The 72,089-nt window shown below is 40.8% G+C and overlaps 1 protein-coding gene across 1 annotated transcript; it reads right to left on the reverse strand.

Moving 5' to 3' along the window:
* Positions 1–29,735: 29,735 nt before the first annotated feature.
* Positions 29,736–44,462, reverse strand: zdhhc15b (zinc finger DHHC-type palmitoyltransferase 15b). The gene is made up of 12 exons (XM_057349137.1): positions 44,276–44,462; positions 43,933–43,959; positions 43,606–43,700; positions 40,308–40,428; positions 39,672–39,741; positions 39,532–39,564; positions 39,328–39,448; positions 38,604–38,736; positions 34,588–34,714; positions 34,165–34,277; positions 31,376–31,466; positions 29,736–31,152 (listed from the first exon to the last, which is right to left on the reverse strand). The coding sequence occupies exons 1-11, from the start codon at positions 44,391–44,393 to the stop codon at positions 31,399–31,401; spliced, it is 1,026 nt and encodes a 341-aa protein (XP_057205120.1). The 5' UTR covers positions 44,394–44,462; the 3' UTR covers positions 29,736–31,152; positions 31,376–31,398.
* Positions 44,463–72,089: the final 27,627 nt, after the last annotated feature.

Raw genomic sequence — 72,089 nt, forward strand, 5'->3', positions numbered from 1 at the left:
CGGATGTGTTTTGTAGGCTATGGTCGGATCAAAGTTTACCATCTGTGATCGTAAAACACAGCAACCTCTCAGCAGGACTTCAAGCAGGCACCAACGAGTCTGGGCAAATGGGCCTGTCTAAACACCCCCCAAAGAAATAAAAAGAAGATAAGGGGGGAGGACAGGGCTGGTCACCAAAGTGACAAAAACCATGTCGCCCACAAGCTGAGAGCCTCGGTTTATTCCAAAAGAATCTCTCTTTCTCTCTATTTAGCAACAAAAGACTGGTTTAAAGTGCATATCCGTATACCCCCACGTTGTATGTTTGTCAGCCCCGTTATTCACCTTCAATATATAACCTCCAATGCATGTGTGCTTAGTGGTATTCTGTGTATATTTACATTCTTGTCCAAACTACAGGTCAATGTAATTGTAACCCCTTCATGTTTCATATCTACGTGTTTCCCTTTTCATGTCTGAGAATATGGTGTATAGCACAGTAATGTATTTTATACCATACTCATTTTATTCTATTCTGAGTCTATTCCTGCTCCAAACTCACAGGCGACCATAAATGCAAATGAGTTAGTGTGCCGGACAAAGAAACATGTTTTCGCGCCCAAAACTATCTCATCACATTGGATCACCCACCTTGGAGGGGCGTGACGCCCTCTGTGTTAAAACATCTGAACACGCAGGAAAGCTCGCTCTTTTCTCAACTCAACTCAACTTTATTTATATAGCGCTTTTACAATTTTCATTGTTACAAAGCAGCTGTACATGAGACACATTGACTACAAGCAAAACAATCAAAGTTGTACCTGCAAAAACAAGAAAAGGTTGAAAACACAGAAGACAGACACACCCACACACAAAACACTCCACACACACAACACGCACACGCACCAACACACACAGACACAGAGACACACACACACACACACACACACACACACACACACACACACACGTACGTACACAGACAAGTACGCACACACACACACGCTCAGTGAGAGCACACATTTAGGATAAAGGAGAGAGAAGCACAGGTCAAATATAACAGATAATAAATTCCTATATGCAATATTAATTAAGTAAAACTTTAAGATTCTAAAGCAGCCCCCCCGGTCAGGCAGATAGTGCAAAAACAGTATGCAAACGGTGGCGAGGAACCCAAAACTCTAATCGAGAAAAAAAACCTCAGGAGAACCCAGGCCCAACCAGGGGATTCCAGTTCCCCTCTGGCAAAAGCTGCTGCCTCTGCACAAGCTCCAGAGAACTTGCACAACAAGGCTAAATAAAATAAATAAACTTAATAATAAAATAAATTATAGTTTAAGATTATCATTAATAATCTAATAGCATTTGAAATTTTGTGGTGAAGACATGTCAAGAGACCGCGTCCTTCTTTATCCAGCTCTATCATCTCAGCTCTTGTCAGGTCCCCACTTCCCATTCTCCGCTCTACCATCAGGTCAGGCCATGAACTGCATCCTGCTCGCTGTGGTAACCTTGGAACAATGAGACAAGACTGGCTGAGAGTAGAGTACTGTTCTGTACTCTTTGATGCAACAAGTACATCAGTTGTGTTTTTGGTTCCGGTTGATCTAACTAATGCAGCCTAAACCCTCTGAAGATTTATATTATGGAAGAGTAGTGTATGCAAGATTAAAAAGATGCGTCTTTAGTCTAGATTTAAACTGACAGAGTGTGTCTGCCTCCCGGACAGTGCAGGGAAGACTATTCCAAAGTTTAGGCGCTAGATAGGAAAAGGATCTACCACCTGCACTTGATTTTGAAATTCTAGGTATTACCAACTGACAGGACGCCTGAGAGCGTAATGCACGTGAAGGACTGTAATACAAAAGGAGTTCATTCAAGTACTGAGGAGCTAAACCATGTAAGGCTTTATAGGTAATAAGCAAGATTTTAAAGTTAACGCGATGCTTTATAGGTAACCAGTGCAAGGTTGACAGAACCGGGCTAATATGTTCATACTTTTTTGTACGTGTAAGAACTCGAGCTGCCGTGTTTTGGACCAATTGGAGTTTTTGTAATAAGCCTGCAGGGCAACCACCTAACAGTGCATTACAGTAATCTAGTCTTGATGTCATGAATGCATGAATTAACTTCTCTGCATCTGAGATTGACAGCATATGACGTAGTTTAGATATATTCTTAAAATGGAAAAACGCAATTTTACAGGTGTTGGCGACGTGGCTCTCAAATGACAGATTACTATCGAATAGAACGCCAAGATTCTTTGCTGACGACGAGGGTTTTATGGAACATCCGTCAATAGTTAAACAGTATTCTTGGTTGTTACTTATAGCAGTTTTCGGTCCAATAAGTAACACTTCCGTTTTGTCCGAGTTCAGTAATAAAAAGTTGTTACTCATCCAGTTTTTTATATCGACTATGCATTCCATTATTCGATGGAACTGCTGTGTTTCATGAGGCTTCGAGGAAATATAAAGTTGAGTATCATCAGCATAACAGTGAAAGCTAACTCCGTGTCGCTTTATTATATCTCCTAGAGGTAGCATGTATAATGCGAAGAGCAGAGGCCCTAAGACTGAGCCCTGTGGTACACCGTACTGGACTTGCGATTTGCGTGACACCTCATTGTTTATTGCTACAAATTGAAAACGGTCGGATAAATAAGATTTAAACCATTTCAAAGCTATTCCCTTAATGCCGACATAATTTTCGAGTCTATGTAGGAGTGTGCTGTGGTCAATGGTATCGAATGCAGCACTAAGGTCTAGCAGCACCAATAACGAGATACAACCTCGGTCAGACGCCAATAGCAGATCATTTGTAACTCTGATCAAAGCAGTCTCTGTACTGTGACATGCTCTAAATCCAGACTGGAATTCTTCATTGATGTCATTCCTTTGGAGGAAGGAGCATAATTGAGTTGAAACTACTTTTTCCAGAACTTTAGATATGAAAGGTAGATTCGATATAGGCCTGTAGTTCCTTAGTTCTCTAGGGTCGAGTTGGGGTTTTTTGACAAGGGGCCTTATAACAGCCACCTTATATGCTTTAGGCACATGTCCTAATGTCAGAGATGAGTTAATAATACCAAGAAGAGGATCTATAATTTCTGGGAGCATCTCTTTCAGTAGATTTGTAGGTATAGGGTCTAGTATGCATGTTGTTGATTTAGATGATCTAATAATTTTAGACAGCTCATCTTGATCTACGGTATAAAATAATTGCATTTTCTCCTTAAGGGCGCTGTAGTTAGTTTGTTCAGCGGGTTTCACTTCTGATTGCATTGTTATAATTTTTTCTCTAATATCTTGGATTTTATATGTGAAGTAGTTCATAAATTCATCACTGCTATGCTGATATACAGGATCAGAAGTCACTGACGATTTATTTTTTGTTAATTTAGCCACCGTGTTAAATAAAAACCTAGGGTTGTGCTGGTTTTCTTCTATTAGTGATGAAAAGTAGGCGGATCTAGAAGTTATTAGGGCTTTCCTGTATTTTCGAATACTATCCTTCCATGCTGTACGAAATACCTCTAATTTAGTTTTCTTAAAGTTGCGCTCCATTTTTCGGGCCGCTTTCTTTAGAGCCTGAGTGTGTTCATTATACCACGGTGTGGGGCTGCCATTTTTAATCTTCTTTAAACGTAGTGGAGCAACTTTGTCTAGCGTTACCGAGAAGGTGGAATTAAAATTTTCAGTGGTAATGTCAAGATCTTCAACGTTATTTCTCATGATTTGAGACAATTCGGGCAGATTATCGAGAAACGCATCTTTGGTAGTTGAAGTTATTGTTCTACCATATTTGTAACAATGAGTTTTATTTGCAGCCGTAGGCCAGTGAAGCAAACATAATACCAGATAATGATCCGAAATGTCTTCACTCTGCTGAAGGATTTTAACGTCGTCCACATTTATACCGTAAGACAGTATTAAATCTAAAGTATGATTACGAAGGTGAGTGGGTCCTGACACATGTTGACTAATGCCCATGGAGTTAAGAGTGTCTTTGAAAGCCATTCCTAAGGCATCTGTAACGTTATCTACGTGGATGTTAAAGTCACCAACGACAAGGAGTCTATCTGCGGCCAGTACTAGTTCTGATAAGAACCCACCAAATTCTTTAATAAAATCTGTGTGGTGCCCTGGAGGCCTATATACAATAGCTAGAATCAATTTAAAAAGTGTTTTATCTTTAGTATTAGGTGTTGAAACATGAAGAACCATGACTTCAAAAGAATTATATTTAGAGTTCGACTTCTGGGAAATGCTAAGAGAGTTATTGTAAAGTGCTGCGACACCTCCCCCTCTGCCTTTTAGACGAGGCTCGTGTTTATAATAATAATCTTGGGGGACAGATTCATTTAAAGCAATATAATCATCTGGTTTTAGCCATGTTTCTGTCAAACAGAGCATGTCTATTTTATGATCTGTTATCATATCGTTAACAAAAAGTGCTTTATTAGAGAGAGATCTAATATTTAGCAATCCGAGTCGTAACAGTTGATTATCTGTATTTTGTTCATGTTTAGTTTGTTTAACGTTTATTAAATTACTTTCAAGAGGTTTACGCATTATTTTATGTTTGCTAATCCGGGGGACAGACACAGTCTCTATTTTGTGATGTTTGGGAGAACGGATTACTACATGTTGTACATTTTGTGTATTCTGCGACGTGAGACGGCAAGCAGACAGTTGGTTAAGCCATACTGTCTGCTCCCTGACCTGGGCCCCAGCGAGTCAAGTTTTAGCATTAGCATTAAGACTTTTTGCCATATTTCTAGACAGGATGGAAGTCCCAGCCCAGGAGGGATGGAGACCATCTCGTTTCAACAGGTCAGGTCTGCCCTCAAAACTCTTCCAGTTATTTATAAAAACTATATCATTCTGCAGGCACCACTCAGACAACCAGCCATTTAGTGATGATAATCTGCTATAAATCTCATCACCACGATAAGCATTGAGGGGGCCAGAGAATATTACAGTGTCTGACATCATGCTTGCGAGCTCACACACCTCTTTAATGTTATCTTTTGTGATCTCCGATTGACGGAGTCGAACATCATTTGTGCCGACGTGAATGACAATCTTACTGAATTTACGATTAGCCTTAGCCAGCACATTTAAATTTGACTTGATGTCAGGCGCTCTGGCTCCCGGTAAACATTTGACTATGGTGGCTGGTGCCTCTATGTTAACGTTCCGAACAATAGAATCACCGATAACTAGGGCACTTTCAGCAGGTTTCTCAGTCGGTGCGTCACTGAGCGGGGCAAACCTGTTCGAGACTGTAATCGGAACGGTCGAGTGATGTTTTGTCCTGCGACTACGCCGTCTCACAGTCACGAAGTTTCCCAGCTGCGGAGGATTTTCAACCGGAACCGAGCTGTGTGCGCTAATGTTGCTCGCATCCAAAGTGTTTTCTATCGTCGTTAAACTCTTACTATCCTCAGATAAAGATTGGATGCGAGACTCTAATTCTAAGATCTTCTCTGTCAGCCTAACTATTTCCCTGCATTTATCGCATATAAAGCCCTCGCAGCTGACAGAGAAGGCTAAGCTAAACATATGACATGAGGTGCAAGTAACAATAATAGGAATAGAAGCCATAACTCACCGGATTTGAAGTGCAATTCCAACTTACCAAGGTTGCTCGATGGATCGTAGTATACTCGCTTAAAAAGAGAAACAGTTAGCACACAAGACAAACCAGAGGCAAGATGATATTCCACAGTGTGAACAGAAAGCAAGCTAACACGCTATTGCTATGCTAACGGCGTTAAGTTAACTATCACTTTTGGTTTAGACTCTTCCAAGTAAATAACAGGAACAGGGTTATTGAGATATCAGGATAAGTTAGCAACGACAATAATAATTAACGATAATAAAATACACTAATATTAGAGCGAAGTGGTAAGCGCACTGATACAAACAAGCTGCCGGCAGCGATGCAGGAAACAGGAAGCAGGAACAAACACCAAATACTTGTAAATTAAGAAATTGATCAGGGGTGATTGAAGCCACCATTCACCAGTCTGGCTTTTGTGTATGTTCGTTCGCTTGGGTGCGTTCGCGCTCCTGCGCGTTCGCTCGCTCGTGTTCTGTCAACCTCTCGAGACCTGCCTCTCCTCAGAGACAGCTTTCTTCAGGCAGTTTTGCTTCAAACTAAATCAACGGACTCACGGCCCGCTCTGAACGCATCAGGACCTTTGATACGCCGCCAGCAGTGTCCCGAGAAACAAAGAAGCCAATGCAAGTATCTGAACTATTGCTAACCAGTTGCGAATAAGCTTTGCCCCTTTTAAATAAGGAGATTTGTCCTTGATGGTTCGTGCAGATGTGAATAGCTGATTTAATACTGCCTTTTTCTTTGCTTTATCTATTTCTTTCATTCTCTACTGTTTTACGTTTTTATGTTTGTTTGTTAATGTTGGTCTTTGTTAGTAGTTGGTTTTAGTTCCCCCGTAGTGTAGATAAATAAACCGCATGTGTATCCACGCTCGAATTGTTTCTGTCTTTATTTATCACATATCAAGGTCACTTAAACTGCTTGATTTCGTTAAGATTTCTGAAGTGGTGCTGTACTACAGTAAGAATATTGTTTTTCCAGGCCAGGGGAGTAATATTTCTTAGAGTTGATATACGACCTGCTGATCACTCGCTGGACGAGTACATTTTAGTTTGTCGCTGTTATTGGCTCTGCTGCATCAGGTAAAGTGTATAAAATAGTTAATGGTTAATCACAATTAATTATACGTATGTTACTGTGGTTAAACTCATAGTTTCTCCGAAATACACTACAGTTTTATGACCGTGTAAACAGGAAAAAAACGCATGCATTCAGATATTTCGAGATCGGTTTCAGGCCTCATTCATATGTGGAAATAAATCAGATTTACTGCTGTATCCTGTGCATTTTATGTTGTAAATGCAAAAATACAGACTCATTTTAACTTTGTTAGAACTCCGCTGTGTTCCGTTTTAATTTGCACTACAGGCGCATAAACAATTTGCTTTTATTTATTTTCATATTTATATTTATCTTATATGTAGCAAAAGCTGGCTGAACGTAGGCTAATCATTCTCTCATTAAAGGAGAAAAGAAGCCTACCTTTTGTGTTGGTCGTTGTTCTGCATTTACCAATAAATCAATAAAAAGTATTTAATTAAACATTTAATAAACAACAAATGCTAGATAATAATAGCCCATCAATAGAGCTTATTTAGATGTATTTGGCACTATTAATAGAAGAAAAGTTGTAATAAAACCAAACCGCACTGCCGAGCCATAAAAAGATCGCAAGGGAAATTCCTTTACAGTGGCAGCTTTGTTCATGATTAAAAAATATAACATTCCATTACAGTAGCCTAACGTCACGTGTCTTTGTGTATATGCACACAGAGGAACAAATTCCGATACACATTACGCCTGCATTTTCCAAAATCTCTGTAAAAAAAGATTCCGGTACTCTCTTGTGCACGTTGACATATGCAAACTATGACCACATTATAGTAGTAGTGTATATATAGGGGACCTTCTGTCAAAATGATTGACAGGTATGACTGATGGTGACCTTGACCTTTGAGGGGAGGGTGAATTACTTCCGGGCCACCCAGGTTGCGAGGGACCGCCCACATCGCGTTGACCTTTTGACCGTATCCGCCCACATAGTGAGGGACCGCCCACGTTGCGTTGACCTTTTGACCGTATCCTCCCATATCGTCGGGCCAGCCCATTTGGCTCCATTTTTCCAGGGATCATGTTTGGGCATGTTTTTATGAGGTTTTGACACGTATCTTATGCGTGAATAAATAAATACGGGTTTTAAAGGAAATGATGAATAAATAAAGCAATGATTAAATAAATAAAGCAGTGAATAAATAAGTGCTTAAATAAATAAAGAATTGGTTATATAAATGATTAAAGCAACGAATGAATAAGTAAGTAAATAAATGATTGAATGAACAAGTAATTAAATAAAGCATTCTATGTATGTATATATAGGCTGTGATAAAACTTACGTTGGAGGAAAGACAGCATTCCTGACATTATACTGAGAAACCTCTTTTTCAGACATTCCTGAGCTACAAACACGCCGACTCGTAAATTGTTGTGACACCGTTGGACGTTTTGATCTGCTATGATTTGTTTCACATTGCGGACTTCCTATTGGACCTATTGGTTAACATTGATAAATTACTAATTGTCGGAGACTTTAATATCCACGTAGATAGTGCTAACGATGCATTAGCACTTAGCAGTGGCGTTTACAGAGCTATTACACTCTTTTGGAGTAACACAACACATCAATGGACCCACTCATCGATTTAATCATACACTAGACTTGATTATAGGGATGTAACGATTCACTCAGCTCACGATGCGATGCGAGTCACGATTCTGATCTCACGATGCGATTTAGTCACGATTTACTCACGATTTATTTTGAAAAAATGAGTTGAAACAAATTAGAAATGAACAACTTCCCTTGCATTATTTCTTAAATGCTTCACGTTTCTTTGTATGATAAAATAATGTTTTATTTCAAATAACAAAACTAAACTGCAATTTTATAACAAATTAATAATAGAAAAAGTCTCTTTANCCACCAAGCTACTGTTATATGCATGAGCCACGTCCGGTTGGTCGAGGTGGCGGTGTCGCAACAATCTTTAGAGACTTTCTTACTGTAACTCAGAGAACGGAGCATAAATTTAAATCATTTGAAGTGCTTGCGTTGAACATAATTGTTCCAATTGACAGTAAAAAACCATTGCTTTCTTGTACGTTGGCTACAGTGTATAGACCCCCTGGTCCCTACACTGATTTTCTGAAAGAGTTTGCGGACTTCCTATCGGACCTATTGGTTAACGTTGATAAAGTACTAATTGTCGGAGACTTTAATATCCACGTAGATAGTGCTAACGATGCATTAGCAGTGGCGTTTACAGAGCTATTACACTCTTTTGGAGTAACACAACACATCAATGGACCCACTCATCGATTTAATCATACACTAGACTTGATTATATCTCACGGAGCCGATCTAACCAATATAGATATTATACCTCAAAGCGACGATGTCACTGATCACTATCTTATAACATGTACACTGCGCACTGCAGAAATCAGCCGTTTAACTCGTTATCGACAGGGTAGAACAATTACCTCGACTACTAAAGATAGTTTCACAAAGAGCTTGCCAGATCTGACTCCTTTAATAACCATACCAATAAATATAGAATCGCTCGATGACATGACCAGCAAATTGGGCACTATTTTCTCTAATACATTAGAAGCTGTCGCACCTATGAAGTCAAAAAAGATTAATGAGAAAAACGCAGCACCATGGTACAATAGCACCACTCGCGCCCTTAAAAGAGAAACACGTAAACTGGAGCGCAAATGGAAACAAACCCAATTAGAGGTCTTTAAAATTGCGTGGAAAGAGAGTGCAAACTGTTATAAAAAGGCACTAAAAGCAGCAAAGGCTGAGCACCTCCGTAACCTCATAGAAACTAACAAAAACAATCCAAGGTTTTTATTTAGTACAGTTGCTAAACTAACAAATAAACAGACTTCACCTGACCTGGGTATTCCGCCGCACCTTGGTAGCAATGATTTCATGAATTTTTTTACAGAGAAAATCGAAAACATACGAGACAAAATAGTAAAAACTCAACCTCCAAGTCTGTCCTATGAATTAGTACCAACCATCGCTCCAAAAGAAAGGCTACAGTATTTTTCACCTATAAAACAGGAAGATTTAATTATGCTTATTGCAACATCTAAACCTACAACTTGCTTATTAGACCCCATACCAACTAAATTATTAAAAGAGTTATTACCCGTTGCAATTGAGCCCATTTATAACATTATCAACTCGTCAATTAATCTAGGCCATGTCCCAGGACCCTTTAAACTGGCCGTCATTAAGCCTCTTGTCAAGAAACCAAACTTAGACCCCAATGAACTGGGAAACTATAGACCGATTTCAAATCTCCCTTACCTGTCTAAAATACTAGAAAAAGTAGTGTCCACTCAGTTGTGCTCGAAAAATTTCAGTCAGGCTTTAGACCGCATCATAGTACTGAAACTGCGCTCGTTAAAATTACAAACGACCTGCTGATAGCATCAGATAAAGGTAACATCTCACTCCTAGTCCTGCTTGACCTTAGTGCTGCGTTCGATACTGTAGACCATAAAATACTTCTAGATCGCTTACACAATTATACCGGTATTCAGGGACAGGCACTACAATGGTTCAGATTAGGGCTGAAACGATTCCTCGAGTAACTCGAGTTATTCGAATACAAAAAATCATCGAGGCAATTTTTGTTGCCTCGAAGCCTCGTTTAATCCATTTAACTACAGTACACACGGAGCACTGCGTTTCCCCACGGACCGTTATTACTGACGCACAGCCCGCTAAACTATTCACGTTACAGGGCTCTGAAGTCTCATGCAAATGCACTCACCGTGAGACACACGCGTTTTAGTATGTTCACACGCTCACACGTATTTCTCATGCTGATAAATAACTGATAGCTTATAGGGCTGTGACGGTTGCCGTAACAACCGCACCACCGCGATGGTAAAGTGCTATTTGCCACCGGCGGTAGTGCACGTCACTCTGACAAATATAGGTGTAATAAATATGAGAGTTGCGATACGATTGCTAGTTGTAGCCTTTCAGTTGTGGATGGTTTTATTTAAAATATTTTAAATTAACAGAAATTATTGGCATACGTTTCCGTTGGTGCGTTCGAGCGCAGGCCTGCACGGCAAAACCCAGGTTATTCTGCTGGTTTTGCAATGGATCTTATTGTGAAATGAACAGATACGTAAAATCAAAACTGGCTATGACCCGCTTGCTTTTTTAGTCGGAGCGCGCGCAGGTTTCGCCGCGGTTGCGGAGAGACATCTCTTCATTTGCGCTCCTGTGCACATCTTCTGAACACGCATTTAGTGCAGCTGTAGGCCTACACATTTTAATCTGGACAATGTCTACAAGTAAGTTTCACATCAACGAGTCGGAAAAAGTAAAGTTTTTATGGCAATCTGAATAGGAAAGCCAATGTAGGTTTAAACAGTTTGTTTCAAATGGAATTGTTAAGGACTGTAAGGGTTAATACGCCAATGACTGAAGTTACTGCAACGAGCTTTTTTATTTAGTATTTAGCTTTCTTATATCATTTAAGTTTTCATTATTTACTGATGTTTATTGAAATGTTTTATATGCTGTAGTGTGCCGTTTCACTGATGGATTTGCGCGTTAAACATTGACGGATGTTTCATCCTCATTTATTTCAGATATCATATTTCAATTATTTAACAATTTCAAGTATTTAAATAAGGTCTATATTTCTCTTCCACTCGTCATGTGGTTGCTACACGCAAATATAATAATATAAATATTATTTATATAAATAATATATATTTCTCAACCACCGCACCATATTACCACCGCAGTGGTAAAAAACTGCCACCGTCACAGCCCTAATAGCTTATTGAAACGGTGAACTGATATTTTACTTAGTTTTAGTCTATTTTACGAGTGAAACTTGTTTTCCGGCTGCATTGAGTCCATCAAACTAGATGCGGACTAGTGGACACCGAATCCTGTTATTTACACATATCATCTGTCTGGTCTGCGTGTCTGAGTGAATGAACTGCACAGTTTAACGTGCTACACGCGTGATGCTCATGAATTTGTCTGCGTCTGCGCTGAATGAGGACATGAACTTCACCTCCAGAGTTGCTCTGATAGTTTATTTCACAAACATGTTATTGTTTGAGTGAAGAAACAGACATACTAAAAAATAAGCATCTGACAACCTGCAAAAATAAAAGTCATAGGCTATTGTTTGAAATTATTATTTCCATTTTTATTCATGTTTCTTATTTATATATTTGTATTATATTGCATTTTGAATTTAATATGGCAATGGAATGTACTAAATGGGTTTAGTTTTCACAGATATTAATGTATGCTATTTCAGCAATAAAAACTAATTGTTCTAAAAAGGAAACAAATTAGTTGTTTTACTCATTTTAAGAGACCTGTCTTATTTTCTCGTATATTTAGTATTGCTTTTTAATAAAGAAAAAGTACTTATTATCCGAATACCCGATTAATCGATGGAAAATCAGTAGAATACTCGATTAGTAAAAGAATCGATAGCTGCAGCCCTAGTTCAGATCTTACTTATCAGACAGACATCAATTTGTCCATTTAAATGGGGAATCATCAAATCTAAGGCAAGTAAATTATGGATTACCTCAGGGATCGGTTTTAGGACCCTTGCTATTCTCCATTTACATGCTGCCCCTTGGAAACATGATTAGAAAACATGGAATTAGCTTCCACTGTTATGCAGATGATACTCAGCTATATATCTCATCAAGACCAGATGATTCCTTCCAACTATCCAAATTGGCAGAGTGCATCGAAGATATAAAACATTGGATGACTTTTAAATTCTAATAAAACAGAAATATTACTTATCGGACCGAAGACACGTGAGCAGAATATTTCGGATTATAACCTGCAAATTGAAGGCTGCACTGTTACTCCAACAAATACAGTTAAAGACCTCGGCGTTATATTAGACAGCAACCTGTCATTTAAAAATCACATCTCAAATGTCACAAAAACAGCCTTCTTCCACCTTAGAAATGTTGCCAAATTGCGAAATATTTTATGTGTGGCTGAAGCAGAGAAGCTTATTCATGCATTTATGACCTCAAGACTTGACTACTGTAATGCACTGCTTAGTGGTTGTCCTGCAGCATCAATAAACAAACTACAGGTAATTCAGAATGCAGCTGCCAGAGTTCTAACCAGGTCCAGAAAATACCATCACATAACCCCAATGTTATCAACCCTTCACTGGTTACCCATTAAGTATCGTATTGACTTTAAAGTTCTTTTAATCACTTATAAAGCCTTAAACGGTTTAGCCCCTACCTACATAACAGAGCTTCTACCACACTACAACCCATCACGCTCTCCAAGATCTCAAAACTCCGGACTTTTGATAACTAAATCCATCAAAGGGGGCGGAGCTTTCTCATACGTAGCACCTAAACTCTGGAATAGGCTTCCCGATACTATTCGAGGGTCAGACACACTCTCCCAATTTAAATCTAGATTAAAGACACATCTTTTCAGCCAAGCATTCACTAACACATAGCTAATGAACAGCAGCTACGCTAATTATTCTCTTTCTGCCCTCGCCTCAGGATGCCCATCCCGAGGTACGGAGAGATTCCGCCAGGCCCAGATGAACGTCATATGCCCATCCCCAACTAGAGATTACGCCAGCTACAACTGAAAATCCCGTGCCATCCTCCTGCGAGAGCCTGCGGACTGACTGACCATCCGAGCTCCATCCAGGGCAATTCCATCACCACCCAAGAAAAAAGCGGCCATCTGACCAGCCCAGTTCAGACAATTCCATCCCCAACCAAGAGCAAAGACGGACTACTTGTCACATTATTGCTAAATTTACAATACTTGGTATTTAATGCTAAACTTACATCACATGACAGCAGTTTGAAGTTATGGCTGCACTCAGTGACTTTGATTAGAGGTTGCTGGGTGAGTGTTTGTGGGGCTTGTTGGTTGTGGTTCGGGGCGTTTCATTTGTTGGGACTGTGTGGGTCTGGTCTGGTTGGTCTTGTTTTGTGGTCGATGTCGGACAGCAGAGGAATAAAGTTAATTATGCCATTACTACTTTTCCCTGGTTGTTCCTCTGTTGTCTGTTGTTGATCGCGGAATGGGACCGGGTTGGACCTGCACGGTTTCGGCGGGTGGGGCTTCCTGGGTCGCTGCTGGTGGGCTCTCCCTGTTCTTCCTGGACGTTTGCTCGGTGGCTTTGGTCGGGGTCACTGAGTGCAGCTATGACACGTCAGAGGAGATCTGGCCCTCCCGGCTGAGTCTGGTTTCTCCCAAGGTTTTTTTTTCTCCATTTATTCATCATTGGAGTTTGGGTTCCTCGCCACAGCAGTGCAGTGTTGGCTTGCTCACCGGGAGACTGCATTTATTTATTTTAATTCATTTATTTATTAGATATTATTTATTATAATGATCTTGCTTGGTCTATAAACACTGTGCTGTGTTTTACCTTTCTGTGTTTTTCTTATTTGCTCCTGTAAAGCTGCTTTGGAACAATGCACATTGTGAAAAGTGCTATATAAATAAAATTGAATTGAATTTTAACATAATTGTTTATATGATTCTAAACTGATATTCTTTAAAACATTTTTGTCAAATCTCACACATCCTGTTATTAAGAGTTGTCTTTGCACATCTGTTTTAGTTTAAAGAGCTTTCTGTGGCAACCCCTTAACATTAGACACTATTCGCAGATTTACTAGAGGGACTGACATATACAGCAGACTCTGAGTTCTTTTCAACGTCAAACCTCTTTTATTATTTTGTGTTGGACATCTGATTGTGTAGCAATGAAACTCAAGAAGTAGACATTCCATCCTACAGTAAGTGTTTCTGTTTACTTATAGTTTAAACAAGGTTTTAATTGTTGTTGTTAAACAGTTTGATTTAGATCCAAACTTTACATGCACAAAGTATACGTTGAATCACCTTTTCTTCATTATATCCTCACCATTTTCTTATGTTTTGTTTTTGAGTGTCTATTGATTATACTAGGATATATTTTCTTACACAAAGCAACTGAGAAATAGAGGTCTTCTCTGCGAGGATATGAAGTAGATTGATTTTTTTGTATATGTAAATAGCTTTATATATATTTTTTCATACACAGATTGGCCAGGTTGAGTGCTGGATTGTGTACTACAGGTAAGTGGTAAAATGTAGTTAAATTTAGTAAACTTTCGACATGTGAAAATATATCCTTAAAATAAACTTAAAAAGTGGCTAAAGCATGCAAGAAAAATGGTCAACTTGTGCAGACAATGCATCATCTGAAGCGCTGTGAATTAACATCAAATGAGCAAAAAATACTGTATAGTGCTCTCAAGATAGAGATGCTCAGGTTTCAGCTCTTAGAGTGTTCCTGATTTAAAGGATTGGATGGTCTTTTTTTTACTTAGTTTATTTATCATATTCAGCCAAATGCTTGTGTTTTCATCTTTTGTTGACTGCTCTATAAGTGCTTTCAAACACACATTGCATTTTAGTTTGCCTTCACCTTGTCTTTCAGTGATGTAGACTTGCATCTGCATATGAAGGTAAGCCCACATGCATCACCCATTCCAAATCTCACATGTCAGCAAATGACAGACACAAAGATACACTTCTTAAACTGCATGTCCGCTATAAACCAGTGCTTCGGAAGTCATAATTTAGTTCACACTTCTCTAATAACCTGATGTGTGAATATAATTACTATGATACCCTATTTGTGTTAATGAACTGATTTACCTTAAGAGCAAATGATTAAATCCTAATACCAAACTACGATATACAACGTGGAGGCAACATCTATCTTGCGCTAACAACAATTTTGCTCAAGACTTTTGACTTGCATATCCCAAAAACATTTTTACACATCTAAAATAGTTTTTCTTTGGTAAACATTTTTATCATTCTAACATGTGCGTTTTAGTCGATAGGAAGTTGTCAGGCTTTACACTTATGTTTTATATAAGATTTTGAAACGTTCTAATATTCATGGCTTTCTGCTTATTCACGGCTTTGAGTCATCCACACATGTTGGATGTCTCACTAAAGCTAACCGGCGAGATGTTGTTCTGTCCTCAATACCAGGGGCGTCTCAAAAGCAAAGCGGCTGAATTCGTGAGACCACGTGATTTGCTAGTCCGACATTGTTTTTCTGAATTTTTCGTGTTTTAGGGGTTATACCATGGGAAAGTTAAAAAAAATGGTTAGATTTGTGCAGTTTTTTGAAGTGCTTATTGCTATGTCATTCTTTGTTCCCTTATGTTTTACTCCACTTAAAAAAACATTATTTTACCACAAAATAACATAACAAAATAAGGTTTTGTTTGAGGATAAAGCTCTCGTCGTGCATTTCGGGTCTCCTTCCAAGGATGCAATGTGAAATACATACGGAAGCCTGCACAAGGACAATTATTTTGACATAGAACTGTGCGGCTTGGACATGGCGTCCATCAAAAATAGGCTAGCTGCGCATTAAAGATCGGGCAGCACACTCAGTTTCTGACAGTCTCATATTAATCTTGAGTGCCTATACAGTAGTATTGCATACGTCGTATCTTCGAAGAGTATTTAGTTTGATCAAATTTACAAAAGACAGATACAGCTGTACGATTACGATTGAACTGGGTGTCGGGGTGCAAAGACAATTCAAATGACAAACAAGACATGTTCACAGGAGTCGAGAGGTACTTTTTGAGGTTTTTATTAGAAGATTGCAAGACTGGGCAAACTATGCGAGCGTGAGCTGCGCTGCAGAAGCTGCATACGTGCAGGAAGCGACAGCTCTCTCTGGTGCATCTTCCGTGGTTGAAATTATTGCACACTTTGTGTGCGCGGGATTTTGCAGCATCACGCGAGGTTGAGTGTGTGGGGTGATTTGTCAGGCGCGGAACTGATGAAGTGGACTGGTGAGGCAGAGATGGGCAAGAGGGAAGAGAGGGAGTGACTAGGGGGCAGTCGCTAGTGTTGTGAACCACTGAGCGGCAGACTGCGCACGAGATGTTGCGTACACCCAGGAATACTCTACTATGCAGCTCAGTGTTCAGTGCTCCACAGTAAGGGCACTGGTTCTACTGAGCTACGCGAAAGGCACATTTGGTGGTGAAAAGCTTGTGGTACGTGTAAAAGTGTGTACCCCCATAGGAGAGCGCGAGCTAGGTAATCGCTTAGCTCGCATCTCCTATGAGGAAACACAGTGCAGATGACTTCTCTGTAGCGGGAGAAAGCTACAGTGAATTCTGGAAATGACAGCGTACAGAAGTGGTGAGGTGATGCGTTTTTTAAAGTGAAAGATAAATCGCCATAAGTAATCTGCCGCTCGATTGACGGAGGTGATAGAGGTGAGAGGAGAAAATAACGATCGGTGTCTGTACCTGCCAAAATCTGGGCTCTGATGCTGCTGGAGATGGGTGGTGGTTCCAGCGCTGGCACATTGGAAGGCGTGGGTATAGCTGTTGCAGTGGCCAATGAAAATTGAGGGCGTGGCTGCTGAAGAGAGAGAAGGGAGGGAATAGCGGCTGTTTGGGCATCTAGCAGAGTCAAGCTTGTGCTAGCGGCGGCTGCGGCGTCGAAAAAATGGCGTCCAGAGACCCTTGCCTGTGTCTCTAGCGGAGGCAGCCTCTCACTAGAGACCGACTCCGGCGCCGCGGGCCAATAGCCTGGGGTGGGGAAGGTGAATGGTTGAACCGGGGCTCCGGTTGGTTGCCGGCCTGCTTGGTCTGGGCGGCTAGCAGTGTCAGCTGCTGGCAAGACGTAGGCCTGTGCTGCGAGCTGAGATGCAGCGGGCTGCTGGAAGCTCTCGGCTTAGGAAACCAGAGTGTGACCCAGATTCGCTGATTTCCCGCTGCGGCGGCTTGTGCAAGGGAGGCCTCGTTGAGGTGGTTTTCCCGAGCCGGGAATAGGGAGACCCACGAGCCGGGCCTGGCTTGTCGGTGGCTTTCAGGCCGAGCAGACCTCAGTGAGGGGACGTCGGTCTGGGATGCGGCGTAGAGAGAGTAAAGCTCCGCTTTGGTCAGCCGCCTGCTGTAATGGACTTCTGCATTGGAGAGGGCCATACGTAGGCACTGGACTGTCCATTTGTGGAAGGCGGGGATCGTGGGGAGCGCTGAGGCGTATGACGACGCCGGTGAAGGAGGTGGAGTCCTCGTAGGAGGATGAGAAGACGAACCCATTTTCTTAGCTGTTCGCCGCGCAGAGCGGCGGGGCTGGCGGCCCCATGGCGATTCTTGGGAATCGTCTGTTAAATCTGACCCGGAGCTGGAGAGATGGGGTGCGCATGGCAGCGCTGAAGGGTTGAGGGCAGTTGAAACGTCGGTAATGACGGGAGTCTTGGACATGATATCGACTGGTCAATGTTTATCTGGTGAGATGCAGCGCTAAGATGGTTTGTCTATTTATGGGAGAGCTTGCTTGAGCTGATAGGGTAGATGCGGTGATTGCTGATGGTGGACCAGCTGGGCTGATTGTGATGAGATAGCTTGCTTTAGCTGATCGGTAGAAGCGGTGATTGCTGATGGTTGACTGGCTGGGCTGATTATATGCTTAGTTTCCTCCCGAACTTTGTTAATTTAACATCATTTAGTCTATTTTGCGAGTGAAACTTGTTTTCCGGCTGCATTGAGTCCATCAAACTAGATTCGGACTTGTGGATGCCGAATCCTGTTATTTACACGTCATCTTTCGGACATGAACTTCACCTCCAGAGTTGCTCTGAGAGTTTATTTCATGAACATGTTATTGTTTGAGTGAAGAAACAGACATAGTAAAAAATAAGCGTCTTCCGACAACCTGCCAAAGTCATAGGCTACATATTACTATTCAATAGTACTTTTTTTTACTAAAACTAATTTATATAAACTAAATGCATCTTGCATGAGCTGAAGTTAGTTGTTTTCCTTTGAAATTATTCTTTCTATTTTTATTCATGTTTCTTATTTATATATTTTAGAGGTGCACCGATTGCCGGCCAGCGATCGGCGAGACGTGAGACTGACTGTCTCACGTCTCGCCGATCTTCTGTTGCCTGTGATGCAGGCAAAAACGTCACAGCCATCAGTACACTCAAAGCCGCAAGTAAACATGTAAACGTGCGCGCGCACAGCCTGTCTTTCACGGCTCATTTATACTCGCATGTGGGTCCACCGGACCGCGAGTCTCTGCTGACTGACGCGCATCTCTCATATCTGCTGACTGCACGCGCCTGCACACGCATCATGTACTGTACAGACAAAAAAGGTGCACTGTAGTTCATCTCTCGCTGCTCGGTCTACATGGGGTATGTATGCTAACAGTGATGCTATTAGCATAATGCTAAACTCTGACACATGCTAAACTCATGTTGAAGTCCTTCACTCTGTGTAAAACAAACGTAAATTCCACTCAACCTGATTCCTTTGTCTTACGTTAAAACTGTGGTCATTTCACCTACAAACCCGATTCCAAAAAAGTTGGGACACTGTACAAATTGTGAATAAAAACAGAATGCAATGATGTGGAAGTTTCAAATTTCAATATTTTATTCAGAATACAACATAGATGACATATCAAATGTTTAAACTGAGAGAATGTATCACTTTAAGGGAAAAATAAGTTGATTTTAAATTTCATGGCATCAACACATCTCAAAAAAGTTGGGACAAGGCCATGTTTACCACTGTGTGGCATCCCCTCTTCTTTTTATAACAGTCTGCAAACGTCTGGGGACTGAGGAGACAAGTTGCTCAAGTTTAGGAATAGGAATGTTGTCCCATTCTTGTCTAATACAGGCTTCTAGTTGCTCGACTGTCTTAGGTCTTCTTTGTCGCATCTTCCTCTTTATGATGCGCCAAATGTTTTCTATGGGTGAAAGATCTGGACTGCAGGCTGGCCATTTCAGTACCCGGATCCTTCTTCTACGCAGCCATGATGTTGTAATTGATGCAGTATGTGGTCTGGCATTGTCATGTTGGAAAATGCAAGGTCTTCCCTGAAAGAGACGACGTCTGGATGGGAGCATATGTTGTTCTAGAACTTGGATATACCTTTCAGCATTGATGGTGCCTTTCCAGATGTGTAAGCTGCCCATGCCACACGCACTCATGCAACCCCATACCATCAGAGATGCAGGCTTCTGAACTGAGCGCTGATAACAACTTGGGTTGTCCTTGTCCTCTTTAGTCCGGATGACATGGCGTCCCAGTTTTCCAAAAAGAACTTCAAATTTTGATTCGTCTGACCACAGAACAGTTTTCCACTTTGCCACAGTCCATTTTAAATGAGCCTTGGCCCAGAGAAAACGCCTGCGCTTCTGGATCATGTTTAGATATGGCTTCTTTTTTGACCTATAGAGTTTTAGCCGGCAACGGCGAATGGCACGGTGGATTGTGTTCACCGACAATGTTTTCTGGAAGTATTCCTGAGCCCATGTTGTGATTTCCATTACAGTAGCATTCCTGTATGTGATGCAGTGCCGTCTAAGGGCCCGAAGATCACGGGCATCCAGTATGGTTTTCCGGCCTTGACCCTTACGCACAGAGATTGTTCCAGATTCTCTGAATCTTTGGATGATATTATGCACTGTAGATGATGATAACTTCAAACTCTTTGCAATTTTTCTCTGAGAAACTCCTTTCTGATATTGCTCCACTATTTTTCGCCGCAGCATTGGGGGAATTGGTGATCCTCTGCCCATCTTGACTTCTGAGAGACACTGCCACTCTGAGAGGCTCTTTTTATACCCAATCATGTTGCCAATTGACCTAATAAGTTGCAAATTGGTCCTCCAGCTGTTCCTTATATGTACATTTAACTTTTCCGGCCTCTTATTGCTACCTGTCCCAACTTTTTTGGAATGTGTAGCTCTCATGAAATCCAAAATGAGCCAATATTTGGCATGACATTTCAAAATGTCTCACTTTCAACATTTGATATGTTATCTATATTCTATTGTGAATAAAATATAAGTTTATGAGATTCGTAAATTATTGCATACCTTTTTTATTCACAATTTGTACAGTGTCCCAACTTTTTTGGAATCGGGTTTGTAGGTAAAAAAACATTCAACATGACTTCTACTTGTTTTTAAAAATCCAAAATATAAAAAATGAATAAATCAACCAATATATGTGATATATATCTGATTGAGTTCTTTACTAACACAAAAAACTGCAAATACATATACATCTTTAGAGTATAATTCACTCATAAGATTTTTAACTTTTTATTGAAGTTGCAGCAAAAATCAACTCACTTCTTTTAATACTACAGACACAAGATAAAGACAATTTATTTTACATTTCAGAAAAAATGAAATAAAGCAATGTTAGTTTCATAAACGGAAACAGACGGGAATAAAGTATTTTATTGTTATCTTAGACTTTTGTGAGATGAGTACAAAAAAGAAAAAGGTAAATTAAGTGACATGTTTAGTTATATTTTATTATTTGTACTTCTTTTCAGTCACAGAGTTCTTCAATTTAAGAGTTGTTTGGGAAAGAGAAGATTCTGTAATTTAATGCAACTTGGAGAACTGCATTTAGGGAAATTTGGGGAAATTGTAATGTTTAATCGTTTATTCAATGAAAATAAAAAAAATGTGTATTGAAGAAAAGTTAATATGGTTTTATATACAGTATACTGTCAATTATAGTTTGTGGATATAAAATCGGAATCTGCAGGTTTCACTTGTAATAAAATCGGAATCGGCAAAGAAAATTGCAATCGGTGCATCTCTAATATATTTGTATTATATTGCATTTTGAATTTAATATGGCAATGGAATCTACAGATATTAATGTATGCAATTTCAGCAATAAAAACTTTAATTGTTCTAAAAAGAAACAAATTTGTTGTTTTACTCATTTTAAGAGACCCGTCTTTTGTTCTCTCGTATATTTAGTATTGCTTTTTAATAAAGAAAAAGTACTTATTATCCGAATACCCGATTAATCGATGGAAAAATCAGTAGAATACTCGATTAGTAAAAGAATCGATAGCTGCAGCCCTAATCATCACATTAAACCCCTCGTGTTTTGTACATTATGCTTGTACACGCCGATTGCCAAGAAAACGTCTTGGTTACGGATGTAACCTCAGTTCCCTGATGGAGGGAACGAGACGTTGTGTCGAACCGACAGATGGGGTTCGCTCTTGAGAACCTATCGCTTCCGACTATTTTAGAAAAGGCCAATGAAATTGCCGAACGAAATTTGCATGCCGGCCTCTGCCCCTGGATATCCGGGTATAAAAGGGAGACGGCGTGCTGCATTCATTCACCTTTGGGCTGAGGAGCCTGAGACCTCTCTTGACTGCTGCAGCGGTGGTACGCGTTGTGGCATGAGGGACACAACGTCTCGTTCCCTCCATCAGGGAACTGAGGTTACATCCGTAACCAAGACGTTCCCTTTCTGTCGGTCTCTCGACGTTGTGTCGAACCGACAGATGGGATTCCTATGGAAAATGCCACGGTGCTGTGTCACAATCACTAGCAATGCGACGCTGACTGGCCTGGACATGTCAGACGTGAGCGTTACCGTGAGATTGTAACCCTCCAGTGGATAGGTAAGGGGTCCCAGAGCTTTTTGAAAAGGTGGGAAGCCCCTGCCTTCGGCCCTCACAGGCGGCGGCCTTTCTCTTACAGCGAGAAGCCGCCCGGTACCGTAAGTGCCACTGGGTAAGCGCTACTTCCTCAAATGGGGGAAGCGCTACAGAGACCACTTCCTACCGTAGGGAGGAGTTTTAGTGGAAATACCAACATGGTCTCGCCGTTTAGGGGAGAACTCATGGGAAAAATGTGTGGACTGAAGTAGTTTACCGCAAGGTGGAGGTCCACCTAGGGAAGGTCATGGGTTACCAAGGTGGGAACCATTCATGAGGATACATCAGATGGAACCGCCCTGCTGTAGGGTTACAACGTCCGGTAGCACTAGGTCCGGTTAGAGCTATGTTGTGGATAACTCAGTTGGTACCCGGCCTAAGGGGCAGGGCTGCTCTGCCCAGACCGCCCGCAGGAGGTGCTTGCTTAGTGATGGATGGAGTGCCTGTTCTTCACCCAGTGGGGGAAGAAGGGGGGAAAAAATAGCACGCTGACCCACCTAGGAGAGGGAAGGTGCTTTCGCAGGCGTACGCCCTACCGGCCGCCGGTCTTACCTGATGCCCTGCAAGACTCGAGCTGATACCGGTTTTACACAGAGGCTGTAGGACCTCGTGAAGGTGATGGGTGTAGCCCAACCCACAGCTCTGCAGATGTCTGCCAGAGAGGCACCTTGAGCCAGTGCCCACGAGGAGGCTATACTCCGTGTGGAGAGAGCTCTCACTGCCAGTGGGCACGGGCGATCTTAGAACCGGTACACCGTAGTGACGGCGTCCATGATCCAGTGCGCCAATCTCTGTTTTGAGACAGCCCTCCCCTTCTGCTGATCTCCAAAACAAACAAAGAGCTGCACAGAGCTCCTGAGGCTCAGTGTGCGGTCCAAGCAGAGGCGGAATGCGCGTACTGGACACAACACGGATGGGGTTGGGTCTTCCTCCCTGGTGGGGAGCACCTGTAAATTCACCACCTGGTGTCTAGGGGGAGTGGTGGGAACTTTGGGCACGTAGCCGGGCTAGTTCTAGGCAATCTGTGGACACAGAGAATGCTTGTAGGTCCCCTACCCTCTTGAGCGCCCCCAGGAGAGCCGTCTTCATCGTGAGGTGAGAAAGAGCGGCATCTCCGAGGGGCCCACCAGGACCGCCTCTTGAGGCCCGCCAGGACCGCATCAAGGTCGCAAGAGGGTACGGAGCGCGGACGAGGCGGTAGCCTTTTCGCGCCCCTTAGGAATCTAATGATCAGGTTGTGTTGTCCTAGAGACTTACCAGCAACTGGGTTGTGATGAGCGGTAATGGCGGCTACATACACGTTCAGCGTGGAAGGGGAGAGATTACTCTCGAGTCTCTGGAAGGACAGCACGTTCCCGATCGAGCAACTCAGTGGGTCTTCTCTTCGAGAAGAGCACCAGGATGAGAAGAGGCGCCACTTATATGAAAACTGCTATACGTAACAACCAAGAATACTGCTTAACTATTGACGGATGTTCCATAAAACTCTCGTCGTCAGCAAAGAATCTTGGCGTTCTATTCGATAGTAATCTGTCATTTGAGAGCCATGTTTCCAACACCTGTAAAATTGCGTTTTTCCATTTTAAGAATATATCTAAACTACGTCATATGCTATCAATGTCAGATGCAGAGAAGTTAATTCATGCATTCATGACATCAAGACTAGATTACTGTAATGCTCTGTTAGGTGGTTGCCCTGCAGGCTTATTACAAAAACTCCAACTGGTCCAAAACGTGGCAGCCCGAGTTCTTACACGTACAAAAAAGTATGAACATATTAGCCCGGTTCTGTCAACCTTGCACTGGTTACCTATAAAGCATCGCATTCACTTTAAAATCTTGCTCATTACCTATAAAGCCCTACATGGTTTAGCTCCTCAGTGCTTGAGTGAACTCCTCTTGTATTACAGTCCTTCACGTGCATTACGCTCTCAGGCATCCTGTCAGTTGGTAATACCTAGAATTTCTAAATCAAGTGCAGGTGGTAGATCCTTTTCCTATCTAGCGCCTAAACTTTGGAATAGTCTTCCCTACACTGTCCGGGAGGCAGACACACTCTGTCAGTTTAAATCTAGACTAAAGACGCATCTTTTTAATCTTGCATACACTACACTTCCATAATATAAATCCTCTTAGGGTTTAGGCTGCATTAGTTAGATCAACCGGAACCAGGAACACAACTGATGTACTTGTTGCATCAAAGAGTGCAGAACAGTACTCTACACTCAGCCAGTCTTGTCTTGTTGTTCCAAAGTTACCACAGCGAGCAGATGCAGTTCATGGCTTGACCTGATGGTAGAGCGGAGAATGGGAAGCGGCGACCTGACAAGAGCTGAGATGATAGAGCTGGATAAAGAAGGACGCGGTCACCTGACACGTCTTCACCACAAAATTTATTAGATTATTAATGATAATCTTAAATCTATAATTGACCTTATTAGTAAGTTTATTTATTTTACTTAGCCTTGTTGTGCAAGCTCTCTGGAGCTTGTGCAGAGGCAACATCTTTTGCCAGAGGGGAACTGGAATCCCCTGGTTGGGCCTGGGTTCTCCTGGGTTTTTTTCTCTCGATTAGAGTTTTGGGTTCCTCACCACCGTTTGCATACTGCTTTGCACTATTTGCCTGGCCGGGGGGGGACAGGGATTACCCATGCGGGCAATGGGTGGTGTCCAGGGAGGCGAAGAGGTCTACCTGAGCCTGCCCGAACTGTACACAAATGAGCTGGACTGCGCGGGAGTGGAGTCGCCACTCTCCGCGAGGCGTCAACTGACGAGAGAGCGCATTGGCTGTCTGGTTCAGGTCGCCTGGGATATGTGTGGCTCGCAGGGATCTGCTCACCTGCGGACTCCACAGGAGGAGGCGTCGGGCGAGTCGTGTTAGCTGCCGTGAGCGAACGCCACCCTATCGATTGATATACGCCACGGCAGTTGTGCTGTCCAACCGGACCAGCACGTGCTTGTCCTGCACGAGAGGTCGTAGCCCCTTCAGTGCAAGTAGCACAGCCAACAACTCTAGGCAGGTGATATACCCGCGCAGGCTGGGGCCCGTCCGTCGCCCCGACATTGCACACGGCACCCCAACCCTGCAAGGAGGCATCTGTCGTCACCACGACGCGCCTCGTGACCTGCCCGAGAAAGACCCCGTCCGTAGAAAGGTCATTGAAGACCAAGGGGTTAGGGTGCGTTGGCAGAGAGGCGTAACGACCATCCGCATGCTGCCGGTGTGCCACGCTCTCCAGGGAATTCGACTCTGTAGCCAGTGTTGGAGCGGTCTCATGTGCATCAACCCGAGGGGTATCACCCCCGCCGAGGATGCCATGTGCCCAGGAGCCTCTGAAATTGTTTAAGGGGGACCGCTGACTGCTTGAAATGTTCCAGGCAGTTCAACACTGACTGAGCGCACTCTGTAGTCAGTCGCGCTGTAATGGAGACAGAGTTGAGTTCCCAACCAAGAGAGAGGATCCGAAGCACTAGGTCCCTGTGTGTACATAACAGATCTCGCGAGTGCAAGATGAGCCAGTCGTCGAGATAGTTTAGTACTCGCACACCTCTCTACCTGAGGGGAGTGAGGGCGGCCTCCACGATCTTCATGAAGACTTGTGGGGACAGGGACAGACCGAAAGGGAGGACTCTGTACTGATATGCCCGACCCTCCAAAGCGAACCGTAGGAATGGGCGATGACGAGGGAGAATGACATGAAAGTAAGCAACCTTCAGGTCGATTGCCATGAACCAATCTTGATATCTGATAGATGCCAGGATGTGCTTCTGCGTGAGCATCCTGAACGGCAGCTTGAGTAGGTGCCTGTTCAGGGTACGCAGATCTAGCAACCCCCCCCCCCTTTTTTTGGGGGGAAGATGAAGTACGGGCTGTAAAACCCGTTGAACATCTCGGCTAGAGGGACAAGCACGATCGCTTCCTTCTCCAGAGGGGTGGCGACCTCGGCTCGAAGCACAGGTGCATCCTTGCCTCTGACTGAGGTTGAGAGGATGCCCCGAAGCTTGGGCAGGCGTCTGGCGAGTTGGATCGCGTAGCCGAGACGGATCGTATCCCGTAGTCACCGTGACGGTTTGGGAAGCTCTTGTCTGGATCCCAGGGACCGAGACAGGGGGGCTAGGGGTACGTTCTGCTTCATCGACCTCCCGGGGAGGGGTTCGATGGCTGGCAGTGCGGATCCCTCACCGTGGGGAAGCCCCCGGAGTGGAGATTGGCTCTGCTGATTTACCTGCCTGGCGATGATGTAGCACAACGCATCGTCGATTGAGAGTGCTGAGGGCTGCTGATTATCCTCGACATTGGGTCTTGCCTCAATGTTGAGTTGCCGAACACCGTCGTATAGAGGATGACAGCGGCTGTGATAATACCCAGATGATGATGTAGCACAACGCACCGTCGATTGAGAGTGCTTAGGCTGCTGATTATCCTCGACATTGGGTCTTGCCGTGATGCAACGTCGAGTTGCCGAACACCATCGTGTACAGGGTGAGAGCAGCTGTGATAAACACCCAGAGAGAGAGAAAACTCTTAGAAGTGGGTTGTTGGGACGGGGCAGGAACCGTCCCGGATCGACCACCCAGCGATGGAATGGCTGGGGTAGGGCCAGAAGGTATTCTCGATCTCCCTGGGGTCTTCCCATGAGGGCCGCTTCGGCTTCCGCCGCGGCTGCTGACGGGGTGGTGGTCTCCTCTTCAATGTCTTCTTCCGGGGGGCTGCCTGAGTGGGGGGTGCCGAAACCGGAAGGCGTTGAAGAGGACCAGGGCTGCTGGGAAGCAGACGGTGCACGGGATCTCGACGGGGGAGGATATGCTTGATATCCTCTGTCTGCTTCTTTACTGTCGAGAACTGCGGCTCGACAGTATCACCAAACAGCTGCCCCTTGCGAGATGGGTGCATCGAGAAAGCGGACTTTCTCGGCATTACTCATCTGTGCAAGGTTCAGCCAGAGGTGTCTCTCCTGGACCACAAGTGTGGACATCGCCCGACCCAGGGCCCGCGTGGTCAGCTTGATCGCCCGTAGAGCGAGGTCGGTGACGGCACGGAGTTCCTTCATAAGCGCTGGGTCGGTCTTTACCCTCGTGGAGCTCTCTCAACGCCTTGGCCTGATGGACCTGCAGGATGGCCATAGCGTGGAGACAGGGGACAGCTTGGAGCCGCTCTCAAACCCAAGGTACCATGTATCCAGCCGCGAGCGTTGGGAGAGGCAGTGCAGTGCCCGTGAAAGCATAGCTGACATTTCGACGTCCGCTTCTTCCTGGGCTCGACCCCCCGAGGGAGGGAGCTCCGAGGAATTGTCGGAGTCAGATGCCAGTAAGTCACACTCCAATGCTGCAACGGACATCTCATCATCACACACCATTTCCGAATACGTGGTGGCGTCTCATGGGGAACGGTCAGACGAGCGAGACGAGGTGCAAACGGTCCGCGAGCCGGTGGCTGACGGATTAGCGCTCACAGTAATCCTCATATCACCCACAGTAATCCTCATATCACCTTCGCTGCTCGCCGTAGCAGACGGCAGGGCTGTAGCCACTGCTGTCACGGAACGGGAAGCAGACGAGGTGGAGTCCCGTGGGAACACAGCCACCCGTGACGCAACATCTGAATCGTCAACCGCACGCAGTGCGGGCAGGACGTATCCACAAGGGCTGCCCCAGCATACTGGAAGCAGACATCGTGTCCGTCCCCCTCCTCGATGAGTGTGTTGCACCCAAGAGAACAGCGGGACATGCCACGCTGGAGAAATTTGCTCTTTTAGAGAAAAAAACTCAAACACTTCTGGAACTGCCGAGACGCCCAGGGGAAGTCGCTGCAGGAAGGGACAGTCCGCTGCACCACGTCGTAAGATTACAGCAGTAATTCGGCATAGAGTTGAAGTCTCGAAGTCGATCAGTGTGAAGGCTCCGAAGAAAAAAAGGTGAATGAATGCAGCACGCCGTCTCCCTTTTATACCCGGATATCTGGGGGAGGAGTCCGGCATGCAAATTTCATTCGCCAATTTCATTGGCCTTTTCTAAAGAAGTCGGAAGCGATAGGTTCTCAAGGACGAACCCCATCTGTTGGCTCGACACAACATCGAGAGACCGACAGAAAGGGAACTGAACTTAGCTTGCAGACTACAATGTGAACAGACAGGAGAATGCAGCCCTTTCGCAGCCCAAAGCTGCGAAAGGGGGGGGGGGCGAAAGCCCACTTTTCACACCTTACTAGCCAGCAAACACAGAGGGTAGGGGCAGGAATCATCCAGAAGAACCTGCAGACACACACCCTGCGTGTCCCCACAGACCCCAGCAAGCTGGCCAGAAACATGACAGCTGTCACCACTAGATGCTGTCACCCTGAACACTGCAGGAGGCCACAACAAACTCCTACCTGCAAAACATTGACTCTCAGGCAGGAACACTGCCCAATGTGACCACACAAGACAGATCACCTGCTTAGGATCACCTCCAGCCTAGAGGACCACAGCACCCTATGCCAGCAGTTAGAAACTGTCAAAGCGGATTACAGCAGCTACAACACCTCTGCTACAGCCAGCATCCGAGCCTACATGAGAGGACGGAACAGGCCGAAAGGGAAGAAGACTTCAACGCAAAACTCTCCTTCCCCAGAAATCCGCATCACACTGTGAGTCATCACCTAAGCGCTACGGCCTTCTTCCGCCAAGATCATCTGATATCTGTGGAATTCAACCCATAAGGCCTACAGAGAACATAGCGCTGCCTCCATAAAGACTGTTTAACATCTTGCCTATCTCTGCACATCACAAAGAACTGACTCTGGAGGGTGCACCACAGCAGCAGATCTTCAGCAGAGACTCAGCAGATGTTAAAGCCTGCCGGGAACAGCCAAGCACCAGACAGGATGCCCTGAGACAACATGGGGCTGAAAGACAGCGCCCCGTGGAAACCCAGCTGGTAACCTAGGAGCCACTGACCCGTTCCGGCCCAACAGTCATCGAGTAATTCATCTCAATACCATGGACGACACCTCTCCAGAGAGCAAAACAGTGCAACTACGTCTGAGCCAGCAGAGATCCTGAGGACATCAAAGGAGCTGATTCCACAAGAAACCTCAACAGGAGGATGTGAAAATCCAAATCAGGACATGCAAATATGCTAAGGTTTGAATTACATCAAGTCATGATTCATTCGGCGGTACGAATACAAACAAAGCCTGAATTAAACTTGCCTATTTAACAATTACAGATTATTTAAAAATGGCAAGAGTGACAACATATAACCTAGATATTTAGATATATTTATAGAAAAGGACAGTTTAGTGTAGTTTTGTCACAGAAGATTCTCTGGATAAATCATAGGTCTTAAGTTCCAGGTGAGAAAACAGAGAGACTTTTCACATCTCCTTTGCTTGCTTTGAAGCTTAGGAGTCGTAAATATCCCATGGAGAAACAAAAGGTTATCAACACTTTCATTGAGGGCACCAACCTAAATCTCTAAATCCAGGCCTCCTTTGGAGTCAGGTCTGGCTTTAGTCTTTTGATGTTGATATCAAGAAGGGGGGGGGGGGTTATGGCTTTTCTTTTAATGATCCAGGCACTAAACCAGTATAATGCTGTTGACAATATCTTACAGAATACCAAATCCATCCAAGGTACACAAACCTTGTTTGTATATACTGTACGTTTCACAAAGTAGATCCTAACAGAAACGTATGTTTGTCTTTGTCACAGACTCTCTGTCCTGCTACCATGTAAATAATGTAATTCTGTTCAGTTTTATATATTTCTTTCCTGTTGTACTGAATTGTTCAGTAAATATAATTGTTGTATATCGCTAATTACACACTATTTAACTGTTCTGTATTATATTAATTACATTAAGTGGGCTTCACATTTAAAACATTTTACAATGATTTATCCAATTTTAAATGATTGTTTTCAAAATGACAAAGACATAAGCCTTACTTCTTTAGGCATGTTGCTATTGCCAACATACACTGCCAGTACAATAGGTTAATGTGGAGATGCATATCTCAATTTATAATTCAAAATATGTTTATATTGCATCAGAATGCAAAGAAAAGAAATCAATCAAGACTGCTTTCTATTGACCAGAGGAATAGACAAAGTCTGAGTGACTTAAAATAAAAAAGCTTCATAAAACTGTCAGGCAAATACAGTGGGGAAAATGCAAAGGATTTCTTCTCAACTCAATAAACAAACTTAAATTCAGTGGTGACAACACACCCTGAAGCAGCTGTGTTTCTATCTCTGTACCATTGGATGGATCGCATGAATAATGTCCAGGACCCAAAATCAAAAGAAACCATTGTACTGAAGTAAAAACATTCATTGTAAAAAAAAAATGCTGATATCAATTAAAACCAGCATGACAAACACTGGGTATGATATAAAAATACTCTACAATTTAAATACATTACATTTGTATTCAATGTTCACAACACAATAATATTTATTTTATTTCATAACTGTATTTATTGGCATTACTGTAATAATAAATGAAGGTTGGATGTTTTCCTCATTAAAGCAAGGCCACGACACAAAACCTTTTCAAGTGGTCCTAAAAGTTCACTTTTATCTTTCTTTTGATTTTGGCCTTGAGATATGATCCAGACATGTTCATTCATGAAATTCACTCCATTGTGTGATATAAAACACAGCAGACAGCAACGAAAAGCCCTGTACAACACCTCCAACTGTTCAATCTCGTGAGCGGTGTGTGTCAGGTGTGTTATAAAACACTGTCCAACAGGTCAACAACATCAGCTGTCCTGTGGTGTTCCTGTTCCTCGTCAGAAATATGAAATATATGTTAATGTTCTTCACAATGAGTTCTAGGAGACAAATGCTCGCTGTCGTCTATATACAGATGCTGTTCTGGAATGATGCGGAGCTGGAATGCAGTCATCACACTGAAGCACTGGTGCATTCTGGATCAAGTCGTGTGTCACACTAGTGAAATACAAAAGAAACACATGACATTACCAGACATTAAACTACTTTTTTTCATATTGCTACATGACGTAATTGTTACGTCTATATAAATGCTGGGATGTTTCCAATCGTGATGATATTCTGGTATCTGGATATGGCATAAGTCATACAGTATTTAGAGTTTTGTTTGTTGACATATCGTGTCAGTCACAGTGATGGTTGTATCAACAACAATACTCACCAAACACACATCCGCTCCAGAGATTATGATTCATTGGTGATGGTGACTGTAGACGAGACATTCTCATCCTCTGAAACAAGCAGTTCACGATCTGTTTCACATAAAGCCAAACATCACAGAATGTAAAAATCCACTAGAATAAGGCAGTGAGCCGTTTGTGTCAAACCCAACAGAACTCGATAACACAGCACTTGAATACACTTACATGAACATAACACCATTATTAATTCAACTCATGATGTACATTTCTATGTAAACTTCTTTCTATTTGTGTTAATTTAACTACAATTTAAATCTGTACATCTCAGATATGATATACTTTAGTGTACTATACAAACTGTTTAAAGGAGCCGTATGTAACATTGACACCTAGTAGTTGAGCTTGGTATCACAGTCCAAATTCAAACTATTGGTGAGGGTTTTCCCCGCCCCTCCTTGTCCTCAGACTCCACACTCACAGGAGTGTAATGGAAAGCATCAACTCAATGCGCTACTTTCCCATTGTTTTTCTATACAAACACACGCGGCGTGCATGACATTTACGCTTGCGCCTCGTGTCTTTTGAAGCGACTCGCACACGAGCTCCACGTTTTTAAGACGCCGTGTAAAGTTACAAAAAAATACTTTTACATGCAGCGCTGCTCATCAATGTCAGATCCAAAAGCAGTGAACCAATCAGAAGAATTTGGAGGCGGGGCAAGCGCCTGTTTAGCAAGTTGGCATGACAACTGTTTTATTGGACGGAAACATGGCGGAGGAGACGTTCTAGGCTGCACTTGTGAAAAAAACATCTGAGCACTGAAAACGCGAGACGCGTTCTGTCTGAATGGCCCCTTACACTGTAAGTTTATCTGATCATTTATACTGTAGGTTTGCAGTGTTGTTTTTGTTTGCAAATAGAACTCAACCAGCAGCTCGTTTCAGAGGTCGCGTCCTCCGGAGGTCACATTTACGGGCAATACTGCCTTCTCGTATAAATAACCGTAATAAAATTGTGTACAACTCCTCGTAAGTTGTAAAATAATATAGTAATTTTTGCAAAGTAAGGGTGGAATGTGCTCTGACCCAGATCGTTTGTTTGCTGCAATATGCAGTGATTGTCACCAACGCTGTGGGTAAATCGTCAGTGGGCGGGGTCACAAAAAGAGACATTCCTGCACAGAACGCACATTTCAGAGTGGAATAACTGGCTATAGCATTGTTTTTTGGACAAACCAATATGTGAACTTAGCATGTTTCCTAAATGTCTAGGAACAAATAAAGGTATTGTTTTACAGACAGCACCTTTAATACACTAAAGCCAGTGAATTAGACACACTCTCTCTCTCCTTTCAAAGCCACTGTACTCCACAGTCTACCTTCCATTATAATGTCAGATACGAATAAAAACAGCAAACCTCAACAACGGACCCTTGTTAGCATCGACCTTGTAAATAAATACCTGTTTACAAAATGTATGCTCTCCTACTTGTAAGTTGCTTTGGATAAAAGCTTCTGCCAAATTAATAAATGTAAATGTAACTACAGTGATGCTTTAAAAGGCAACGGTCGCAAAATTCATGCAAGACAAACAAACATCTGACAAACTGATGCTTTCAGCTCTCCGTCTGCTGTGTATCAGCTGACCTGTGAACGTGCAAAATGACCGGCAAGCAGAAAGAAATCACAAAGACAAGAGTGCCACAACACATATTTACAGCAAGTATGCTACAGATGTTCTCATTCGCGTGTGCAGAAAGATTCCCCGTAGTGATGAACACCAAGTAAAACACGGCTCTCTGGAATACTTCGTTCTGATTGGTCAGTCTGAGGTCTGTACATGTAAGGGGAAATGTTGTTACAACAGAATAAACTCAGACAGGGCGAGTGCAGTACAGTATCACGCCTTAAAGCAGCTCCTCTTCTGTACAGCCATTCCATTCAGCCCGGTCTGCACCTTCACCTGAGCTAACACAACAGTACATGAACACTCATACACACCCCGCCTACACGGGATTGGCTGAACAGAATACAGAATCCGCTATTCTAGATCAAACAATAACACACACCATTCAAACTAGGGCTGCAGCTATCGATTCTTTTACTAATCGAGTATTCTATAGATTTTTCCATCGATTAATTGGCTATTCGGATAATAAGTACTTTTTCTTTATTAAAGAGCAATACTAAATGTACAAGAGAACATAAGACGGGTCTCTTAAAATGAACATAATTTGTGTTCTTTTTAGAAAAATGAACATATTTATTGCTGAAATTGCAAACATTAATATCTGCGAAAACTAAACCCATTTAGTACATTCCATTGCCATATTACATTCAAAATGCAATATAATACAAATATATAAATAAGAAACATGAATAAAAATAGAAAGAATCATTTCAAAGGTAAACAACTAACTTCAGCTTATGAACGATGCATTTAGTACATATAAATTAGTTTTAGTTTCTCTTTTTTACTATTAAATAGTAATATATTTGTCTACATAAAATACAGAGTTAACCGTACTTTTATTTTGGCAGGATGTCGGAAGACGCTCATTTTTTAGTGCGTTAGCTTCACTCAGTAAAATGTTCTGAAATAAACTCTCAGAGCAACTGGAGATGAAGTTCATGTGTTCATGTCCTCATAAAGCGCAGTTCATTCATTCAGACACGCAGAACAGACAGATGGCATGTGTAGTAACAAAAATTGCCTCGATGATTTTTTGTATTCGGGTTACTCGAGGAATCGTTTCAGCCCTAGTTCAAATGCATAAAGCATGTTGGAGAGGTGGTCACGTGCATCTCACCTGCGTTCTCCTCGTCTGATCCACCGTCCTCAGTCCATTTCTCCTCATTGGCCAGTAGAGGGTTTTCAGAGTCATGCACGGTCCTCACAGGGAAGTAATGCCCATCACCTTCACTATAATGTGCATTCAACAACACACAAAAGGAGATTTGTTTATGTATGTGACTAAACTGTGCCATAGATTTAGAGCTTGACATATTTTTTTTGAATCCAGTGACGTTTTGAATCCAGTGAGCTGATGTTTAAGACAGATTTCATTCCTTGCATATCAACTCTTTTCTCCATTCATATACAGTACAAATATCATTTTGTGTTCTGTCTTTATTTCACCCGTGTGAATATGTAGTGCTGAAGCTTGCTGCCGTTTTGTATGAATCGGTGTGTTCACAGCTGACGTGTTGAGTTGGTTTTGAAACAAGCTCACCTTGTGAACACTGGCACAAACCAGAGCTTTTTATTTTCCCCAAACACCTGCTGGAGGTTTCTGCTGAGCCCAAGATGAAAGCCGTTCCTGTCAGGACCGTTCTGAAACACTGGTGCCGAAAACGCCTCTGGTCAACACAATCCAGAACACGGCACAGGTACGTTAGTCTAGCATATATACATCAAAGCTGAAAGATCTTACCAACATCACACGTTTTAATGTCATGCACATGAAAAGAGAAACAAGGAGTTATTATTAGGGTTGGGTATCGTAGGAATTTGAGCGATTCTGATTCTGCTTATCGATTCCAATTCTTATCGATTCCCAGTTTAGATTCCACAGTTGAATTAAAACATTTACATTTTTACATTTTTTTCTTCTTATTGACTACTTTTCAAACATACATATATACAGTATACAGTGAGGGAAATAAGTATTTGATCCCCTGCTGATTTTGTAAGTTTGCCTACTTACAAACAAATGAAGGGTCTATAATTTTTATGGTGGGTTTATTTTAACTGATAGACACAGAATATTAAAAAAAATCAGGGGAAAAAAATGTTATATAAAGGTTATAAATTGATTTGCATTTCAGTCAGTGAAATAAGTATTTGATCCCCAAGCAAAACATAACTTTGTACTTTGTGGAGAAACCCTTGTTGGCAAGCACAGAGGTCAGACATTTCTGATAGTTGGTCACCAGGTTTGCACATGTGTCCGGATACATTTAGTCCACTCCTCTGTCAATCTTTAAGGTTTCTTGGCTGTCGCTCAGCAAATTGGAGTTTTAGCCTCCTTCACAGAGGTTCTATAGGACTAGGGTCTAGAGACTGGCTAGGACATTTAATGTGCTTCTCCTTAAGCCACTATTTGGTTGTCTTGGCAATATGTTTTGCGTCTTTGTCATGTTAAAGGCTCATCCATGACCCATCTTCAGTGACCTAGTTAAGGGGAGGAGGTTCTCGTCCAAGATTTTACGGTACATGGGCCCGTCCCTCAGCCCCTCAATGCGGTGAAGTCATCCTGTATACCTGTAGCAGAGAAAAAGCCCTAAAGCAGAATGTTTCCAACACTGTGCTTCTCTGTAGACATGATGTTCTTGGGCTCATAGTCAGCATTTCTCTCCCTCCAAACACAGGAGTCCATTTTGGTCTCACAGCAGTGCCAGCACTTTCGCCAAAGCCTTTTCTGAATCATTTTTATGTTCATTGTCAAACTTAAGACGAGCCAGGCGGGCCTTCTTGGGCAGGAGGACCTTGCGGGTGCTTCAGGATTTCAGTCTACTGTGGCATAGCGTGTTACCAATGTGTTACCAATGTTTTGCTTGCTAACTGTGTTCCCAACTGTCTTGAAATCATTAACAGGCTTCTTCCGTGTAGTTCTGGGCTGATCTTTAACATTTCTCATGATCATCTTTACCCCATTGGGGAAATATTGCAGGGAGCTCCAGAACAAGGGCATTTGATAGTTATTTTGTATATCTTCTATTTCCAAATAATCACACCAACAGTTGTCTCCTTCTCACCAAGCTTCTGTCTGTAGCCTATTCAAGGTTTGTGCAGGTCTCCAATCTTGTCGCTGACATCCTTTAAAACCTATTTGGTCTGGACCATGGTGTTGGAGAGGTTGAACTGGAAGATACAGATTCTGTTGGCAGGCATCTTTTATATACATAACAAGCTGATTTAGGAGTACTTTCTTAAAGTGACAGGACTAATCTGTGGTCCATATAGGCACATAACCAATCTGTGGAGCCAGAATTCTTGCTAGTTGGTAGGGGATCAAATACTTATTTCACTGACTGAAATGCAAATCAATTTATAACCTTTATATAACATTTTTTTCCCCTGATTTTTTTTAATATTCTGTGTCTATCAGTTAAAATAAACCCACCATAAAAATTATAGACCCTTCATTTGTTTGTAAGTAGGCAAACTTACAAAATCAGCAGGGGATCAAATACTTATTTCCCTCACTGTATATATATATACTGTATATATGAGCACCGTTTTGTGTATACAGGTGCATCTCAATTAAGTAGAATATTGTGAAAAAGGTCAATATTTTTTGTCACTCATTTCAGAAAGTGAAACTCATATATTATATAGATTCATTACACATAGAGTGAAATATTTCAAGCCTTTATTTCTTGACATTTGGATGATTATGGCTAACAGATAATGAAAACCCAAAATTCAGTGTCTCAGACAATTAGAATATTACATAAGATCAATAAAAAAGGATATTTTAAACAGAAATGTCAGGCTTCTGAAAAGTATGTTCATTTCTATGCACTCAATATTTGGTTGGGCTCCTTTTGCCTGAATTACTGCATCAATGCGGCGTGGCGTGGAGGCGATCAGTCTGTGGCACTGCTCGGGTGTAGTGGAAGCGGCCTTCAGCTCATCTGCATTGTTGGGTCTGGTGTCTCTCATCATAGAGTCTTCTGTGGGGTTCAGGTCAAGCGGGTTTGCTGGCCAATCAAGCACAATACCACCATGGTCATTGAACCAGCTTCTGGTACCTAAACACAGTGGACCAACACCAGCAGATGACATGGCACCCCAAACCATCACTGACTGTGGAAACTTTACACTGGACCTCAAGCAACGTGGATTCTGTGCCTCTCCTCTCTTCCTCCAGACTCTGGGACCTTGATTTCCAAATGTAATGCAAAATTTACTTTCATCTGAAAAGAGGACTTTGGTCCACTGGGTTTTCTGAAGTCCACAGTCAACGCAGCCATCTACCAGGACATTTTACAGCACTTCATGCTTCCTTCTGCTGACCAGCTTTATGGAGATGCTGATTTCATTTTCCAGCAGAACTTAGCACCTGCACACACTGCCAGAGGTACCAAGAGCTGCTTCAATGACCATGGTGTTACTGTGCTTGATTGGCCAGCAAACCTGCCTGACCTGAACCCCACAAAGGCTCTATGATGAGAGACACCAGACCCAACAATGCAGATGACCTGAAGGCCGCTACGAGGGATGCACCGGCCGATACCAAGCTCATGTACTCATACTCGTAATGACACACCGATACCTCACGTGACATACATGGAGCCCTATGATTTCCGCAATGCGGAAAACGTGGATGGAATCGAGGATGGCGATCCGTCAAAATAAAAGTCCGGTTAACTTAAACAAACGCTCTAATACACTCACATTTTACCACACCACCCCCCTTGAATTTTTATGATTTGACCACAGAGTATATCATTTATTTTAGTAAACTGAAGTAAATGTGCTAGTAAAATTGTGCTACTTATCATAAAAAATAGAACTTGATTAAAAAATAGTACTTAAATTTAAGTAGACCTAAAAACAAAAGAAAATGTACGAGTAAGATACTGGTTTATTAACATAATTGTACATTATACAGGCATCGGTATCGGCGAGTACCAGAAAAAAAGTATCGGTATCGGTGCATCCCTAGCCGCTACCACAGCAACCTGAGCAATGCCACAGACTGATTCTGTTTAAAATATCCTTTTTTTATTGATCTTATGTAATATTCTAATTGTCTGAGACACTGAATTTGGGGTTTTCATTATCTGTTAGCCATAATCATCCAAATGTCAAGAAATAAAGGCTTGAAATATTTCACTCCATGTGTAATGAATCTATATAAGATATGGGTTTCACTTTCTGAAATGAATGACAATAAATATTGACCTTTTTCAAGATATTCTACTTAATTGAGATGCACCTGTATACACATAGCAACCATGGATTTAATACAATTTGTATCACCAAAGTTTGTGGTTCCTGTGCTTTACTGCACATACTATAGTGAAACTATGCTTATTATAGTAAAATATGGCTTTTATTGAGATATCAGCAGATCACAAGTGCATAACATAACACATGTGAATTTCTGAAAATATGCACACAAGAACTGATAAGAGGAACTGAAATTTGAATTTCAAGTATCCGATTCCTAACCTTTCGATTCCGAATTGGAATTAATTTTCGATGATGATATGACAAGTGAAGGAACGGCTTCCTCACCTAACGTGGATCTGTTTTTAGCCACCAGCCAACAGTGGTAACCAAACAGAAACACGAGACTGACAAAAAACATGAGAGCCACAAACAACAGGAACAGCACGTGGAATTTGGCCGATGCGTTGGGAAGATCTCCCTAACAAACACAAACAACATGTTAGAAATGATGCCCGAACAATTGGAGCATGTCAACCCGAAAACAGCTTTGAATGACACAATTCTCTTGAGCGCTGATGTTTTATGAAAGAGAGATATGATTCTAAATATATTTTGTTCACATGTTTAAACAGCCTTTAGTCCACAGTCACAGGTCATGATGATGCGCTGCTGCTGCTGGTGTTTCGCTCTCAAACTAGACAGCAGACATCCCAGTGAATGATATAGACAAATGTTTTTGCTGCAGCTCTGAATATTAACGGTTTTCTCTCACACATGGTGATGTAAGAAGATAACACGATGACATTTTAACAACAAGTTATTGGTTTGCGTTCAAATGAAGAATGGAAGTGATGAGAGGACATTCAGCGAGTAAATGACTCTTTTTGGGTGAACTATTCCTTTAAAGACTGGATGTGGCATTCAGGTTGATTAACGTTATGAAAGCCATCCATTGAACTGAACTGTTTTCAGGTCCTTTCAGTTTTTTTTTTACCATGTTTTCGACATTAAGGCTTTGCTGACCTGAGTTGAGTTTCGAGACCAAACTACTGTACGTGCTGACACTCACCACCCAGAACTTGATGAAGTACTGAAACACTGTCGATGCTACAAACACACAGTACAGCATAGAGTAAGACAAGAAGAGCAAGAAGAACTTGTAGTTGGAGAAGCCGACACAATTGTTCACCCTGAGGAAACAACATACACACACGTCACCTTTCAAACGGATCAAAACATAATAAGATGAATTCATAACAAACTGGTGGTTTACCATGGACAGTGATGATCCATTTTCAAAACACATCTACAGAACACAGGAGCACAATCAGGTCACGTGGTTTAACTTGAATTAAATCAAGTCCAGGTTGTGTTTTGTGGACAGAGATCTGCTTTCAGGCAGACAGGACTTACGTTTCACAGACGGAGCAGTGGTGACAGCGGTCTGGCTTTAACACCTGACAGCGATCACAGAACCTGATAGCTGAAGACATGGAGATAAAGAAGCGTTCACATCCGATCACTCGGCTAAATGACTACAGAGCACATGCACGCTGTAAAGACAGCTGACTTAGGAGTGTGAGACTACTGTTCAAAAGTACAACCTTAAAGGTCTTTGCACATACAGTCCGAAATGTTCGTAAAAGCGTTTTTCCGTATTTGGCGCTGGTTTGCACGCTGTCTCTGAATTGTCAAAACGCCTCCCAAAATGCTTGCTACGGATGCGAAAAACGCAGAAAAAAATCAAACCCAGTCCGAATCTTTTTATGACGGACGAAAATATCGGAGCCAGTGTGTAAATGTGATTGACACAACGTGAGGCCGTATTTATTTTTTATCATGCAGAAATTTCAGATGCAAATTTCGGACTCAATGTGCAATGGGCTTTACGCTGTTGCTGTTTGTCATTTTTGTGCCAGGTCACTTAAACACAAGCGTACAGTTTTCAGGAAAATCATCTGGTAAATATTGCCTTTGCATATTTAACAAGAATCTGAGAAACCACTTGACATTTCACATTAAAGGCAGCTAGTAAAGGTGAAGGTGTACCTCCTGACTGAGCGCGTGTGAAAAGAGGAAGTTTCTTAGCGATATCGGCAAGAATCTGCTTCTGAACATCTGGCCTCTCCTCCAACTCGTATCTTTCCTTATCCGTGTACGATAGCTGAAACTGAAGTGCAGAAACACCTCATCACACCGACATCATCACAGAACGGAAACTGTCTCATGTTGATAATCTTCCCTTGACATCTAACAACCCTTATACCATGGTCTGTTTGAATGCTGGATTCTGATTAGCTTGAAGGTGTGCATTAAAACCCTTTAACGCACAGGTACCTCCAGTCAGTTTGATTACATTTCAAATGAACTGACAAAATAACCGCCATTTTCACCTGTTTGATCTAAAATGACACTGTAAACATCAATCAAAGCTTTAACTTGGCAAATGACCGTGCTATAAGCGGGATAATCCACAGCTTCGCGTCGGGTGGTTCTCGGCCTTCACGTCGTGCATTAAAACCCTTTAACGCATGGCTAGCTGTGGATTATCCCTTACATAATACTAGGGCTGCAACAACTAATCGACAATAATCAATAATGAAATTCGTTGTCAACGAATTTCATTATCGATTAGTTGGTCTGTGACGTCACTTGACGTCACGCAGTTATAAATCAAGCGCGTCTTCTTCCCTTTTAAAATTACCATTTTAGACGTGTCTCTCCGTGCAGCATGAGCTGCGCAGTTTTAAAGTCAGACGTGTCTCTCCGTGGATGCATCTCTTCATGCAGCGCGAGATGCGCAGTTTTAAAGTCAGACATGTCTCTCAGTGCTGCACGAGGTGCGCAGTTTTAAATTCACACGTGTCTCTCAGTGCTGCACGAGGTGCGCAGTTTTAAAGTCACACGTGTCTCTCAGTGCTGCACGAGGTGCGCAGTTTTAAAGTCACACGTGTCTCTCAGTGCTGCACGAGGTGCGCAGTTTTAAAGTCACACGTGTCTCTCAGTGCTGCACGAGGTGCGCAGTTTTAAAGTCACACGTGTCTCTCAGTGCTGCACGAGGTGCGCAGTTTTAAAGTCACACGTGTCTCTCAGTGCTGCACGAGGTGCGCAGTTTTAAAGTCACACGTGTCTCTCAGTGCTGCACGAGGTGCGCAGTTTTAAAGTCACACGTGTCTCTCAGTGCTGCACGAGGTGCGCAGTTTTAAAGTCACACGTGTCTCTCAGTGCTGCACGAGGTGCGCAGTTTTAAAGTCACACGTGTCTCTCAGTGCTGCACGAGGTGCGCAGTTTTAAAGTCACACGTGTCTCTCAGTGCTGCACGAGGTGCGCAGTTTTAAAGTCACACGTGTCTCTCAGTGCTGCACGAGGTGCGCAGTTTTAAAGTCACACGTGTCTCTCAGTGCTGCACGAGGTGCGCAGTTTTAAAGTCACACGTGTCTCTCAGTGCTGCACGAGGTGCGCAGTTTTAAAGTCACACGTGTCTCTCAGTGCTGCACGAGGTGCGCAGTTTTAAAGTCACACGTGTCTCTCAGTGCTGCACGAGGTGCGCAGTTTTAAAGTCACACGTGTCTCTCAGTGCTGCACGAGGTGCGCAGTTTTAAAGTCACACGTGTCTCTCAGTGCTGCACGAGGTGCGCAGTTTTAAAGTCACACGTGTCTCTCAGTGCTGCACGAGGTGCGCAGTTTTAAAGTCACACGTGTCTCTCAGTGCTGCACGAGGTGCGCAGTTTTAAAGTCACACGTGTCTCTCAGTGCTGCACGAGGTGCGCAGTTTTAAAGTCACACGTGTCTCTCAGTGCTGCACGAGGTGCGCAGTTTTAAAGTCACACGTGTCTCTCAGTGCTGCACGAGGTGCGCAGTTTTAAAGTCACACGTGTCTCTCAGTGCTGCACGAGGTGCGCAGTTTTAAAGTCACACGTGTCTCTCAGTGCTGCACGAGGTGCGCAGTTTTAAAGTCACACGTGTCTCTCAGTGCTGCACGAGGTGCGCAGTTTTAAAGTCACACGTGTCTCTCAGTGCTGCACGAGGTGCGCAGTTTTAAAGTCACACGTGTCTCTCAGTGCTGCACGAGGTGCGCAGTTTTAAAGTCACACGTGTCTCTCAGTGCTGCACGAGGTGCGCAGTTTTAAAGTCACACGTGTCTCTCAGTGCTGCACGAGGTGCGCAGTTTTAAAGTCACACGTGTCTCTCAGTGCTGCACGAGGTGCGCAGTTTTAAAGTCACACGTGTCTCTCAGTGCTGCACGAGGTGCGCAGTTTTAAAGTCACACGTGTCTCTCAGTGCTGCACGAGGTGCGCAGTTTTAAAGTCACACGTGTCTCTCAGTGCTGCACGAGGTGCGCAGTTTTAAAGTCACACGTGTCTCTCAGTGCTGCACGAGGTGCGCAGTTTTAAAGTCACACGTGTCTCTCAGTGCTGCACGAGGTGCGCAGTTTTAAAGTCACACGTGTCTCTCAGTGCTGCACGAGGTGCGCAGTTTTAAAGTCACACGTGTCTCTCAGTGCTGCACGAGGTGCGCAGTTTTAAAGTCACACGTGTCTCTCAGTGCTGTACGAGGTGCGCAGTTTTAAAGTCACACGTGTCTCTCAGTGCAGCGCGAGATGCACAGTTTTAATGTCACACTTGTCTCTCAGTGCAGCGCGAGGTGCAAAGTTTTAAAGTCAGACGTGTATCTCTGTGGTTGCGTCTCTCCGTGCGGCACAAGTTGCGCAGTTTTTAAGTCCGACGTGTTCTGAATGCATCTCTTCAAGTTGCGCAGTTTTAAAGTTTAAAGGGGAGAGGTGTTTAAATGACAAAATTAAAGATTATATTAGTAAAACCCAATTTGTGGCGTTTGCACTATGCAAAGTACATAATAGGCTAAATACCCTGATTTGGTGGTTTATTTAGTTCAGAGGTGGGTAACGAAGTACATTTACTTGAGTACTGTACTTAAGTACACTTTTTGAGTATTTGTACTGAAGTATTAATTTTTCTGTTTACTTTTTACTGCACTTCACTACATTTGAATGACAAATATCTCACTTTTCATGGCACAAAAAAATGATTTCCTTGGCCGACCCTCCCCTCGCTCCCACGTTTGGGAGAGACTATTGTCAGTTGCTTCTAATATGACACACATGAATCAACTCACCAGGTGTGTTAATTATGGAGACATTCACAACATTTTGGGAGAAGGCCAATGAGTTCAGTTGTGTATACTTTTCCCATATCTGATTTACTTATTATAAGCAAAAGATGTAATTACATTTACATCCGATTCATCGAAAAAATAATCGTACAACTAATCGATTATCAAAATAATCGTTAGTTGCAGCCCTACATATACACAAGTGTGTGACACAAACCTTTTTAGATGGTGTGGAGGGTGGTGTGAAGATGGCCTTCCAATAGGTCCACCAGAACATGATAAAGCACATATGGAATGTCAACAGATAGGTCGCTGCCGAGAAGATGACACCACATCATGAATACAGAATATTATCATGATAACAACATCTGCACACTACAGATTCATGTTGCAGCAAATAAAATCTATGTATAATCTTACAATGAATAAGAGGTTTGAATGAACATAACATGACATAAATAAAAAACACTATTACCATGTACCGTTTAATCGTTTAGGCTCTGATATGTGATGACGTAGAGAAGTTAGTGAGAAGAACACTTACCCCTCTCGACGTTATTGCGGAGAGTAACTGAAATGCAAACGAGATCAATGTGAGAAACGTGTGTCTCAAAACTAACTGTGTTCCCAGCAGTTTCAGTTCACTTGATTTTTTGGACGGTTTAAAACACAGCCAGTGTAAACACAGATTGAGTCCAGATTCAGAACATAACGTTAGTCCTCTCTTGAGCTACATCACAAACCGACTGTTGCTGTTTAAAATAGCATCATACACATCATACGCTGACATAAATCTGGTTGGATTCCTGACACTTCCGTATTATTACAGCCTAGTAGCTACAACCATCGGCCTAATTCAGTCAAAGCCAATGTGAAGGTAAACTCACCAATACACAGCTCAAAGACATACGCGTAATAAGACCAGAGCACGACACATGAGATGATGATGACGGGAATCCAGGAGAAAATCCTCTGACAGCATCTCAAACCTCGAGAGAGAGCCATGATCAACCTCAAGCCATCTTTACCCGCTCTGTCATCCGCCAAACAGCCTGCGCCTGCCGAACGCCGATCACCTGCTCGGTCATCTGCTACACAGCCTGGCTGCTGTCATCTGCGGATTCATTGATTCATAGTCGAGTTTAATACAACTTCAGTGCTTTTTAAAAACATTATTCAGCAGTAAACCAGATTTACACTAATCTGTTAAATAGAGTCTTGAAAAAACATACATTTGCGAGTTACTTTTTTACGTGGGTTGAAACTAATTCCCTTTAAGAAGAGTCTCCCCACTAGGTGGCGATATTTACAACGCCTCCGGGCAGCTATATCAGTCATACTGCAGTTAAACTGCGGTAGTAGATTGGTCTAATTGAAATGTTAAAAGTAAGACTGATTAGTCCTAACTGATGGCTAGTCAGTGAGACTAGTGGTTAAGTCTTAATTTAGCAGCCCAGCTAACAATTTTTGGTTCCCAGAATTTTTGGTTTCTTTACGTAAATAGAACGTTAGTTTAGGTTAGTAAAACGTTACTCTAACGTTAGGATTACGTTCCCCTAACGTTATTATAACGTTATTATTACGTTTTTCCGCTAACGTTACTCTAATGTTCCCCTAACCTTAAATTATTATGGTATTAATATTTGTGCATTTGTTAATCTATTCCTAAATAAACCATATGTGTATATAAAGAAATAATCAGTCGACCATTTAATTGTGAATGTATTTTTATTTAACAATAAGTTATAACGTTATCAACAAACAAATAAACAAACAATCTTCTACAACATATTTACTATTATAACTTTAAGGACTAATGACAAAATAACTCTTCTTGTCTTCCATCTTCTTCTACCACAGTCATCTGTAACAAAAGAAATAAAAATACAGCTTGAGTTACGAGATTAAACAAATAAGATAAAACAATAGATGGGGTAAATAATTACGATTAAATCAAACTTTAAGATATACACAAATAAACGTAAAAGTCTGAATTAAAACGCATTTGTCATTTCAAATGAAGTTAAATATTATTGTATGAGAGATTAATATTTTATAATGTTATTATATAACAGAACGTTTTTTACTGAAATCAATATCTTATGCACTAAAAATGTCTTAATGTTAATTTTGGTGAGTTTAACATTTCCCTACGGCTTTTCTTTTAACTTAACTTTTATTAATCACTAGATGTCGTTGTTAAACAGGGTATTTACAGGGCGCTTGCTGGTAATAAAGTTTCCTGACATTTACCTTGATTAAATGATCTCATAGTCAAATAAATAAGTAAATAAGTATTTTGCATCAGTTTCAGTGACATAATTTATATTAATCTCGAAATAAACTGCAATGAGGGTTGGTACTGTAGTTACCATTTTTGAGTGCGGTGTGGGGCAAATTTCAAGGCCAGTGCAATTACGTCCTCCACCTCAGCTGTTCTTAGTGCCTTAAAAGATTTCTGTGTTGCTCCTAAAATAGAATAAAATAGAACCCTTTTCAAAACACAATAGAAAATGTAATGGATTTAATTATTGCAGCCTATTGGTTTTAACAGAACTATATCTTATCTGCATGTGATGGATTCTGTTGGCGGGATGTTAAATCTTATTGGAATAATGCCAAAAACACACCACAAAAAGCTAATGATTCATAATGGTATTTGTGATCGTTTCTACTGGATTTCTATAGTTTTTTTCAGCAGTGTATGGAAGGATAAAACGTATTTTAGGCTATGTAATACGCAAAAGTTAATTTTATTATCTTTTTAAACCCGATTGATTGTCGGTTAGAATAAAACTTTCCTATAATGACGGAGTACATTCTGAGGTCTAGGAAGGCAAGCATCGATCTTTTCCCCCGCAGGCTGTATGCACCCAGGACTTCATTGGTGGCCACCTTACGTAACATCTTTAGGACAGCTGCCCCCGGATTTATTTGCGCCTCCAACTGAGCGTAAGTAGTTCATCTGAAAATATTGTGGCGAGTCCCCCATTGCACAATCAGCGTCGCCATGGAAACGCCGGCAATCAGAGACACACACCTGCCGGTCGTCAGCACCTGTTCCCAATTCACGAAGAGGCCATAGTTGCCAAGTCCGCTTATAATACGCGACCTTGGGCTTCTTTTTCTGTCAAGTCGCGTTAAAAAATCACTTGTCGCGGGTTGCGGGTTTTGGGGCATATTTTAAAAAATATGGTAGCTTGCTCTGAATCTGACAAGCAACTTTGTTTCTTTACATCTATGGTCGCTGTTTTGTTCAATCCATTAACACTGTCTGCCCACAGCTAGGCTTTTTGGACTACATGCGGCAGAGCATAACATCACAGCACCGCGAGAGCTATTTGAAATCATACAGAGACGTCTACTGTCGATCACTCTCGCGGTACTATGATGTCACGCGCCGATTGGTCTGCGCGGCGCCGCAGGAGGTCACACAACATGTCTAAGCACGTAAAACAACATAGAGAAGCCAAGAATGTTACAGTGGTCTCTTCACGTAATCATCGGCGCTCTTTGTGTAATCGGAGGTAAATATCATACTAAACAGATGAAATATTCACTTAAAGATAAAAAGCATTTTATAACCGGGCTACATCATTAAAAATGATGTAATGTGGATGATAATAAAGGATGAAATGTGAAAATGAACGAAACGGTCAGATCTGATCACGGTGCAGCAAAGGGGGTAGGGAGGGATGACCCTATTTATTCAGGCCCGGATTAAGAATTCAGGGGCCCCTGGGCACAAGTGTCTTGTAGACCCCCCCCACATACATAAATTCATTTTTCTAAGAATAAAAGGGCAGACTTTGTCAATGATTATACTATAAGAGTAATTTGTCCATTTGTTCAACTTTATTTGTGTAACAAGCACTTCGCGACTCACGTTCTTATGTAAGCGTGTAATGGTAAACGGCATTAACGAATATTAGTTATACTGTTACGAGTCTGTGTAAGTAAACATTTTGCAATGTATGTAAAAGCACTCTGGATTTTCTAATAACTTAGGCTAAAAGTCAGTAAATTAAGGCAGATAGACCTGATCAACATCAATATAAAATTAATTATTGGCGAAGACACACCAAATACATGTAAAAAAAACTCTTACCTTTTTAAGATTTTAAAGACAACCGTGAGGGTATTCTAACTTAACCTATCTTATATTCACAACAAAGCCGTTCTCATTTACATCTTTTCAGTTTCTATAAAAAGCAGCGATTTTGGCTATATTCTTTCACACAGCCTCTGTCATGGTAACCATGTGCATATTTACAGACGAAATGGGTTCATGTTTACACATTCAAACAGTGGATAACAGTGACAGGTTGTTGGAAATGCTGTTTTGTACTCATTTCATTCAGGAGTCACCTGTGGAATGTGCTGCTTCTTCCTGCCGCTCAATGAGACGATCCCTGCGCAGGGAAAGAGAGACCTTGCGCTCGCGGGGGACATTTTCCCACTGAAAGCTAAAGTTTATCGGAAAGTCGCTTGATTTATCGCATTGTGCTTCTGGACAAAAGCTGCTAAAGGGCTTGTAAAAGTTACTAAATCAAGAGACAGACTTGCGTACGTTAGAAACACGGTTTTGTGTGCGCACTTGCGTGTGTGCGGCCAGAGAGGCACACGACAGAATGAATATAGCGAAAACATTTTCTCCCCCTTTCTTGGGCCCCAAGCACGCATGGGCCCCTGGGCCTGTGCCCATAATGCCCATTGGATAATCCGGCCCTGTATTTATTAGGCTATAAGGTAAACATCAAACATTTTTATTGTATTAAATAAATGTATTGATCATTGCAGAGTATAATTAAAAAAAGTATACATCCAATGCATATAGTTCAGTTTTACTTCATTATAAATGTGTGGCTGTTACAGCTACATTAAGTGGTCATTATATCTTCTCCTTTTCCATCTCTCCAGGCCTATACTGCTCACAGCAGAGATTTGCAATTAATTTTTGTAAAATAATTTATGTTTGTGTTTTTCAAACAGGGTAGTGTCAGTTTAAAATGACCCAGGCTCGTTCATTAATAATAAATAATTGATAATAAATTACACTGATGATCATAAATAATGTAATAATGTTGGGCTTGTTTTGCGCTTGTTTTGGAGCTGCAGTTGCTTATTTGTCTTGCAAAAGTTGGCAACACTGGAAGAGGCATAAAAGCCAGGGAACAGGAGAAGAGGGTGAGATACAACTCCACATGAATCGGAGGCGAACGTTGTGTGTTTTCTCCCCTCATAGAGACCGACGGCTGACGACCGGACATCTTTCAAGAGCACCCCGGGAACTCACGAACACAAGGGACGGAACACGGAAGCACCACATTCTTGGACTCACATTTTCACGTTTGTTGCAGTGTCTACTAATAAATCACCCTCTGGGGCTTTTGTGAACCTCGTCTGTGTCCGTATCGTTGCTTTCTTTCCTCGCCACAATATATAAACAAAGATGATGATGCATCATTTCTCTGGAATAGCCTACTTGATTCTAATGGAGTGTAGCTTAGTAGGCTACTTACAAATAAATTAAATATAAATATGCCATTTCATTTCCAATATTTAATAATATTCAGGATTTCATGTGCTAAGTGTAGTTGTGTAATAAGCGGGATAATGTACATCCACCCAGGAAACCTATAGGATTTTTGATTCCTGAAGGCCCAGTGAGTCCATTTGCAGTAATCCTGTAGGATAGCATGAAAAAAAAACACAGAACGGGTACATTCTTGCAGAACTTCTGTAGGATTCTTGCAGGAGTCCAGTAAAAATGCTGAAAACCAAGAAAAGGTGGAGGCCTAATACATTTACATTTAGTCATTTAGCAAACGCTTTTATCCAAAGCGACTTACAGGTGAGGGAAACAATAGAAGCAACATAAGGACAACAAAAAGCATAAGTGCAATAAAACTGGTCTCACAAAGCCTAACTCGGTATACAGAGCTAAGTTTATTTTTTATATAGAAAGAGTAGAAAAGAGATAGAAGTCAGAACTGATCAGTCAGGTGTTGACGGAAGAGATGTGTTTTCAGACGGTTCTTAAAGATGGCCACAGGATCTTGTAGCAGCGGGCAGATCATTCCACAAATGTGGAACCGATCCAGAGAAGGTAGGCTATGTGAGAGATAATATAAATTTTATCATACAGATCGTCATGGTTGGGCGGAAATTTCTTATTTTCATATTTTAACATTTGTATGTTTTTGTAAATTATTACTTTTGGTCACCCTTTACGTCTGTCCAGGGTTTGGGAAATATTTAACCAATGAAAACTATCTGAAAGAGCTTGAAACTAAGCATGGGGTCCTTGAACTGTCAGTAAAACCTCCCCCATCCTCTTCTGTAAATAAAGTGCTGCGCGCATTTTGGAGCATCTCTGTCATGAACATGCGATCTCCCCAACACACACACAAACACGGACCTTTACCACTCCAGCCCCAATCCCCTATTTCTTTACAATTCGACCACTGTATATATTGCTGTATTTATTACCATATTTGTCCTTTTTTCTTTGCTTTCCAGGATCCTATCGAATTGTTTTAACTCATCTATAGTCTGGCAGGGCCCATTTTCCAGGAAGTCCATCTCTGCCACAACCCCCGGCACAGTGAGAATCCGCCTCTGCATAGACAGAATGTCCTGCCAATTTTCACACAGCTCTTGCAATTTCTGCAAGACATTTGTGCGGTAGTCTAAGGAGAAATGAAACAATCAGGTCTTTGATGTGTATGCATGTTTGTGACAGAGCTGTTACTACTAATACTACTCTTTGTTAGTTCTTCGGATGAAGCCGGTGGCTCTCTCAAGAGTAGATCGGACACTGCTATGGCATCAAACAAAATGTGTTTTAAAACTGATTGATTTATAAATGTATCAAAATAAAATTGTGGTACACACCTTGATGTGGACTCTGACAATTGTGCTTCCGCTGTAAATGTATTTATTTATTTTTAATAGAGTTGCATGCATATAGATATTGAACATGTTTTTTAACAATAAAACATTAAAAAACGTCCCCCTACAGAATAAATCAGGAGATCTTTGTTTTTCTTGATAGTCGGACAGAGAGAAATACCATGCTTTAAATACATTTTGGATTATATCTCAAACACAGAAACATGTAAATTTGTATTCTACTAACCTTTGCCTAGAGGATATGTTTTGGGCAGTGGCTGATCTAAAAAATACAACATTCTTAATTATGCGTAAAAAAGAATAAAATGTAACATTCCTTCATGCAGCGTGATAACTTACATACAGGTGGAACGGGTTTTGACACCTTTTTTTCTGTGGAACTCTGCCATCACCTGAATTGAGAACATGCAGGTTGGAGTTGGAAACATTTGAGAATATTTAAACAAAAAGTAAAGGTCACAAATACTTTTTAATTTAATTAATGCAATTAGGGATGATGAAATAAAGTTGTCAAATATCAGTTGTATGAATTTTCATGAATCACTTTGTTACAATTTTGTAAGTATTCTTAGTGTAAATCTCAAAGCTGAACATCTGCAATAAAGTTGGTTGATCTTTCAAAGAGCTTTCATTGCATTTCTGCTGCACAGTACACTATAGCAGTGTTTCCCAACCCTGGTCCTCGAGGTATACCTTCCAGAATGTTTTAGATCTCTTTCTATATAAAACACCTGGGGCCTCATTTATAAAACTGTACGTAGAAACCTTCCTAAAAGTGAACTTACGCCAGAATGCTGAAAAGGGCGTACGCAAACAAAAATTGAGATTTATACAACCTTGCGCACGCACACCTGCACGCAATTTTCCCTTCATAAATCACAGATTACCTGCAAGTGTGCGTACGTGAATCAGCCTCATATCCCGCCCTGTACACGCCCATTTTTACCCATAAATAGTCAATGCAAAGCAGCTCATGAAAGCTTATTCGTATATTAATAAGCCATCCAATCCGCGTGTTAAGCCTGACGTCACGCACCATTATGGACGTATACCGTTTCCGGGTTCAACCGCTATCAGATGCCATAGAAATAGAACAAAAACTTATGTAAAACCCCGATCCTTTATCTCCGTAACGAAATCACAAATGGCCACACATGAGATTCACTGAGATTTCCATATTAATAATTGTTATAATTATATTAACGCCAAAGAAGGTCTCTGCAGCATTTATATGTTTACAGCATTTAGACTGATCATTAACACCTCATTAAAATCACCTCATTAATTACTGGTGTCCTTCGCCTGAGATAAAATTTGAAGACATAATTGTTGAAGACGAATATTTCTTCATTCCGGTTTTGTTATGAACATAGTTAGAACCGATAACGAGGACATTTAGAGAAACGATTGTGCGAGAGTTTAATGGCTGTATTTCCAGACTTTGACATTCGATGATTATGCACAGTAAGGAAAATACATTTAGCTATTTATTTACACTGTGTTATTTGATGCTGTCCTATATTCTATGCAGTCGGATCATCTCCTCCTCATGCGCTCATAGTGTGATGGTGAGACAGCGCTGATTAAATATTTAGATTTAATTTTTATTTAAGATTTGAGTTTGATTTTACAAGAGCTGCATGAAACAAGTATCACTCAATACAAGCGCAAATAACTCTGCAGATTTAATCTTCGTGATAATGAGGATATTTAAGGTCACAGTAAATGTGTGTGAGGGATTAATGCTTATAATCATTTTATCACACTTACCTTTTGCAATCTAACTTGAGTTCACTAACTCATCATCGGTGTCGCCAAACTGCTCCGTCTCCAAAATGTCCGTACGCATGGGTCAGAGTTTCCGTGCAGGTGCGCACATTTTTCCGTCAAGTTTGTTTTTATAAATCCCATCTTTTGCGTGGGAAGTGGCGTACGCCTCTTTCAGGGCATGTTTTGTGCGTACGCAACGGTTATAAATGAGGCCCCAGATCAGGTGTTTCATATAGGGAGAGATCTAAAACATTCTGGAAGGTGTGCCCCGAGGACCAGGGTTGGGAAACACTGCACTATAGTGTCTTGCTGCATATTGGTTTATTGCACCAATTTGGCCTCTCAATCAAATCCTCAGAAAGAAAAGGTTTTTGTTTAAAAAACAACAATTGGTCAAGAGATTAGCAAGAATTAAACAACTGCACTGCTCACACTTTCTTAGCCTCTGCTGTACTGCACTATTTGAGGAAACGCTGGAAGCAAGGAAATTCACTATAGACTTTGTAAACAAAGGCAAAATCGTGACAATGAAGAAAATATTATATATTTTTCCTTTCGTAGATTGATAAAAAAGGCCATTGGACAGCTCACACCCGAGACACAAATCTACTTAAAACTCAGTTTTAAGACACAACCCCCTTCACACGGTCACAATCCCCGTCTGTTGTCACCCTCCATCACCAAAGGACTCCACTTCCCATCATACTCCATGCTCCCTCACCAATCTGCCATCACCCACACCTGTCAGCGATCTCCTTCATCAACTCTACACCACAGAAGCACTCCACTTCTCCATTTATCATCTACACCCCCTCATACAATGAAAGTAACTTTTATTCTTGCACTCATCTGTTGTTTAGCATGTTAAGAAAAATTGTATACACCATTGTGCTCACTTGCTGCCTCCAGTGCCAGCCTGTGCCTGTGTATACTCTGACAGAATCCTGTTGTAGTTGTATTTTAGGGTTTAGTCTTCTGTCAGGGTATACACACAGAGACACACACAGTATATAAGTGCAATGGCGTATACAATTTTTTAAACATACAAAACAATAGATGAGTCCAGGAATAACAAAGTTAGTATCCTTGTAGGCAAAGCCAGATGATTAATGGGGAACCAGGAACATGCAGGTGATGATTCAGTAAGTATATTAAACACAACAGGTAAGTAAATCAACAATCCTTAAGATGAGCTTTACACAGATGACCCATCAAGATGTAGACAGGACCAGACAAAGAAGTGGAGAAACTGGAGCACTTACATGAGGTAGAGTTGATGAGGGAGATCGCTGACAGGTGTGGGTGATGGCAGACTGGAGAAAGGTGAGGGAGCGGTGAGCATTATGGGAAATGGAGTCCTTTAGTGATGGAGGGTGAAAACGGGCACAGTTGTCCCCCTCACACTTATCATGAAGGGCAAAATTAGCTGTTTAGCCCAAAACCACTTTTTTGTACCAGGCTGTAAACATTTTTTTTCTGCTGTAAAGTTTTAACATGGGGGTCTATGGGATTGATTCCCTTCTAATGGCCAGTCGATGAATTGCAGTTTAGGTCACTTTCGTTTTGGATTGAAGAGAGAGAAGAATTTTAAAGCAATTTGAACACTAACCATCAGAGATTTCAGTTTCAGAGTCAGACTGATATCATCTTGTTTTATTTGTGTGTCCTCGCTTTATTTGTGGTGTCTTCGGTTTCAATGTTGGATGTCTCTGCGACAAGCCGACATTTCAGGGTGGCTTTGGCATACGAATCTGGAAATATAGTTTGTTATGAAAAACTGTAACTACTCTCATCTCCATAAGTCATAGGCAAGATTTGAAACAATATCCTCATTACATGTTGTTAGCCAAATTTTCTTCACCAAGAACCGCCTCCACTTTTGTTTGTCAGGCATTGCTTTGTTTTTAACCAACTGCCTTGGGATGGTGTATGTCCAAAAACAGAACATCCCCGTGTAAAAAAATGAGCTATTAGATTATAATGTTGAAGGGTTTTTATTTTAAAGTTTGGTGAATGGAACGGCATACCTCGGTGGTTTCCTCCAACCAGGTGGTTGGGATAATTTCCACCGAATCATCATCAGCAAATTCAACCACTGCAAATGCCTTTGTCTCCATCTGTTAGGAGATAACACCAAATTTACAATGGCTAAAGTCAATTTCTTTAAACTTTTGTCCACTTTAAATAAAATAAAATATTCCAACTACATTGAAAAAAACACCTTGTCAGGCAAAATCAATCACCTTGAAACCAACTAATCTGTCCTTAAAATCAAACAATCTTTCACATATAAACGGTCAATATATAAATGAGGTGCTGGACAAGGAGAAAGAACATGAGGAAGAGCAAAACCCCGTTGTGTACATTGTCTCTAAAATTGTGTCTTTTCGTATTTTTCCTTGTACACTTCTTAAACTCTTACTACTATGTCACCCATTGTTGATATAAACATGTACATACTCTGTACTGGCTACGGTATTTAGCATTTAGACCACTGGGTCGAGAATTTTGTTTAATGGTTTAACAGTTGTTATAAAAAATTTACAAAACAATGTAGGCTACATCAACCAATTTTTATATGTTATGATAACTTCAGTTTTTACCTGTTTACTAAGATGGATTCCAAGTCATCAAATGGGAGTTGGGTGGGAAGGAGGGAGGTGAGAAAACTGTAAAAATATTCTTCCAATTTCAGCCGCCTTAAAGGGACAGTTCACACCAAAATTTAAATTCTGTTATCATTTACTCACCCGTGAGTTACTCTAAAGCTGTATAAATATTTTTTCGATGAATGCAGAGAAAGATATTGTAACCAAACAGTTCTTGGCCACCATTGACTACCATAGGAAAAAAATTACAATGGTAGTCAAAAGTGCCCCAGAACTGTTTGCTTTCCTATATTCTTCAAAATTTAAGCAATTAGCAATTTAAGCAAAGCAATTATTCCGACTATTGTAGTCAATGGTGGCTGTTTGGTTACAACAAGCATTCTTCCAGAACCAGCATCTTTCTCTTATCAGAACAAAGAAATGTATACAGATTTGGAACAACTCGAGGGTAAGTAAATGAAGACGGAATTTTAATCTTTGGGTGAATAGTTCTTTTAAATTTTTAAGTTAAAATCAAATTAGCTTTATGAATCAATTGAACTTAATTATATGAACTGACTTAAATTTGCGTTGTAAAAATACAACTAGATTTTTCATGTCCAATATAATTGAAGTTCAATTGACTCGTAAAGCTAATTTGATTTAACTTAAAAAATGAATGATGCTTTTTAACTTAAAAACTTAAGTATTTTTTTTACAGTGAATAAGCCAAGTTATTTTTTTTACAGTGGAGATGAGGAAGGTGGCAGGGAGATACTCAACTTTATATTTCCTCGAAGCCTCATGAAACACAGCAGTTCCATAGAATAATGGAATGCATAGTCGATATAAAAAACTGGATGAGTAACAACTTTTTATTACTGAACTCGGACAAAACAGAAGTGTTACTTATTGGACCGAAAACTGCTATAAGAAACAACCAAGAATACTGATAAACTATTGACGGATGTTCCATAAAACCCTCGTGGTCAGCAAAGAATCTTGGCGTTCTATTCGATAGTAATCTGTCATTTGAGAGCCACGTCGCCAACACCTGTAAAATTGCCTTTTTCCATCTTAAGAATATACCTAAACTACGTCATATGCTGTCAATGTCAGATGCAGAGAAGTTAATTCATGCATTCATGACATCAAGACTAGATTACTGTAATGCACTGTAGGTGGTTGCCCTGCAGGCTTATTACAAAAACTCCAAATGGTCCAAAACGCGGCAGCTCGAGTTCTTACACGTACAAAAAAGTATGAACATATTAGCCCGGTTCTGTCAACCTTGCACTGGTTACCTATAAAGCATCGCGTTAACTTTAAAATCTTGCTTATTACCTATAAAGCCTTACATGGTTTAGCTCCTCAGTACTTGAATGAACTCCTCTTGTATTACAGTCCTTCACGTGCATTACGCTCTCAGGCGTCCTGTCTGTTGGTAATACCTGGAATTTCAAAATCAAGTGCAGGTGGTAGATCCTTCTCCTATCTAGCGCCTAAACTTTGGAATAGTCTTCCCTGCACTGTCCGGGAGGCAGACACACTCTGTCAGTTTAAATCTAGACTAAAGACGCATCTTTTTAATCTTGCATACACTACTCTTCCATAATATAAATCCTCTGAGGGTTTAGGCTGCATTAGTTAGATCAACCGGAACCAAAAACACAACTGATGTACTTGTTGCATCAAAGAGTGCAGAACAGTACTCTACTCTCAGCCAGTCTTGTCTCATTGTTCCATTGTTCCATTGGCCTGACTTGATGGTAGAGCGGAGAATGGGAAGCGGCGACCTGACAAGAGCTGAAACGATGGAGCTGGATAAAGAAGGACGCGGTCACCTGACACGTCTTCACTACAAAATTTATTAGATTATTAATGATAATCTTAAACTATAATTTACCTTATTAGTAAGTTTATTTATTTTATTTAGCCTTGTTGTGCAAGCTCTCTGGAGCTTGTGCAGAGGCAGCAGCTTTTGCCAGAGGGGAACTGGAATCCCCTGGTTGGGCCTGGGTTCTCCTGAGGTTTTTTTTCTCGATTAGAGTTTTGGGTTCCTCGCCACCGTTTGCATACTGTTTTGCATCTGCCTGGCCGGGGGGGGGGCTGCTTTAGAATTTTAAAGTTTTACTTAATTATATTGCATATAGGAATTTATAGTCTGTTATATTTGACCTGTGCTGCTCTCTCCTTTATCTTAAATGTGTGCTCTCACTGAGCGTGTGTGCGTACTTGTCTGTGTACGTACGTGTGCGTGTGTGTGTGTGTGTGTGTGTGTGTGTGTGTGTGTGTCTATGTCTATTTGTGTTAGTACATGTGCATATTGTGTGTGTGGAGTGTTTTGTATGTGGGTATGTCTGTCTTCTGTGTTTTCACCCTTTTCTTGTTTTTGCAGGTATAACTTTAATTATTTTGCTTATAGTCAATATGTCTCATGTACAGCTGCTTTGTAACAATGAAAATGGTAAAAAGCGCTATATAAATAAAGTTGAGTTGAGATAGGGAACATGGCGTTAAAGGGTATGCAGAATGCCCAAAAAGAATAGCTGGTGGTTTTCTTCCACCATTATGGCAGTTCTTGTCAGCTGCCGTTCTGGGAGGAGTTTATTGATGGAATGTCCTGTCTGCACTTTAAAGCAGTCGATCATTCTTGAGTCACATGGGTCTTGGAAAAGTGGTTCGGATTTTTCAAAAACCTTGCACAATAGCAATGGGGAACCAGTCTCATTCATCTCTTCTCTCTCTTCAATGGCCACACAACAAGTTCCCCTCCCCAATAATGAAGGCATTGTTTGGTCTTTTGGTTTTGCACTTTGTTGTCACCAGAGGTGGGTAGTAACGCGCTACATTTACTTCGTTACATTTACTTGAGTAACATTTTGGAAAATATGTACTTTTTAGGTAAAATTAAGTGTGTACTTTTACTCTTACTTGAGTAAATTTCTAATAGAAAATCTGTACTTTTACTTCGTTACATAACTTACATTGCGTGACGTTCCTTCGTTCCTTCATTTTAAAATATGCTTTTTAAAACGCGTTGTTTATTTCAAGGTTGTCGTCTCTTTTTACGGGCATTCCCGAGTGATCGATTCTTTTGAGTCGATTCTTTTGAAAGCATTAATTGAACAATGGGCAAAACCATTTGAATAGGCTAATGAATCAGTTCAAATGATTTGTTCAGTTCGCAGCACGATCTGAATCATCTGAAGCAGGATTACTCACTCCTCGTAGCGCGAAACTTAAGAACACGCAGAACACAAAGAGCGTTGGATGAAGTGGATATTAATCTATATCTATACAATCAAAACTGCAAATGTGTCATATTGTTTGCCAGCAATGATAAATGCCCGCCATATGCGCGCACCCGCGCGACCTGTTCGTCAGACACAGCAACATGCGCGTTACCTGTCAGACACAGAGACGTGGGCTTGCAGAAATATACATTTGAAGAACAGAAGGAAGAAAACTTGTTGATGGGCGTGTGGTTCACTGTTTACTGTTTGTTTACAAGTAAGAGCGTTTCACAACACACACGTGACACAACACGAGAAAACATGAGCTTTGTTCAAAAGTGTGTATTTCATTTAAGAGAGCACTGCAGATGTTCTAGATCATCTTAGGAAATGCTCTGAGTTTAGTTCATGCTTTAGTTTGACATGGTCTATTATTCTAAATAAGTTGTGTAAACTACATTGACATCAGGATGAAATTTACAGAAATGCTTGTCACTTCTATGTTTGTCTATTCTTTAGTCTCTCTAGTATATTGCAAAGATATCTGCTTATGATAATTAAAAAATATTGATTAAAATGTAATATTAAAATATTGGCGTTAATATAAATTTTATGTAGTAGGCCTATATAATCAGATACAAAGTAACTAAGTAACTAGCTACTTGAGTAGTTTTTTCATTGCATACTTTTTTACTTTTACTCAAGTAATTTTTAAAATAGTTACTTGTACTTTTACTTGAGTAAAGATTTTGGCTACTCTACCCACCTCTGGTTGTCACCACAGATTGGGTCTGTGGAAAATGTGCCATCTCAATGCATCGTTTGGCCACTTGAACAAGCGGATGCTTTCCTGATCTTCCTCGTCGCTTAAGCTTCGCCAGAAAGTTCTTGAATGGAAATGCACTGCAAGCATCAAGAGATCCAAAATTCTTTGCCTCTGCTGATAGATGTGTCATAGAAATGCATGTTATAGACCATGAAGTGCTCTCCATACAGCTCTTTTGTTTTTGAAACAAAGTATGTCATCAACTCACTGCTGCAGCTGTTGTGTGTTACCGCTGTGTTTGGTGACAGGAGAAGTCCCAAGGCAACACTGAAGGTCAAGAAATGATTGTACAGATGCTGTGGTAGAACTCCTTTAAGCACAATCTTACCAGTGTACACAGCAAACTGCCGCAGTTCAGTTGCCTTCCACCTGTCTATGTCCTCCAGACTAGGGTTGGGTACCAGACTCGGTACTTTTAAGGGCACCGACCGAATTACCTCGGTACAACAGAGTATCGATTCGCACTAAATCAATCGGTGCCAAATTTCTGTACTTGAGAACGCATCGGGTACTAGAGAGAGAGAGAGAGAGAGAGAGAACATTTCCCTGATAGCACACATACATCTGGTTTACGTCTATTTGACGTCTGCATTTACATCTACAATACATAGTTTGCTCATCTGCAATACGTCTCGGAGATGTCTGCTGTCAGACGTCATATACACATCTAGAAGATGTCTGTAAGATGTTTATGATTTAGAATGGATGTACAACAGCTCTTTCTAAGATGTTTAGCAGATGTTTTTAAGCAGCAGATCTCCAGATCTTTAGCAGACGTATTACAGACGTTCAGACGTCTCCGAGACGTATTGCAGATGAGCAAACTATGTATTTAAGATGTCTTGCAGATGTAAATGCAGACGTCAAATAGACGTAAACCAGATGGATTGTGCTATCTGGGTTTACTTCACGCAAAGCGAAACTAAAACCGCTAATAAAGCAGGCTGTCCTTATCAACGTACAAAATGAAAATAAACACTCGACTCTACATATGGTTATCATATTTATATTATTTATTTCACTTAGAAAATGAAGCATACAATCGCGTTAAGGAAATGCGCGCTCAGACGCAGCCAGTACGCACGGACATAACACTGCGCTGAACATTTAAGTTTGTTAAGGCGCTTTGTGTTTTCTGTCCACCAATGAATAAAATCATCTCATGAAGTCCTGAAACAAAGTTATTAGAGACAGATTAGAGCAGTGGATGGAAAGAGGTGAGTGAGGCCAACCGTCAAGGTGCAGTTTAAAGCGCCGCAGGAGACTGATGCACATTTAATTCTTTCAGTATCTCTGATAAAAATGTATATTACAAATCAATCTGTTATTTTCAGTAATGATGCTGTTAAATATATTTTTCTAGACTTTTCAAGTTTTGTTTTTCTATATTATCTAATGGTCTGTTAATGGCGGAGGCCTCATGGTTTAGGTAAATTATCACACTGCATGAATAAATGATTATGTGTGTGAGGAGGAAATAGAATAAGCTGGTTGTAATAATAATGCTGTAGTTATTTCTATAGTCTTTGTGTAAAATTTCAACAAAATGTTTGAATTGAGAGGTTTGGACATTTTTTCACTGAAATAAATAAAGTACCGAAAAAAGGTACCGTTTGGTACCGGCACCGAATTCCAGGTACTGTTTTGGTACCGGTACCGGCTAAAAAGTGAACGGTACCCAACCCTACTCCAGACCCCTTGGTTTTCTTACAAAACAGCTTGGAATGAGTGACAACAGCCATGGGTCACTTCATTGCTTTGTCCAGCAGACATTCGGACATTCCGGTCCCCTCTCATCCACACTGTGGTCATTTTTTTGTGACTCCCAAGCAGGCCTGGTGCATGTAGTCTATTGGAAATTGATCAATCATGTCCACAGGTAGCTTCACAAATGGGGACATTGAAATTGCCTCTTCTTCTTGCCGTCTTGCCATCTCAGCACGGTATGCTTCATCTGTATGTAGAGTCAGGTTATCTACCTCTGGAAAAGTCACTCGTCCAGATACCCACATGCTCCGCTGAGTGCATTAATTGCACCTATAATATCCGGAGTACTGTTTTATTTTTTTAACCATTGCCCTCGCTGGTGCGTCACAAACAACACTTCTAATTTTAATTTGTTTTCCTTCCACACCATTGTCTTTTTGTCTTTTATGGTATTTAATACTAAACTTACATCACACGACAGCAGTTTGAAGTTATGGCTGCACTCAGTGACTTTGATTGGAGGTAGCTGGGTGGGTGTTGTAGGGAGTGGGGGGGCTTGTTGGTTGTGGTTCGGGGCGTTTCATTTGTTGGGACTGTGTGGGTCTGGTCTGGTTGGTCTTGTTTTGTGGTCGATGTCGGACAACAGAGGAATAAAGTTAATTATGCCATTACTACTTTTCCCTGGTTGTTCCTCTGTTGTCTGTTGTTGATCGCGGAATGGGACCGGGTTGGACCTGCACGTTTTCGGCGGGTGGGGCTTCCTGGGTCGCTGCTCGTGGGCTCTCCCTGTTCTTCGTGGACGTTGCTCGGTGGCTTTGGTCGGGGTCACTGAGTGCAGCTATGACACGTCAGAGGAGATCTGGCCCTCCCTGCTGAGTCTGGTTTCTCCCGAGTTTTTTTTTTCTCCATTTATTCATCATTGGAGTTTGGGTTCCTCGCCACAGCAGAGCAGTGCAGTGTTGGCTTGCTCACCGGGAGACTGCATTTATTTATTTATTTATTCATTTATTTATTTATTTATTAGATATTATTTATTATAATGATCTTGCTTGGTCTATAAACACCATGCACTGTGTTGTGTTTTACCTTTCTGTGTTTTTCTTATTTGCTCCTGTAAAGCTGCTTTGGAACAATGCACATTGTGAAAAGCGCTATATAAATAAAATTGAATTGAATCGAATTGAATTGAATTTTGTTTGAAAAAAATTAAAACAAAAATGAGAAGTGCCCTTTTTTCCACTTGAGCCCATGCCCCTCAAAATGTCTGTGCGCGTCCCTGTGTAAGACCAAATACTATGTTTAGTGTAGTTAAAACATGATTTTAGAGATACAAAATTTGCTGGCTTTCTCTGATAATTGCATGAAATGTAATAATTAAATAAGACACAGGTAAAAAGATACACTGCTATTTTAACACTTTACGTTCATTTTTTTCTAAGAAGGAGTTTGAGGGTATCTTAATATTGTAGCATACAATAAAGTACACGTGTAAAGTACACTTTTGCATTGGTTTGTTTATGTCAACTCAAAACTAGTAACCCTGCGTTTGTTCAGCTACACTTCATGGTGCAGGCTCAGGATAGCCACCATGTACTTTATTCATGTTAATACATAAAATTATCTAAGTCAGTTAACCAACTACAATGATATGAATTATGTATGTCTGTTCATAGATTAAACTTTAGGAGTAAAACCTCAAATGTTTTCCCACGAAAAGTTACTAATAACGGTCAAAGTCCAATGGGTGGAAAAGGCATTTATTGAACAAAACTATTTTAAACAACTGTCAAAAATAATGTCATGCCATCAGTGAACAAAACGGCCAAAATAATAAAGAGATTAAATAGTAATACATACAAGTAATGACCTTTTAAACTTGAATTTAAGCTTTCTTAAATTTATTTACAGTCTTTGCATGAAAGAAGATCATGCCAACATGATTCACTTAAAATTCACACAGAAGTAAAAGCAACCGCAAGAAACGCAAAAGCACAGCACCCCCTTCAGGTTGCAGCAGGATTACTTTTAAATATTTCCCAAATCTGGAGGAAACAGGAGAGCTAGAGAAAAAAACGAAACAAGCTATTTTACACCAAAGAGAAATTGAGAGAAAGATGATGTTGAAAAAAGACAAAAGCTGTGAGGACTGGTCACAAGGAACGTACCTGCACGTCTGCAACTTTATTTCATGACTGCTTAAAAAACACCAACGTTCTGAGAGCAGAAAATAACCAAAAAATAACCATCAGGGAACGTTAATTTCTGGTTATTTTTAAAAACCCAGCCTGCAACGTTCTGGGAACGTTATTTTCTGGTTGCAATGAATTAAAACCTGAAAAGAACGTTTTTAGAACATTATTTTTTGGTTCCCAGAAAACAACCAAACGGGAACCAAAGACTAACGTTAGGGGAACGTTTTGTGTTTGCTGGGAGCTAAGTTTATTCAACTGGCCCCAGGCCCCTTATTTACTTCAATAGGATAAATAGGCTAGTTAAGTCACAACTAAACAACACAATTCAGACCAACAATTAAACACGACATCATTGTGTTTCTAAAAGAAACAGAAAACGGTTTTATTAGTCAAAAACGTTTTCTGGGTTGCTCCAGCTACTACGCATGCGCACAGGTAAGCGCATAATCATTCATGAGGTCTTGTTAGAAAACGCATCATTTTCTTATCGTTGTGGCCTACTGTTCGCAATGTGTTTTTATAAATGATATATTGATTGATGATTGGCACTTTTTACTGAAAAGCTGTATTTTACTCTTTTCCCTGTCTTGGTAATATCTAGTCTTTGGTTGAGAACTGGTGATGGGGCAATTGGGAAAAATGTGATTATTGTGAAGTGTTAGGAATGTAGAAGCATTGTCATAGAGATGGAGTTTCAGATGATAATAATCCTTAATTATTGTTTTTATTTACAGGGACGGGTCTATGGGGCTGGGGACAAAAAGTGTAGCGAAAATAAGCCACCGTGGTCAGCATGTGCTATTGCTAATTGTATAAGATTTTTAGGGAAAACTTTTTTTGCTAAGTAGGCTACGTATTAAAGGACCAGTCTTTAATTTGTAAACATAGCAGCCCTACGAGAGCGGAAGTGGCTTAGCCGGCTGAGATTTTAATGGATGTACGTCATCACTCTGTGTGCATAGAGTCTATTGCAACCAAGGGCTCACTCCAACCCTTCCCCTCCCTTAAGTACAACAGAGGCTGACACAACATGGTGAATTGCATGTAAGGGGACCCGCCGTGCATGTAAATAGAAATAGCTCATAACAACATAACGCTTCATTATGTAAGGTCTTTATACACCTCCGACACATAGTTATGTGTATTATATTGCATTTCTGTCAATACATCCTCCAAAAAACTACACAATGGACCTTTAAAGCGGTATGTATGAAAACTCTGGCAAAATGCCACATAAACGCTTATTGTATGAAGCGTTGTTTACATCACGTTGCGTCGTACGTTATGAAATCAATGTTTGTTGATTAATAAGACTAATCATGTGCTCATCAGCTCGTTCTAGTTTGTCTCCATCCATTTTAAAACAAGTGCGCATCCAAAAAGTACGGAAATACTTGTTTTTCTTCACTGCTCAATGTAGGGTATTGCAATCGGATAATATTGCAATGTCGTGAACCAACCCGGGGATGTCACATGCCGTGGCGCTGCAAGATGGCGGCACCCTTGCTCCAAAAGCCATAACAAAACATCACATTTTTTCTTAAATGGTTACATGTATCGAATCTGTTATATGTTTTTTATTTAAGTGAAAATAAGTTTACTAAATAATGTACATTTGATCGAATGGTTCATTTCCGCTTTAAACCACTTTTATGCTATAGCTGTGTTTACAATGTTCCACCACTAGGTGTCAGTGCAGGACTTCAGCATCATCTCTACAGTACTGTGGATTCGAAAGAAAACCTGTGTTGACCTCTGACCTCTAGTTGATCCTCTTTAAAGCAGTTCACCCATTGACATGGTTTTCTCATATACTGCAATATGATCGTTTCATCTGACATCCCGGGAATTTCTTAACGTGCTCGGGTTTTTGTGGTGGAGTCACAGTGCAGAGAAAGATACATATATGAGTGCTTCTCAATATTTAAATCGATGCTTCCTGGTTTCCTCGATCCTCCAGCCTGTGAGCCAGAGATCGATCGAGTTCAGCTGTCTTGTAAGACATCTCACCTTTTTGCACAACGAGGAGTCACGAGTGAGGATACACAGGCGTCATCTATGTGGAAGTGTTTTATAGACTAATCCTGAAGCATGTATAAATTGTCGTCCTCTTCACATCATCACATGTCTAAATCATCCTCAAACATGCATAAATGTCAGTAGTCATCATTAGGTTATTGTGAATGTAGACCAGTTTCAGACAGCAGGCCGCTATAATAAATTTAATATATATCATTGACTGGACACATATCACATACAATTTTGAGCATTTTTTTGTGCGTTTTAATGAAATGGGGATATGAGTGTGTTTAACTTCATTTATATTGTTTCATTTTTTTTTGGTGATATTTGACCACAGATAATACACTGCGTAAAGAGAGTAAGGATATGCCAAAACAATGCTTTGATATTCTTATGTCACGTTTTTCATATTTTGTTTTGTTTCATGAATTGTTCTCTGCATAGATTGATCTAAAGTGCCTATAACAGGCTGTTTAATGTCAGATTTGATCAATATTATGGTACATTGAATGAACTGTTATTGAAGGAAAGGTATTGAATTGTATTGTACAGTATATCTGTGTTTATTGATGGTAAGGTTACAGTACAGTATGTGTAGTAGTGTTTGGGTGTGTTGTGATGTTGCAGATGGTCTGTGGACAGTGTCTTTCTCAGCAGCTGTCAGCAGCCACACCACTACAAACACCTCACGTCTCTCATAATAGTAACAGGGTCTCAATCAAAACATCGACACAGCAAAGTGAAACACAAACGGTTTGTGTCGGCAGGTCGGAACAAATCTCTGGCACTTGGAATGAAATGTGTTTATTATACTGTACAGTACTGACAGAGACGACACGAGAAGAGACTATATGAGCTGTGTCAGCTTCAACAGTTACGCACTGGTTTCATTACAATGTCTCTTTGTGTCTAACGTCTCTGATGAGAAATGAAACATTTCATGTCAAAGCTTTACATTTCACCATGAAAGATTTTTTAAGGCTGCCTTTTTAATGTTAGTCATTTGAAATGTGTGCAAAACACTTAAAAGTCTTTGATGTCATTTTTAATCATTTATATAAAAAAATTCTTTAGGGGTACATGTTCTTGACATATTGCATGGTTTCTTTGACTTTCTCATTTTCAGCTGAAAAAGTACATTATCCAATACTCCTTTGTTAGTGTGTATGTATGAATACAAATGTTATATATGGAGTTTGTGATTAAGTGCATTGAATGCCTCTGTCTCAAGTATATATAAATATATCCAAAAATATATCCAAATATTCCAGTACTAATGTTGTTTGGAGTAAAACAGCAGGAGCTCAGGAGTGCATGACCTCTCTCTCTCGCGCTCTCTCTGTCTCTCTCGCTCTATCTCTCTCGCTCTGTCTCTCTCGCTCTGTCTCTCTCTCTCTCTCTCTCGCTCTGTCTCTCTCTCGCTCTCTCTCGCTCTCTCTCTCTCTGCGCATGCATGAGTGTTGTGGGGCGAGTGGAAGTGTGGTGAGTGAGAGAGTTTGTTTGGACGCGTGTTTAAACTTATTTTCCTTCTTTTTTTCTTTGTTTGTGGTTGTTTATGTGTTTTGATTTAGTTAACTGTTTATTTAGAGTTTGTTTTTGTAACCAGCGCTTTTGCTGGGAGCCATGGCGTGTCAGTGCACGGGTTTCGATGCTCTGACTCGGCGGCATGGAGTTAAAGTTGAGTTTAAAGGCAGTGTGGAACAGTGCTGTTTGGCGGTGGGAGAAGTTGTCGGACATGAGAATATTGTCTCAGCCTCACGAATGAATGGCTCGACTGTGCTTTTTCTTAAAACGATCGAAAAAGCAAATGAGGTTGTTCAAAGTGGTGTCGTATTATACGGCTCACTTGTATCTGCTTTTCCACTGAGTAGTCCATCAAAAAGGATAATATTATCAAATGTGCCACCATTCGTTAAAGATGAAATATTAGTTCAAGAATTGTCAAGATACGGCAAACTAGTGTCTAATATTAAAATATTAAAAAATCCCTCTACGGTGTAAATCACCTTTGATAAAACATTTAGTTTCTTTTAGGCGACAAGTTTTCATGGTTCTGAGAAGTGGAGTTGACGAAATTGACCTGGCTAAATTCAAAGTCGAGGGGTTTGATTATACTGTTTTTGCAACTTCTGATACTACAATGAAATGTTTTTATTGTGGAAAAATGGGCCATCTCGTTCGTGCTTGTCCTGATAAAGTAGACGCTGCAGGGACAACCACGGCTGGCTTCGAAGGCACAGCTGCGAGTGCGGACGAGGAGGACGGGTTGCTAGTGGCAGCAGTCTCCGAAAACGAACCGAATTTAACGGAATCTTTAGTTGAACCTAGAGACTCTGATATGCTCTCAGAGTCCGATGAGCAAAACGAATCTATCCAGAGTGTTTGTGCTGTTGTGGAACATGACAATGATGAAGCAGATCGAAATGATGCTGAGATGAAAGACCAGGCGGTTTTCAAAATTCCCGGTAAAAGGAAGAAAAATACTTGTAATAAAATTGTTAAGCCGGTTAAGATGAATGATGCTGATAGTGAGAATATGGTTTCAGACAGTGATTCCTCTGATTCAAATCTATCTCTGATTTCAGAATTTTCTATGAATTCGCAAAATGAAGATATAGATTTGTCTATATAAGGCTGAAGATATTAGTAAATTCTTGAAAGAGACAAAGGGACTGAAAGGTGTGCAGGTTGAGGATTTTTTTCCTTAGTGTAACGTTACACAGTTTATCAATGATGTGAGATACTTAATGAGAGAAGGAGCTTTTCAAGATGTAGAGGTTTACCGTCTTCGGAAAACTGTAAATAAACTTAAAAAAAGGTCAAAGATGTTGAAACTGCTAACATTGAATTTAGCTACCTTGATAGCTGTGCGTTTTATCCTTCTGTTGATGGTGTCTAAAACTAATGTGATTAATTTTAAAATTGGAACGCTAAATGTAAATGGGGCCAGAGATAGTCATAAAAGAATGATGGTGTATGAGTGTTTTAAACAAAAACAAATTGATATTATGCTACTGCAGGAAACACATAGTGATATTAAAAATGAAGTAGATTGGAAAAGAGAATGGGATGGGCAGATTATTTTAAGTCATTAATCCACTATTAGTGGGGGCATGGCTGTTTTATTTTCTAAACATTTTATACCTTTATCATGTGAAATTAATGATGTGATTGGTGGACATCTTTTAAAAGTTAAAATCAAGTTTGAGAAAATCACTATGGTGATTATAAATGTCTACACACCTACAAAAGGTTCAGAAAGAATTTTGTTTTTAAAAAATGTTGATACTATTTTGCAAGATTTAAATCCTGAAGACATGTTGTTTTTAGGTGGAGATTTTAATTGTACAGCTAATGATAAATTAGATAGAAATCATGTAGAACCACACGTTGCTTCAAAAAAGGCTATTAAACAACTGATTGAAACCCATAATTTGTGTGATATTTGGAGAAGTATACATCAAAATGATAGACAATACACCTGGGTTCACAATGCAGACCATTCTTTCTCTTTGGCACGGCTTGATAGATTTTATGGTGTTCAACATCAATGTAATCTTTTCAAGTTTTGTAAAATTCTTCCAGTAGGGTTTTCTGATCATAGTTTGGTTTAATGTGGTGCTTTTATAAAACTTGTTAATTCTAAGAGTGCATACTGGCTTTTTAATACATATTTGTTGAATGATAAACATTTTATAGACACTTTTACATATTTTTGGAACAAGTTAAAACAACAAAGACTTTTTTACACTTCGTTACAGCAATGGTGGGATTGTGGGAAGGTTTTAATTAAAGAATTTTGTCAAAAGTACACTCTGAATGTTACTAGAGATATAGTCCAGTCAATGAAGAGTTTGGAAACTGAGATTACGTTTTTAGAAGAGTTAATAACATCAACAAAAGGTAAGAAATATACTGTCGATCTAAAAGAAAAAAAGGCTAGATTGGTAGACCTGTTGGGAGTGAGAGCACAAGGAGCTCTAGTTCGTTCACATTTCCAAACTGCAGCTCAAATGGATGCTCCTTAAAAAAAATTTCAATTTGGAAAGGAAAAATGGTCAGAGCAGAATTATTCACCTTTACGCTAAGCTACAGGAAAAGAGCTCATTGAACATGCTGAGATAAGCAATTGTGCAATTCTATTCATCACTTTATAAATGGGAACTGGTGGAACGGGGTGCAAATGCTAATGATTTGTTTGATGGTTTACCAAAAGTGAATGAGGCGACTAATAAGGAGCTGGAAACAGCCTTGTCATTGCAAGAACTTTACAATGTTATGATGACCATGGACAATGGTAAATCTCCAGGAATTGACGGGTTACCTGTTGAGTTTGACAAAACTCTATGGCCTGTCATAGGAGAGGATTTGTTGGCTGTTCTGAATGACAGTCTGACAAGAGGACTCTTGCCACTAAGCTGCCGAAGAGCAGTCATCACTTTGTTGCCCAAAAAGGGTGATCTTCAAGACATTGGTAATTGGCGCCCCGTTTCTCTTTTATGTGTGGAATATAAAATTCTATCTAAAACTCTGGCCATCAGATTGAGTAATATTTTTGGTAAATTGATACATATTGATCAGTCTTATTGCATTCCCAATAGTTCTATCTTTGATAATATCGCGTTAATTAGAGATGTTTTAGATGCTTCCAAACTTTTGGGATTAAGTGTGGACTGATTTCTCTTGATCAAGAGAAAGCTTTTGATAGAGTAGAACACTCGTACCTATGGAAAAATTTGGAAGCGTTTGGAATCAGTCCAAAATTCATATCAATTATTAAGACTATGTACAATAACATTGAGAGTGTTCTTAAGATTAATGGTGGTTTGAGTGCACCCTTTAAAGTTCAATGAGGAGTTACAGTAGGCAGGGATGTGCTATGTCTGGAATGTTGTATTCTCTAGCTATAGAGCCAATGCTTCATAAAATAAGAACTCAACTAAAAGGGTTAACTTTCTCGGGATGTAATGTTTCTTTTGTCCTATCTGCCTATGCTGATGATGTTATTGTTTTTGTTAATGGAAACGATGATGTAGAAAAATTGGATAAGATTGTTAATGATTTTAAAAGTATTTCTTCTGCCAAGGTAAATTGGGGAGGGGGTTAGGGTACTAGGGGGCTTTACTAGTTGGGGACTGGAATGGTGATCTTCCTAGATTACCTGGAGGACTGCTCTGGAAAAAAGGAGGACTGCATTATCTTGGTGTCTATTCAGGTAATGGAGATTTCTTAAAGAAAAACTGGGAAGACATACTGGAGAAGGTAAAAGTACGTTTGGAAAAATGGAAATGGTTACTCTCACAAGTGTCTTATAGAGGATGCATACTCATCATTAACAATCTTGCGGCATCTTCATTATGGCACAGACTTGCTTGTGTGGATCCACCAAATGGACTTATTATTTAAATTCAGAAAGAATTGGTGGACTTTTTTTGGGACAATTATCATTGGACTCCCCAAAGTATTCTGTTCATACCTAAGGATGAAGGAGGCCAAGGTCTGGTTAATCTCGCAAATAGAGGGGCCGCTTATCAACTGCAGTTTGTTCAAAAACTTTTGATGGGTCCTTATTCAGCTGTGTGGAGACCACTAGCCTTAAGTATTTTAAAGAAAGTTGGTGGTATGGGACTAGATTTAACCAGAGATGGGAAGTAACGAAGTACAAATACTTCGTTACTGTACTTAAGTAGATTTTTCTGGTATCAGTACTTTACTCCACTATTTATTTTTCTGACGACATTTTACTTTCACTTCTTACATTTTTACGCAAATACCTGTACTTTCTACTTCTTACATTTTCAAACCAGGCTCTTTACTTTAGTTTTAATCTGTATTTGATGCACAATCAATATTATTTCTTGTCATTGCGTGACTTTTTCAACCTAATGATAGGTCTGCCTAAAAGCCAAAGCTCTGTGTGAGGTGACCACTAGCCAATCAAATGTAAGAAGGCGGGAGTTACTGTTTACAGAGCAAAGCGGTGACCAATCAAATCAAAGAAGACAGAGTAACTGTTCTCAGATCTCGAGCGTGATATTCTGCATCATGTGGTGACTCGTGAATGGTAGGGTTTTTTAGCGCGAAAGGACCAGATTTTAAATATGTAATTTAGCTATTTAGCTATTCGCATGTTCTACAAACATATACTTCACGAAAGATGTACTGTAGTTCTGTCAGAAGTTAAGGCAGCTCGTTAAGGTAAGCGCATTATTGTTGCTGTTGTTCATTAGTATGTATGAATTGCATGTTTTTTGCTATCGTGGTGTGTGCGTTAAGTTCATGAACGAGTGAAAAATACCTGCTCATTGCGTTGCTTTCGATGAACTAATTATAGTGGGCACTTTTGCACAAAAATGCGCTAATTTCCTGATTGCCATTTGAAGTGGTTTCTGGACATATCCTATTAGTCTTATTTTCTAATTTTCTTAATGCATTTGCCTTGTTTGATCTGTTTGATCTATTTTCCTGATTTTTATTATATTTTTTCATCTTGTCATGATTAAAATTATAAGGAAATAAAAAACGATCCTTATCAACGTTGATTGACATTGCAATAAAATACTATCACATTATTTTGGAAGTTAAAATTTTGGGCTGGTTTTTGTTGGAGTGAGTAGGTTTTAGTGAGCCTTTGGGCTGGAAATCATCCACCTAATCTAGCAACACTGACATCAGTTTTAATGTTGAACGAGTGTAACGTACAATGTAAGAGGCTAAACATTTAATATTTTAAAGCGAGGCATAATTTCAAGAAATGTGTTTAACCAATCGAGAAAAACAGTAATGGTTACCAAGTAAATTGACTTGCCTAATTAATTATCTCTTTATTTCTCAGTTTTCTCTTTTTGACAAGATCTCCCAAGTGTCTACAACCTTTGTATAATGATATGTCCATGAATGGTCTGTGCTTAAAATTTAAAGGGACAGTTAATCTAAAATTGAAAGCAGTGAAATTCTGTTATAAAATGTTTTGACAATCACAGTACCAAACAGTCATTTCCTGGCTATTACGCATCGCAGACATAGGCTAGTAGTCTAAGAAGCTGCCACGGACCAAGGCGGAAGGCAACACAAAGAATAGCTAAAATTATGGTTGAGAACTTGAGACAAAGGGAATTCTGTCACAATTATTATCAATACGCTTGTCCTTTACACTCTTATCTTACATCATAATTGTATTATACATTTGTGTTTTTTTCCACTAGGTAGTGGCAAATAGATTTATTCCATCAGTCTTTTTTATGCTTGTGTTCTACATAATGGTAGTTCAGTTGTGAGGTACGAGCGTGACTCTAAAACAGGTAGTAGTATTGGCTACTTTTTACTTAAGTACATTTTAGAGCCCATACTTTATACTTTTACTTGAGTAAACAAGTTTAGTCAGTACTTCAACTTTTACTTGAGTACTTTTAAACATGAGTATCTGTACTTCTACTTAAGTAAAG

The sequence above is a fragment of the Triplophysa rosa genome, linkage group LG13 (assembly GCF_024868665.1).
Source record: "Triplophysa rosa linkage group LG13, Trosa_1v2, whole genome shotgun sequence".
Taxonomy (NCBI): domain Eukaryota; kingdom Metazoa; phylum Chordata; class Actinopteri; order Cypriniformes; family Nemacheilidae; genus Triplophysa; species Triplophysa rosa.

Bases quoted from the DNA above. Each gene is read 5' to 3' on its own strand.
- zdhhc15b (XM_057349137.1), bottom strand. From the start codon at position 44,393: ATGGCTCTCTCTCGAGGTTTGAGATGCTGTCAGAGGATTTTCTCCTGG. The intron at 34,715-38,603 runs GTGAGGAAGCCG...TGTGTTGACCAG, and splicing joins TAAAAACAGATCCACGTTAG to AGGCGTTTTCGGCACCAGTG. The intron at 31,467-34,164 runs GTGAGATGCACG...TATGTGAAACAG, and splicing joins ATCAGACGAGGAGAACGCAG to ATCGTGAACTGCTTGTTTCA.